The sequence below is a fragment of the Dryas octopetala genome, chromosome 8, assembly GCF_963921425.1.
Source record: "Dryas octopetala chromosome 8, drDryOcto1.1, whole genome shotgun sequence".
NCBI lineage: Eukaryota > Viridiplantae > Streptophyta > Magnoliopsida > Rosales > Rosaceae > Dryas > Dryas octopetala.
The window spans coordinates 19,965,445-20,037,533 of record NC_141373.1 but is presented as its reverse complement, the minus strand read 5'-3'; the positions used below and the strand labels follow the sequence as shown (position 1 = coordinate 20,037,533).

At 36.6% G+C, this 72,089-nt stretch overlaps 4 protein-coding genes and 1 pseudogene across 5 annotated transcripts; 3 read left to right on the top strand and 2 right to left on the bottom strand.

The window, feature by feature from the left end:
* Positions 1–4,864: 4,864 nt before the first annotated feature.
* LOC147277873 (pentatricopeptide repeat-containing protein At5g08510-like) lies at positions 4,865–6,694 on the bottom strand. Its single transcript, XM_086255429.1, has one exon. The coding sequence runs from the start codon at positions 6,692–6,694 to the stop codon at positions 4,865–4,867; it is 1,830 nt and encodes a 609-aa protein (XP_086111555.1).
* Positions 6,695–9,886: 3,192 nt separating this feature from the next.
* On the top strand, positions 9,887–12,365 carry LOC147277872 (Pentatricopeptide repeat (PPR-like) superfamily protein). The gene has a single exon (XM_086254822.1). The coding sequence runs from the start codon at positions 10,492–10,494 to the stop codon at positions 12,061–12,063; it is 1,572 nt and encodes a 523-aa protein (XP_086110948.1). The 5' UTR covers positions 9,887–10,491; the 3' UTR covers positions 12,064–12,365.
* Positions 12,366–33,280: 20,915 nt separating this feature from the next.
* Positions 33,281–35,643, top strand: LOC147277871 (protein FAR1-RELATED SEQUENCE 5-like; annotated as a pseudogene).
* Positions 35,644–39,768: 4,125 nt separating this feature from the next.
* On the top strand, positions 39,769–47,847 carry GTA2 (global transcription factor group A2). Of its 2 annotated transcripts, none has more exons than XM_086254178.1 (22): positions 39,769–40,290; positions 40,909–41,147; positions 41,238–41,381; positions 41,516–41,677; positions 41,749–41,832; positions 42,089–42,159; positions 42,268–42,625; positions 42,738–42,893; positions 43,000–43,097; positions 43,212–43,260; positions 43,331–43,483; positions 43,564–43,707; positions 43,821–43,914; positions 44,053–44,211; positions 44,291–44,339; positions 44,425–44,519; positions 44,679–44,757; positions 45,717–45,771; positions 45,864–45,981; positions 46,099–46,242; positions 46,845–46,945; positions 47,503–47,847. In XM_086254178.1, the coding sequence occupies exons 1-22, from the start codon at positions 39,948–39,950 to the stop codon at positions 47,746–47,748; spliced, it is 3,141 nt and encodes a 1,046-aa protein (XP_086110304.1). In that variant the 5' UTR covers positions 39,769–39,947; the 3' UTR covers positions 47,749–47,847. The 2 variants fall into 2 exon arrangements, with proteins under 2 accessions (XP_086110304.1, XP_086110305.1); XM_086254179.1 differs by having other exon boundaries at positions 39,770–40,290; positions 46,848–46,945.
* Positions 47,848–49,514: 1,667 nt separating this feature from the next.
* LOC147277869 (alcohol dehydrogenase) lies at positions 49,515–52,185 on the bottom strand. The gene is made up of 10 exons (XM_086252812.1): positions 52,030–52,185; positions 51,762–51,898; positions 51,587–51,633; positions 51,118–51,443; positions 50,910–50,992; positions 50,733–50,808; positions 50,461–50,522; positions 50,274–50,369; positions 49,989–50,150; positions 49,515–49,831 (listed from the first exon to the last, which is right to left on the bottom strand). The coding sequence occupies exons 1-10, from the start codon at positions 52,064–52,066 to the stop codon at positions 49,715–49,717; spliced, it is 1,143 nt and encodes a 380-aa protein (XP_086108938.1). The 5' UTR covers positions 52,067–52,185; the 3' UTR covers positions 49,515–49,714.
* Between the last annotated feature and the right edge of the window lie 19,904 nt (positions 52,186–72,089).

Here is a 72,089-nt window from a genome sequence, read left to right as displayed (position 1 = left end):
TTGTGTGTATTTTTTTTTTTTTTTTTTGTATTAGTGTATTAGTATTCCACAAGTAATATATAATGAAAACTATGTGTACATTTGTCATATTAATTTATTTAACTATCTTTAATTCAGATATGACTGATTAACAATTACATGAATATATTACACGTATGTTTCTGTGTAATATATGACATTTACAAAATTAAAAGGGCTTCTGGTTGTCTAAATTTTGGGAAGATGGACATTTTTGTGCAATGGTGCCTCTTTTCTAGACTCTCAATAACCCTGAACTTTAACCCCCAAATTAGTTTAATCTTAGCCATGCAAGTTAATGAAAATTAAGATATGTACGTACGGCTAACTTATCAAAATTTCATAACGTAAATCCTCCTAGATTTGGTCAAAAGTTCATAGATATATTCTCTTCAAAACGACTTGGCATATTTGGACTCTACGTACATCCCAGAAAGATCACAACCCCAAAACATCATAGCAGTACTGCTATGGAACTTTGAATTTTGACAACAAAAAAGGTATAAGAACCTTGCGACAAGATTGCCAACTTTTACCAGCAAAAACCTTTGCCTCTTGGTTCGATTTCATCATCACCGAAAGTGGTTTGTAGGTTGGCAAAAGTGTCAAGTAATTATATATATACCTTCAGAAACCCAACAGCCTCAAAAGTGTTATAACCACCCTTACCAAAACAAGTATATTAATTTGTTACTGTTCAAGATTTTGGATATTCCCATTATTAGAGCTTGCCACATTCCAGTTGTTAACCTCTTGCACAGAGCATATATATGCATATGACAACGACCATAACAAAAGGAAAGAAAGATTAATATCATGTACATGTCGTGCGGAAGTAGGTGGATGTATCCGAATTGAATCTGCACAGTCAGGAACCCATACACATCACATATGTTGATATTCTTTTTTTTTTTTTTTTTTTAGCCAATATGTTGATATTTTTAATTAGTCATCAGTGACACCAAACATGTATAAAATTTTACTAAAAGGTCACAACATTAAGATGTGTAGAATTACCTGATTGTTGGATAGTCTAGTTGGAAGAGCCGTGAAATTACCCACAATACACCCAAATTCGATTCCCTTCCCCCAACTCAAAAAAATAAAAAAAATAGATGTGTGCTATAATTCCTTGTATACCCATTGATTGTTACCTCACTTTCCTAATGTGGGATTGTGTTAATATTTTAACCAAGTCACTTTTCTCGTTAATTAACATGTATAACAATATTTAAGCACAATAAATAAGATTTGACTAATTTCTTTCAAATAATCATTTTATACACATCAAATAGTTCATTTTATAAATCATTGTTGAAGTGGACAAAACAAAATGGTAAATATCATATTAAGTTACATATAAATTAATTGATATATTGCATGGTTTTTGCATGATACAAACAACAAATTCAGGCATGCACTTTGGTCCATGATGAGACTAACATTTGAACCTTTTAATCCATTTCACATTACCAACAGATTACGTAACTGAATTTGGTTATATCGATAGCTTGATCATGACTGAGATTATGTATGCAAGTAACCACACTTGCATATCACGTCATGCATGTATATGTACTAGTAATCATCTCTCTCTCTCTCTCTTGGTCATTTTTTATTTTTGTGTGAAATGTGATATGTATAATTCAATGATTGTTTTGAATGCCTCTTAAGAATATCCATTTCTACAGAATTAAAGTCTCAAGTGAGTATTTGACCAAAAAAAACAAAAAGTCTCCGGTGAGTATTGGCCAAAAAATAAGGTCTCGAGTGAGTAGAACGTGGATAGTGGATACATACAATGTTCAGGCCAACGCACTTAACCCAAATTACCAGTAACCCATTCCAGCTCACAAGGCCCAATAACCCATCTTAAAGACTGAAACTCTATTTTCTTATCTGAATACACACCATGTGAAGCACACAGTCCTCTTCCCCACAATTTAATTTCTTTGCCAATTTGGGTAATTTTTCTCTATGTTAGGATATATTAATTATATATTGGTGATATGATTCCTATGAATCTTTCAGTTTTGATTTGAGTTTTTAGATTAATTAGTTTGTTTTTGTTTTGCAGCTATAATTGTTTCTTTTTTCTAATTAATTAGCTTGTGTTTACCCAGAAATCAACAAGCATTACATAGGCAAATGATCAGGTTTTATCTTACTCTGCCAGGAAGCCACAAAAGGCTGACTGTGTATGACGTGTAATGAGTGGAAAATAGCCTTAATCATTCTAAACTTAATCAAATGGCTGTAAAACTAAATGGTAAACTGGTTTAGTGTATGTTCCTTTTTGCCTAGAACAAATTTAGAACTTATAATTTATCTTAAAACAAAAATGAAGAATTAGACTGCAAAGTAACGATTGCAAATATAAATGAAAACAAAAATGAAGAACAACTAGATTAATGAAAAATAATAACAACTTATATTAATTCAAAGATGTGTATTTTGATATGCTACATAAGCTAGCTTGTAAGAAATCGTTTTCTGGGCTTTCTTTCATTGTTCACTTGTTTTTCGGCCAAGATTAGCCTGAAGCAACACTTTGGTCCATTTTCGTATGAGTGCAGGGCATGCCACCATCAAGTCAAGTTTTGGCTCGATCGGAATGAAATAGTGATTGGGTTGAGTAACTGTACCTAAACTGATTATTTTTCAATACAATTGATCGGCCAAGTTAGGAACCGCTCTCGGCTTAGGTTCTTTTCTACCTTGGGGGCAAGGTTTTGTAACAAACAATCAAAGAGGATGAATGAAATTGAGAATGTAAATAAAGCTTTTAAATAAATTGCAAGGAAAGTAAAGGGCATCAAATCAAAGAAAATTGAAGAACAATAACATAAATAAAAGGAACTTGAAAGTAAAGTGCGGAAAATATAAAAGCAATTGTATTAAAATTGAAAAGCAAGAACCAAAAAAAAAAAAAACTAGAGAAAGTAAATGGATAAGAAAACTAAATCGACACTAAGGCCTTGCAAAGGCTTTAGTACATAGAGCAAAAAAAAAGCAAGAACAAAGACTATGGAAGACTAAATTAGGTAGACATGATGTCTGAGTGTTTGATGTTGAATGTGTGTGTGTTGAATGATCAATAAGCAAGATCAGAAAACCAAAATCATGATCAAAAACCAGAAAAAGCTTGAAAAAACAACATTTTTTGGGTTTTTTTTTTTATTCAGATTCAAAGACTGGACATAATATTCCCTAGAAACCCTTCGAGTGGCTTGCTGCAACCATGCCATGTATTACATATTATTACCCTAGGAAGACCTGAACAATATACCCATTATACATACAGTGCGTATATACACACATATACATATATGGAGCTTTCATATCCATATCCCTCAAAATCAAAGTGTTCACCTAAAAATCTTATCATGAGTAGTGTTTTGAAACCCCACAAACATATATTAACATGTACGGGGATCCATATACCCACATTCTCTGATGTGCATGCTCACCATCATATGGAAGAAGAAAGGTTTGGACCACAATATTAATTAGCCTGTAAAAAATTTCTCGTACATATACAATTTTAACCAATTGATTAAGAAAAAGGCTTCCAACTTAATAAGAGATACGCATATATGAAGAAGAAGAACAATAAATTAAGAAGAAACATAAGGTGCAAATTAGATGATCGAATGATCAATAAATTAAGAAAAGAAAGTAGGCAGCCCTTGACCTTTTGGCTGTAGACAAGTCTACAATTCAACCTAAACATCCAACCAGCTACAAATCACACTAAAAACAGATGCATCGACAAAATTCAAAGGAAATCTAAGCCATAAAACTGATGCACCTACAAACTAAATCACAAATAACAATTCACATAAAATTAATGCAGATACACCAAATGACTTAACAAATTGCAGAAATTAATCACAAATAATTTCATATATATCCCCATAACTAATACAAAAAAAAAAATAAAATAAAATAAAAAACAAAGTTACATGCAATAAAAAATCTGACTAAACCTTAAAAATTATATAAAAAATTAAGAACAAAATAACCTACCTAGTTCCAAAACACTTCCAACAACAAAGAATTAAGTCTCTCAAATTTGAAGCCAAAATCAAAACAAATCTAGGCTATTTACAACAAGAAGCTAACATATAGAAGCTGATCGCCAATACAAATAAGAAAGCCATCCAATTTCCATATTAGTCACCATCACTTGTAAGAGAGAGAGTGAGAGAGAGAGAGAGAGAGAGAGAGAGAGAGAGAGAGAGAGAGAGAGAGAGAGAGAGAGAGAGAGAGAGAGAGGGGATTATACATTGAAGAATAAATAATATGAATCAGAAATAACTAATTTGTGTGATAACATTTGAGCTTAAATGTTCTCAGTTGCAAAGTGTTCCAGTGTCATTTATCTGCTGGTGCAGAAAGAGAGAATTGTGAAATCTATAAAGGGCCCTAGACAAGTATTTAGCACTTAATATTGTCTCAAGCGATGAACCATGTTATATGTCCCGTTGATAAAAGATCACACTGCCTCTCAGATACATTATCTTAAAGAAAATGAGCCCAGCATGTCACTAACTTAATAGGAAAAGAATTCCATTCCAAAACCCCATTCTTTCACTAGTTACTACACAAAGACACAAAAAGCTAACCTTTAGATGTTTCGACCCTTCTTCTGCTTTCTCTTGCTTCCACTCACGAAGTAGATCTCTTTCATAGTGGGCTTTTTTATTTAATCTTCAAATTCAATTGTACCTGAGAATTGCTCAGGACATCATGTAACAAGTCCCACTCATTTCTTTCATTTCTTTTTCTTCCCAAAGATCATCATAGAGGTGATCATTGTGCAAAAGACCATTGTCATATATATTCATAGTCCATCACAAGCTGCCACCAACTGTTCATTTAAACTATTTAAAACTCTATAAATTTCTTTTCTTTGCTCATGCCTTGTGTCATTGGCTAGAAACTCATAGATCTTGTTCCCCATTTGGATTGAACTACAACCAGGAACCTTTTCTATTCCCTGCTGTCTCATGACTACTCGATAGGTCAAAACATCTTTCCATTGTCCAATAAGTGCACTCAAATTTGAGATTAGAGTTAAATAGCTGGGATTTGCAGGCTCCTGCTCCATAATCCGTCTAGTTACAGACTCTAGCAGATCTCTATTTCCGTGAATCTTACAGGAACCGAGTAGACTGGCCCAAATGACAGCATTTGGCTCCAAATGCATGTTTTCCACAAACCTGACTGCTTCTTCCAACTTACCGGCTCGACCTAGAAGATCAACCATGCAACCATAATGCTCTATTCGGGGTTTTATGTCAAACTCTTGTTCCATCTGAGTAAATACTCTTTTACCCTCTTCCACAAACCCTCCATGAGTGCAAGCTAACAGAACAGAAATGAAAATGACATCATCTGGTTTAGTTCCTTCTAAACACATTGTATCAAACAGAGCTAAGGCTTCTCTACACAACCCATTAACAGCTAGGCCTGAAATCATTGTTGTCCATGTTATTATACATCTTATTGCCATCTTATGAAAAATCCCTTTAGCATTTTCTACATCTCCGCACTTCGCAAACATGTCTATTAGAGCATTTCCCAGAGGAAGAGACAGGTCAAACTTGTTTCTCCTAATATAAGACTCAATCCATTTTCCATGTTCAAGAGACCCCAAGTGAGTACATGCAGATAGTACGCTGATCAAAGTACTCTGATCAGGCCTGCTCTTGCCGTCTATTAACATCTGGCGGAACACATAAAGAGCTTGATCAAACATGTGGTTATGAACATAACCTGCAATCATAGCATTCCATGATACAACATTTTTAACTGGAATCTGATTGAATATGTTCCTCGCGGAATCAAGATCTCCAATTGTGCAGTATCCTGATACCATGGCAGTCCATGAAATTACTGTTTTCTCGGGCATCTGTTCGAATAGACACTGAGCAGACTTGACATTGCCCAACCGTATATATGCAGTTATTAATGAATTCCACGAAACTTCATTTCTTTCTGGCATCCTCTCAAAAACCGCATGAGCTAATTCCATATTTCCAGCCTTGGAAAGACCACAAACAACAGAGTTCCATGTCACAATGCTCCTCTCTGGCATTGAATCAAACAACTTCATCGCAGGTTCTTTCTCACCACAATCCAAGTAAGCAGCAATCATAGAATTCCATGAAACCACATCTCTCTCAGGCATTTCATCAAACACCCGGCAAGCCGAATTTAAATCCCTTCTGCATTTAGCATAGAAATCCAAAAGGGTATTCTGAACAAAGACACTAGAACCGAAACCCAGTTTGACAATGTCACAGTGAACCATTTTCCCATCTTCAAGGACCTCAAAAGATTCAAAACACCGAAGAAGAAAAGTAAAAGTGAAACTATTCGGCTCAATCCTAAACCCCTTCATTTGATTGTAGACGCGCAATGCATCTATACGAGTCTTTCCTATAAAGCATTTTATCAATGTGTTGTAAGCAATAACATTGGGAGAAGAAGAATTTTGAAAAATGGAATAAGCGTAATGAAGAAAGCCCAGTTCTGAGGTGAGAGTGAGGAGCTTGGGAAGCAAAAGACGGCTATGTTGGAGTCCATGGATGAAAATCTGAAGGTGGGTCTGTTTCAGTTGTTTGAGAGACCTGCAGTCTTGCAAGATTTTCAGCAGTATATGATCCATTGCGAATGTTCTTCATTCGAAAGGCAGTCGTTAAGGAGGAAATCGTCAAATCAAGGAAGGAAAATATTTGATAAATACCTTTGGTACCAAGTTTCCTTTTGTGTTTTGGGTTTTAGTCTCTTTTTTATCCGTACATTTTAAAGTGAGCCTTTTTTTAGGTACATGGAGGTTTAAGCCCTTGAGAAGGAAGTGAAAGTAGGGGTGGGTCGGAATACCGCTATAACCGAACCGCACCCGAAAATCGACGCGACTGATCTGCCCAGCAACCGCTCCGACGAGAGCCGACGCATTGGTTGCGGTTTTCCAACTGATCCGACAGGGGGCAGAGGCGGAGGCGGCTTCTAAACCCCCACACCGTCAGTAAACCGCACCGACCGACCCTTCTTCATCTTCTTCTTCTCTCTTGGTTTCTGGCAGCAACCACTTCTTCTTCTTCTTCTTCTCTTCTCCTGGTTTCTCTTTTTCTCCTCTCCTAGTTTCTGGCGCGCAGCAACTTCTTCTTCTTCTTCAACCTGCAACCTCGCCGCCGCGATGGACGACCTTTCTTCTTCGACTGCTGCAACTTCGCCGCTGTGATGGACGACCTCAGATGCCGTCGCCGCGATGGACAACCTCAGATGCCGCCGCAGCTTCTTCTTCTTCTTCAACCTGAAAATCCTGCAACCATCGCACAGCCACACCCAAACAGATGCCCTAAGCTGGTCGGTTTGGATCCATTTCGAACCGATCCGATCGTCACTTGCGGTTTCACCGACAGAGTCAGTGGCGGCAGCGGTTGGCATTTTGCCCATTTCGATCCTAGTCGGTCGGTCGACGGTATGTGGCTGGCGGTTCGGTTACCGACACCGACCCACCCCTAAGTGAAAGAATCGAATTGGAAGTACAACTATACAAATCTACCGTAAAATGTGTCAATAGAATGTGTGATGTTTCATTTTTGTATTGAGTTAATTATAAATACACTCATTGAGTCTTTGTTGATAATTTTTTTAAGACTCATGGCATGCAGGGCTAGCCCTGAGATTTTTGAGGCGTGGGGCCAACAAAATGACTATAGTTAATTAGAAGTAGGTCCAAAAAATAGACTTTCTAAAAATTTTGACTCATATTATCTCTTAAACCCTAAACCCTAAGATAATTAATATGAATTAATTTTAAAAATTATGAAAGATAATATCCGTTAGGACATTTTTAATTTTTAATAAAATATTCAAGATTATCTAGTTTTTATGTTTTATAATTTAAAATAATAAAAGATAATATCCATTTAAATTATACAAATATAAAAAAATGCATTAACCTACAAAATCGAAAATAATCAAACAAGAAAAAAAAGTATATATAGGTACATTTCAATTGTACCAATACCTAGGTTTATATATATATATATATAGGTACATTTCAATTGTACCAAAACCTGGATTGGTATATATAAATATATGCATATTCGATTAGGTGTGCACCTGATCCGAACGTTCGGTTTCCGCCGCCGATTGCCATGTTGCTTCCTTCCCCGAGTTTTGAGAGTAAATCCTCATCTTTTCACCTCATTCCCTCCTAGACTATAGAATGAGCTTGGTGGAAGTGTTATGTTTTCGCCGAAAATTCCGGAGCTAAACCATAACATAAACGCTGACAAAACATCGATTGATTAGTACAATTGAAATGTACCCATAAATTTTTTTTTTCCTTGTTTGATTATATTCTATTTTGTGGGCTAATTCATTTTTTTAGATTTATATAATTTAAATCCCATAATTAATTTTAGGATAATATGATAATATTAGGATATTATAATAATATTATAATATTAAGATATTATAATATTATAATATTACGATAATATAAAATTATGATAATATTAAGATTTATATCAATAATTTTAGGATAATATTAGACATTTTTTAAATTAAAAACATCTGGATAATAATTTTTGACCTCAGTCAAAAATAAAAAAAGCATTAAGTTATTAGTCTAAGATATGAGAAAAAATTGGAACGGCCTATAAAGCAAATGAGTCCCACAAGAAAGGTTTTCATTTTTCAAGTCTATTTTCTTCAATGATTAGGAAACACTACAAATATAAAGAACTTCAGATAGAAAATTATTTGAATAAACTACTCATTAAAATATTTGGATCTCACCAAAAGAAAAATCTTCATAATTTTATTTTAGATGTATACAAATAAAGTAAAAGACACCTTTAAACTAACACTTAACTTATTTGGGCCTCAAGTCACTTTTACTGGTTAAATATCAGTAAGAACATATAATTGGGCCTCCTTCAGCGGACCCGAAGACAATTGGGCCTCATCCAAGGCTCAAAAATTAGTAAGAAACCAACGCAGAAAAAGAGAATCGTCATCGAGTGAGTAATAGAGATTAGAGATCCAGTTTTGTTTAGTTCTTTTTGGAAGGTCTTATATGCTTTGCATGACACCACTTTGTGCATGAGCTTGGTTACCAATCCCAAAGCTCTATTGGATAAACATATGACAAAGAAGAACAAAAAGAACAAATTGAACAATGCAGAAAAGCTGGAACCATTGGTAATGTGCATTTGTAGCATAGTTGTTGTAACTTGTAAGTCAAAATGGTTCTGTGTCCAATAAAATCTCTTTGCCATTTTCTATTTCTATGTTTAGTACAAGGTTCAAAATATCGGTCGTGCAGATACTATCAAGACTCCAAAAATAAAGAAATATTGACAAAAAATATCGTTATCGTTATTGATATTGGTTGCCGTCCACAAAAACAACAGACATTGGCTTCAAAATACATAATTTTTAATGAAACTTCAGAAAATGTTAAATCAATCATCATTGTATGAACTTGTCACTTATGTGTATTATATCTCCTATATATTATATACTTATCATATAAACCCTAATTTATGAGACTTATATGTTTAGTTTAGATATAAAAAACACTCCTAAAAAAACTAGTAAATTTAGAGCACAAACTCCTAATATTATTTTAAACCCAATATTTGTGGTAAAAGTTTGAACCCAAACCCAATACTTGTTTTGCCCGTATAAATCAGAATACCTAGCTAACACCCATATAAATCAGTATAATGAAATCCTAAGCCCAAAGCCATATAAATCAGCCCAAACCAAACCTAGTATAATTTGTTTAGCCCGTTCAAACAAACAGAGCAGATAAACAGTCTTCTTGAGCACAGATCGACCAGACGCGAGGGAGAGAGAGAGATAGTGCGATAGAGAGAGACAGAGACAGACAAAGAGGAGGAGACAGAGGGTTTGATAAATCACAAAGTAGACAGCTGCTGATTGATGTTCCTGCTCAAACAAAGTGTGGGTGCCGAAACTCTCATAAAGCTATTGGTATTCAATCATTTTTTTTTGGGGTTGAATGGTAGATGGGATTCCTTTTATATTGGGTTATGATATTCTAATGTTAATTATTTGATTAAGGTTCTTAATTAGTACATGGGTATGGAAATTGAGGGTTAATTTGGCTTAATTTCTCATTCTTCCCTCTCTTTTTTATTTTTTATTTTTTTTTGTCCTCTGAATTTCGGTGAATGTCGGCATAATATCGGGATAAATATCGGGGATACAGGTGAAGATTTTGCTTCACCCCCCCTATCGGTGTCGCCGACTCCAAAAAGCGACATTTCGGGTTGTCGGCCGATATTTTGAACACTAACTTGAAACCAACCAAAACATAGATAATTTTGCAGTTGCAATGTGCTCACAAGAAATTCCACACTACCCACCTCAAAATAACCAAAACCAAAGCACTCTCAAGTCCAAAATACCTCAAACAAAGCTATGAATTCTGCACAAGAAAAGAAAACCCAAGCCCCAAATTGGTCTTACCTTATAAGGAATTACCTCTCACAAGGATCACCTAGACAAGCAATTCTAGTCTACCTCCAAATCCGCCATCAAGGAATCTTCATTGTGGGTGTACTTCCTTTGATTCTCAAGGCTTGTGCTTCTCTCTCCTGTATAAATAATGGGAAAGCGTTGCACGCCGAGTCTATTAAGTCTGGTATGAATTCTGATGTATTGGTTGGCACCTCATTAGTTGACTTGTATGCAAAATGCGGGGACGTTTTGGAGTCCCGGAAGGTGTTTGATTATATGCCCGAGAGAAATGCGGTGACTTGGAATGCAATGATTGGCGGGTACTTGAGAAATGGGGATACAACATCTGCTTTGGTTTTGTTTGAGAAGATGTCCATGCGGACAACTGTGACTTGGGTTGAGATGATTGACGGGTTTGCGAGGACTGGAGACACTGTTAGTGCTAGGCGGTTCTTTGATCGGGTTCCACCTGAGTTGAAGAATGTGGTTACGTGGACTGTGATGGTTGATGGGTACTGTAGCAATGGGCAGATGGAAGCGGCAAGGGAGGTTTTCGAGGCAATGCCACAGCGCAATTTTTTTGTATGGTCATCGATGATTTCCGGGTATTGCAAGAAAGGTGATGTTAAGGAGGCAAAGGTCATCTTTGATAGAATCCCAGTCCGAAACTTGGTGAATTGGAATTCACTGATATCTGGTTATGCGCAAAATGGGTTTTGTGAGGAAGCTCTGAAAGCATTTGGGAACATGCAAGCTGAAGGATTTGAGCCAGATGAAGTTACTGTTGTGAGTGTTTTATCTGCCTGTGCTCAGTCTGGGCTTTTGGACGTTGGTAAGGATATACACAATATGTTAGGTCATAAAAGGATAAAGCTTACTCAGATTGTTCTGAATGCACTTGTAGACATGTATGCAAAATGTGGCGATCTGATCAATGCAAGGTTGATCTTTGAGGGGATGACAAAGAGGAACAGTGTATGTTGGAATGCTATGATTTCAGGCCTGGCCATTCATGGACAATGCAAGGAGGCTCTTGATTTGTTTGGCAGAATGGAATATTCAAATGAAAGGCCTGATGACATAACCTTTCTTTCTGTTCTGTCGGCTTGTGCACATGGAGGTTTAGTGGATGAAGGTATAGAAATTTTTTCCAAGATAGAGAAATATGGCTTGGCAGCAGGGGTTAAGCACTATGGGTGCTTGGTTGACCTTTTGGGACGGGCAGGAAGATTAATAGAGGCTTATGCTTTAGTGAAGAGAATGCCAATCAAACCCAATGACATGGTCTGGGGGGCTCTGCTTGGAGCTTGTCGGATTTATATGGACATGGAGATGACAGAACAGGTAGTAAGGGATATTAGCACGCTAAATTCAAACATTGGGTCCGGTGATAATTCGCATTATGTTCTTCTGTCAAATATTTATGCTGCTTCTGATAGATGGGAGAAAGCTGAAAGGACAAGGATTGTCATGGTAAAAGAAGGCTTTCAAAAGACACCCGGTCGCAGTTCATTTATGCACAGTAGCACATAGCATGGGTATCAAAACCATTGCTCTGTTGTGGAGCAAAACCATTAACCAATAACCAAAATCAATTCAAATTTGTGAGCATGACTCAAAAGGTAAAAACTGTGCAGTGCATGCTATAGCAGTAACACACTGCAAAACACTAGTCTGGCATAAGGCAAAGGCTCTTGCATGATGGTAGCTCCCGTCCCAGTTACTTCATGTCAAAGTACAGTTCGATTGGGTTTCATTTTGTTGTAAGAAAGATGCTTCTTTCCAATAAGATTAAAGATGCTTCGATTGGGTTATCATACCTAGCATACTCATAAACCAGATAACACTCTAGGTTACACCCATCGATGGTTTAGGTTTCATTCTACTCCATACACACATTCCAATTTCCATTTATATCAACAGATAAATTGATAAAGCATTGTCACTGATTTAATTCCAACTAAATCAATTAACATTTATCACAAGCTTTATATCAAGCATAGCAGTCCAAGCTATTTACAATCAACTTTATATTAAACGGTCCAACCATATAGTTTAGAGGCGTCAAACGGGCCGGGCCGGCCGTTTAAGCTGAGCCCATCGTGCTTTCGTGCCGTGCTCGGGCCGGCTCATATAGTTAAGACCTAAGCCTGGCACGGCCCATGGCTCGTGGGTCATTCATGCTTGTGCTGTGCCTTAAACGGGCAGGCTCACAGACCTATTTTTATTTTTATTTTTATTTTTTATGGTGATAAAACTAATCTTATGATATTTTTTCTTATTTATAATTAAATATTAACATTATTTTTCATGAAAATTGAATATTTTTGTTGAAAGGTTCTCTAAAAATAGAAAAAACAATGTTAAAATAGTCGTACCTAATTCGGGCCCATTTCGTGCCCGTGCTCGTGCCGTGCTTGTGCCGTGTCGTGCCCGAAGAGAGGAGTTAAAAATTTTATCTGCCATTACTTGATTACAACTATAATTGCTCTGGGCTATCATGTTCTTGACTCCTCTCTCCCTCTGTTGCTTCCTTTCCAAGTCTCTTTTGGAGTGATTGATAGTGCGAAGGAAAGGTTATTAGGTTTCTCTGTCTCTCCCTCCCTATATAAAACTAGACAGCAGCTCCTTTTTATTTGGCTTAGTTCCTCCACTATGAATTTTTTACCCTTATTCATCGGAATCTTCTATCTTCCATTTACCACCCTTTCACGTAGTTAATTAATTCCAGCACACCCTCAATTTCATTGTTATTCAAAATGACCTGCTGGAAAAGAAAACGTAGTGGCACTGAAGACAATAGAGAAGCAGAATAAGTAACAGGCAATTATGCTACCCTCAATCGCACCCTCCTGGCTCCTGATGCCGCATAAATATGCAAAAGAGGCATTGTACTCATTTGTCCCCAAGTTACAAGTTATTTCATTGGTGATGTCCTAAAAGTCTCCCGGTTATAAATCAACAGAAAGAAAATTAAGCAATTAGAGGAGAAAATGAAAAGAAAGGGATAGAAACCACTAGCATCAACCAACCAGTAGGGTGGTAGTGATTAGTGAACTTAGGAGGCATCACTGCTAGCTGTCCCTTGATTGGGTTAAAAAAAACAAAAAAACAATGGGGATGTTTGCTCGGACTGTGAATTTGGACCAATGAACTTGAGTTAAAATTATAGATTTTTTTACAGATGGATCTTGGGGTCCCAAGTATGGCTGAGACCAAACGAAAGCCAATGACGGGATCCCTTTTCCCTTTTCATATACTCTCACTCTATCAGTTTCACCCCTAAAAATTAAGTCAGAGGTACCAAGCTCTTGTTCCCCGACCTTCTCTTTCTCCTCAATCACGCACCACACACTTCTCAGGCTCAAGCCCACCACCTCAAACTCTGCGTACATCGGCTTATCCTTTGCTTTTTTTACTCTCTCCTTTTCTTGGGCTCGTTTTATATCTTCATCACACTTACTGCCCGTGTTGAACCTTTTTTGTTCCTGGAATAAATCTTTAAGGGTTTCCTGATTGGGAAATACTTAGGTCTTAAGTTTGAGGATCTTCTCATCCTCAGTGCCAATAATGTTATAACACGTGTCAATATTTTGAACAAATAATAACAATTACGGAATTATGACATAAGCTTTATTTAAATAAATTGCCACGTGTTATAAGATTATTAGCCTTTCCACACTCGCTCCCGCGAGTGTGAAGCATCTCTTTCTATTGCGCAAACACCGACAATTTGGCAAGCATAATCCATTTAATATGTTTCTCCTATTTTTATTTTAAATTACAATAACAAACAAACCTAATTGTTCAACCCAAATGAAAGACAAAAAAAAAAATTGAATATGTGAAATTGAAGGAAAATTAATTAAGGAGAGAGAATTAAGAGAAAATTAATTAAGGAGAGAGGGGCGGCAAACCAATTCTCATGGGCGGGAAAGTAAATTTGGAAAATAGATAACTAATCATTGGATTTAAGCTGAAACGATCTCAGTCATTCGAACCCGGAGATAAATTTTAGGATTCAAAAACCGTTCTGTTTTATTATATAGATTGGTACTAAAGATGAGAAGGTCCTCAAACCTCAGGACCTAAACATTTCCCGTTCAGATTTTGACCACTATAATACCTCAAAATTAAAGTTTTATGGTCATATTCACATATAATGATTAAGATTTTTTTTTTTGTTACAGTATAATACTTATAGTAAATATCAAATAAGCCCACTTTGAACAACTTAATTACAAATAGGTCCACCTCTTTTTTTGTTTTACAAAAGGAGTTCAGTTTTGACTGGAAGCTAACATGACAATAAATATAAAATTTTCTTGAGAAGCATGGCATTTCTAGCATATTAGCATGTAACCCATAGATCAATCATAGAGCTTGTAACATATTGGCCCTAAATAAACTAGCTAATGAAAGGAAAACATACCTTTTAGCCTAGCATGTAGGCTAATCCAAGAATACCCAGGAGTCTTGATGTTCCTCCACCTTCTTGTTGAAGTTGAGCACTTGACCAACCTCTAGCTAAGGTAGTCCACACCAAGAGGCTTAGTTGATAGAAGAGGGAAATGTGAAGCTCTTGGGGTTGCTAAAATCCTTTCAAAAGGTCCACAAAGATGGTGGTGAAGTAGTAGAAATGGAGGACTTCAAGTTTCTACAAGAAATTGAAGTGGATGAGAAGAAGAGAGATGAGAGGAGAGCAACAAAATAGCTCACGACTTGGAGAGCTTGTAATGGCCGAACCTCTCTTGTATTTTGTATGTTGTGTCTTGTGTACTCTCTCATCCACACACTTATTGTCAATATTTAAAATAGAAAATTTCTGAGCTTTGTGAATTTGGGGCCGTGTGAATTTGGGTAGGTCTATTGGCATGGACTTTAATTATCCCGGCCATTTATGAACCATACATGTAAAGTGGAGGTGTTTTGCTCTCTAATATGCAAATTCACAAGCTAAGGCCATAATTTGATATGATATGGGGACTATGAATTTGCATCATGTTTTGATTTTGTTGGCCCTAGCCTTTCATGACATTTCATTTGCCTTATTAATTATGAATTTATCAAAAAGAGTTAAACTGCCTTTGGTTTGGATCAATTAATGAATGTCTTTCAAGGGAATTTGAATTGCAGTAACCAAAGGCAGTTTCCTACTAATATATGAGAATGTGGAGTGTTGTCCCACATTGGAAAAATATAACATTTCCTAGTGGCTTATAAGGGTTTAGGCTACTCTTCCCATTGCTATTTGGTTTTGGGATGGATGTATATTTTCCTTCATGGTATCAGAGCAAGTTCACACATGCGTGTTAGCTAGGCCAAGTGGCCACACGTGCTCAATGTTACCCAATATGAGTTATCCACGTGTTTAGCTTAAAGTGACACCATACGTGCGGGGGCGTGTGAGAATTTGGAGTGTTGTCCCATATTGAAAAAGTATAACCTTAACTAGCTAGTGGCTTATAAGAGTTTGAGTTACTCCTTCTATTGCAAATTGGTTTTAGGATAAATGCCTAGATTCCTTTATGGTATAAGAGCAGGTTCATTAACATTTGTTAGGCTGAGTGGCCACACGTGCTCCACGTCACCCAATATGAGTTGTCCACGTGTTTGGCTTGATCGTGACACCACATATGCGGGAGTGTGTGAGAATATGAAGTGTTGTCCCACATTGGAAAAGTATAACATTGCCTAGTGACTTATAAGGGTTTGGGCTACTCCTCCCATTGCCAATTGGTTTTGGGATGAATGCTTAGATTCCTTTATGGTATCAGAGCAGATTCATCCACTTGTGTAGCCAGGCCAAGTGGCCACACATGCTCAATATTACCCAATATGAGTTATTCACGTGTTTGGCTTAAAGTGACGCCACACATGCGGGGATGTGTGAGAATTTGAAGTGTTGTCCCATATTGGAAAAACATAATCTTGCTTAGTTAGTGGCTTATAAGGGTTTGGGCTACTCTCATTGCCAATTGATTTTAGGATGGATACCTAGATTCCTTTATGGTATCAGAGCATGTTCACTCACGTTTGTTAGGCCGAGTGGCCACTCGTGCTCCACGTCACCCAATATGAGTTGTCCAAGTGTTTGGCTTGATCGTGACACTACACGTGCGGGAGCTTGTGAGAATGTGGATTGTTGTCCCACATTAAAAAAGTATAACCTTGCCTAGTGGCTTATAAGGGTTTGGGCCACTCCTCCCATTGCCAATTGGTTTTGGGATAGATGCCTAGATTCTTTTATGATATCAGAGTAGGTTCACCCATGTGTGTTAGGCCAAATGGCAACACATGCTCTATATATGTCACTCAATTATATGAGTTATCCACGTGTTTGATTTAAAGTGACGCTACACATGTGGGGGCTTGTGAGAATGTGAAGTGTTGTCTCACATTGGAAAAGTATAACCTTTCTTAATGGCTTATAAGGGTTTGAGCTACTCCTCCTCCCATTGCCAATTGGTTTTAGGATGAATGTCTAGATTAATTCCTTTAGAATCATCACATTAGTTGGATTTGGAACTGCTTTTCTTGTCAACTTGTGTGGTTTGCTTATGTACTGAAAAATTATAGATCTTTTAAATTGTATTGTTGTTGGCTGGTTGCTAGGAAATTATAGGTCGTTTAAATTGTATGTAGTTGGCTATTATTTTTTTATTTTGTTATGCCTTTATGCGCCAAAGCACAATATGGTTGGTCATGTTCAAAGTTCAAACTTTTTGAGGTTAGGATGCTCAAACCTTGGTTAATTTGTTTATAGGTTCCTTCTCTTATTTCGTTTTGTGGCTAGCTTCTTTCCTATTTGATATGTATTGCACATGACAATCAACTTTGGCTTCATGTTAAATGGCTTATTTGTCTAATGACTGGATATGTGGCCAGCTCTAAATTTAAAACCTTGATCAGTAAAATTATTATGATTATAATCTTAGTTTAATTATGCGATTCCATAAATATTAGTATGGGCTCACTTTTCTCAAATTTCTAAAGCAACTCCAAGCCATTAGCTTTATGATCATAGATTTTCATGGAAGTGCATGCACTTCAACTTTGTTTTATAATTTTCTTGGCTACTCAATCATATGGTTATGTGTGCTTTTCTTGGAACTGCAGTGGTCTTTTTTATTTCATTGATTTCTAGGTAGCTGATGGAATATATAATGTCAGCTTAATATATTTGGTACTGCCTTTGGATTGGAACTGTTTTTCTTGTGAACTTGTGTGGTTTGCTTATGTAGTACTACCTATGTGTTAACTAGTTATGAATTCATCACATTAGTTGGGTTATAAAAGAGAGCTTTGAGGGATTAAACCCTATTAGTGAATGTTGCACCCTCTTCTCACTCCCTTCTCTCTCATCTTTTTTCTAACCATCTCATAGAGATCAATGGTAGATTTAGCAACCCTTCTCTATACTCATTCATCTCATCATTTTATATATCTAGTGTGTTAACCTCTAGAGAGTTTATATATGTGAACTTTGGTGTGGTGATCAACTCAAGGTGAAAGGAGAAAGGCTTTGGTGGTTTGATTACTTGGCTAGGGCTCCAATCCAGAACATGAGGTATAATTTCTACATCTCTCTTGTTTCAAGTTTTTGCTATATGTCATTTTAACATATTACAACTTGTATGGTTTTGGATGTTAAAGCTAGAATTTTTGTTTAGCTTTTGTTGTCATGTTCTAATTTTTGTTTAGAATGTCATGCTAGTATCCTAGTTACCTTACATAATGACATAGTATTGTTTTAAGGTTTAAGCATTTAGAATTTAGGTTTTATGACTTTATATTTAGGATTTTAGGGCTTTAATTAGCCCTAAATTCTAAAGCTATACCACAAACCCAAACCTCTAAAAAGCATTTAAAATTTAATTGAACTAAAATTTAGATATGCTTGAATACTTTATTTGCGTATGCTTGAGTTTGAATAGTACTGAATGCTTCATACTTAATTTTTCTTGAATTGTGGCTTAAAATATATTTTTTGTGGCTTAAAAATAAATAGATTAGAAGTTTTAATTTATGACTAAAAAAAGTTGTATGTTGTGGCTTATTAATAAAGAACTCAATTATTTTTGCATTCACAAGATTCCATTATGAGAATTGAACGAGCACTTTGTTTGATTCGAGTAATTGATTTATTGCGAAATCAATTCCTATGTATTTTCAGGGGAAATGAAATATAATCCCACACCATGCCCATATGACGCTTTGACTTCTAATCCCAGATCAATTGCATATCTCCTTCTTTCATATCTTTCGATTTGGTTTTTTTTTTGGGAAAATTGAGCTTATATATAAGCTAGGAAATACAAACTAATTAAGAACAAATCTGGGCATCTTTTCAAGTTTCATGTCTCTATGATATAACTAATTGCATTGATTGTTATTTGTTGTTGTTCTTTTCATGTTTGATCAATTATACATTCTTTTTATTTAAATATTTTTTTTATTATGACTTAAACATAATTGAGGTTTGTTTAGGGTCCAATAACTAATTTCAAATGTACTCTTATATTTGAATTTGTATTTGACCAATTGCATATCTTTTTTTTTTTTCTTTTCTACTGAGGCATGGTGGGGGTTTAATTAATAACCAGCCAATTGTACATGCATTTTGTTGTTTCTTCTTCATTAGCATCATGTTTGATTTTTGAGATATTTTAATAGGTGTGTATGTGTGTGCATGAACATGAATTGTATATGCATCAACAAAACTTAATAGATTAAAACGATAAAGGGTACATGAAGGTCCTCAAAAAAATTGACACCACTAGGGCGTGAGGACTAGGTACACCAAGCCTAGTTATTGGGTTGATTAGGGTTTATTAGCGATCTAAATTTTATCAACCTTTATAAATATTATTAGAAGTCTATGAAAATCTATCAAACTCTAAGGCCTTTCACAATGATGACCTGATTTTGATTTTGATTTTGATTTCTATCTAAAAGTGACTTGATTTATACCTGAATAGTGCTGAGAGTGATTCTTATATTTATTGTATCCACAGTGGTGCTGAGAGTGATATTTGAGAGTAATATTGTTGTACCAAATTAATCTAGGTCTAATCTTGATTAATTGATCATTAGTTTTTAATTTATAAGGTAATTATTTATGAAAATTATACCAATGTCATTATTTTAATAAAAACTTTAAAAAGAGTCCAATTTTTCATATATTTACATATTAATTATTTGAAGGCCAAAGAATTACTTTTTTTTTTTTATCTTGATCGAATGCACCATTTAATAAAGGGTAATGTACCAAAATTTTACACACAACACACAAATTTATTTCATTTCATAAACATGAGCCATAAACTAGGCACATACGCAACTTATATAAGGAAAAATAATAAAAAAATGAAACATAAGCAACACACATAGATAATAATTGAAAAAAAAATTAAGAAAAGAAACAACAATGATCAACGACTTCAATTTGCTTGGACGAGACTCCTTTCGCGACTCCAGAGGTGGGCAATTAGATCTTGCTTAAGTTTAAGGTTCTGTTTAGATGACCTAACCAAATGGAGACGTCTAATTCTCTCCTCTACTGAAGGGGGAGTTCAATAAACATGACATGCCTCCACCCGTTTATATCAATCCTCAATCCTCCTCATCTTTGGTGGAACGTCCAAGTCATCATCTGACTCATCTTCTTCGCAATCTGGCCGCTCATTCTAAATAATCATGTTGTGCAAAATGATGCACGTCTTCATGATGAACCCAAAATCATTGACGACCCATCTTTTGGAGGGGCGTTTTATAATTTGCCATTTCGCTTTCAAAATCCCAAATGCCCTTTCAACATCCTTCATGTATGCCTCTTGATTCTTTGCATAATTTTTATGCTCTTTTAGTTGAGGCTACGATATCGTGGTCATAAGAGTTGCCCACTTGGGATATATCTCATAGGCTAGATAATATCTCAATTTGTACCTATTACCATGACAGTGTACCTGATACGATGGTTGCGACCTTATTCCACATCATCGAAAAGGGGAGAGGCATCCAGGATACTTATGTCATTATATGACCCAGGAAAACCAAAGTTTGCATACCAAATCCATGTGTCGTACTTGGCAACTGCCTTAAGTATTACAGTTGAAGTACCGTAATGACCTCGATATGCTCCTAGCTAGGCCACAGGGCAATTTTTCCACTGCTAATGCATGCAATCTAGACTGCCCAACATGCCTGGAAGTCCATGTTGCTCGCCCTTACATAAGAGCCGCTGAAAATCGGTCGAAGTTGGTTTACAAAGGTACTCAGCACCATACAACTCCGGAATCAATTGGATGAACTTCATGAACGCCTCAAGAACGGTTGTTTCGGCAATCTGCATCCCTTCGTCAGGATAATCAGCTGGGACCCCGCTAGCGAGCATCTTCATAACTGCACACATTTTTTTTTAGGCGTGCATTCCCACATTCCTGCTCCGTCTTGTCTATGTGTGAAGTAGACATCAGTCGTGCAAATGTCTCCCATGATTCGTTGGAACATGTCCATCTTCATCCGATAGTGGCTTCGAAACATCTCATCGGTGTATCTAGAGTTTGGATTGAAATAGTTTGTCATGAGCATATGTTGCCCTATTGCCCGATCCCGAAGGACGTACCGCCGTATGTTGGAGGTACCACCATGGATCGGTTGTTGCTCACCATAATATTCGGCCACAGCTCCGGCTGCAATCACCATCAAATTTTGAATTTCATCTTAAAAGATGAAGCTATTGGTAAACTAGGTGAACACATGAACATTTAAAGAAAAAAGTGGACGTAAAATCTTATCATGTCAGAAGCTTATCTCTTCGAAATCTAAATGAATCTGAATCTTATTTTGACAAAATCCAATTTGTACGTAATCTTCTCATGTCAATTTGTTGTATCTTTTCATGATACTGTTTCATGACAAAAGAACAATAGGTTCAACCACTTAGTTTTAGGATAAAAATTTATGTCGAGCACTTGGTAGTGTCGAGTTCAGCATGCAGGGTGCATATGCAAAAATTACTGCGTCTGCAAAAATTTATCTCCAGTTACATCATTACTACTACATTATATATTCTCAATAAAAAAACCCTAATTTTAAATTTTTAACAATAAATCTCCGAAAACATACTATAAAATATGTATTAATCTCCCAATATTAAGATTCAAAAATCAAGAAAAAAAAAATAAAGATGCAGATGCACCTGCTGCAAAAATGCGCATGCACCTGTCGAACGCTCAGCGACCTAATTTAGGTTGATGGAAGCCCTTTACTCGCATGGATTGTTTTTTAAGTCAAGTTAGAAACTTAGTGTCCTTATTACCAATTATATTAGTGATTGGGAAGTAGAATCTAATTTACTAAAAAAAAAAAGTATACTTACATGGCCGAAGCTAAGATATTGAGGCCAGTGGAGGCTCAATAGAAAGTGAGGCCTAAGGCGAAATTATACAAAGGCTTTCCAAATATATTATTCAAAAATATTTTTTTAAAAAAAATCATTGAAAAATCAATCTTCTTGCTTTTTGAGATGCAAAATTAGTGATTAAATTTTTATATTCAAGTTGTTTTACCAATTTTTTTCAATAGATAACTGTGACATAGTTGACCGTAAATAAGTTTTTATTAGTTTTAATTTTGAAAAGCTTCATTTTGCAAAAGCAACAATTACAGGTATTGTCAATAATATTCTATATGCAATCTAAATATTTGAAAAAGAATCAAACAAGTAAATGGCTCTGCAATTTTGAAGAAAAAAATCTTGATTAGTATAAAAAATCATATCATTACACATTTACACACCAATTTTGAACAACCCAAAACCAAAAATTGAATGACAAATATCAAAAATTAGCAAAAACTTACCAGTTATCCAATGAGGCAATGAGTCTTCACTATTGAGTTTGAACTTTGAAGATTGAGAGTTGAGACTATATATGAGAGAATAGAGACGAGAGGGACTAAGAGACAAAGAGAATAGAGAATAGAGAAGACTAGAAGAGATTAAGAGATTTAGAGAAGAGAGAGAAAGAGAGACGAGAGCTTGAGAGTCTGATAGGAATAAGAAATAGACAACAAGTTACAAATATATGTAGAGTCTAATGCTTAATTAATTGTAGGCGTGCAACTGTGCAAGTGCAGCAATCACTCAATCAACATTAATTTTAGAGGTGCCGTGTGCAACATTAATTGTAGGCATAACGCATGTAGGCTACTAGGCTAGTAGGCTTCCACAAATACATTAGGCCTAAATTTTTATTTTTTATTTTTCAAAGAGAAAAGGATGGAGGCTTTTAGGCTTCCAATTCCATAGTTCCATACTTCCATTATAAATTTTTTCTTTTTTCAATAGTAGAGTAGTAGACTATCAGACTATGTGAGGCCTTTCAAAATTTGTGGCCCTAGGCCTGTGCCTTGGTCGCCTTGGGCCTTAGCCGGCACTGATTGAGGCCCAATGTGAACTATAAAAGTGGAGCCCTCAATCCTCTATGTACATTCACTTGATTTTTTTTTTCTCTAAGAAATTAATTGGGTATTTGGATAATTGAGCTATGGGTTTAATTGGATATGTAGCATTGTGTATCAGGCTATTTATTTTTTTGATTTAAGCTTATTTATTATATTTATCAAACATAACACAATATATAAAGGATATATAAATTTTGAGTGCTTTAATTAGAAACCCAAAATGATAAAAGAAATTTAACTCAAATCCCAACCGGCCCAAAAATTAGGTAGAAGCCAAAATTGTCCACGTGCTCGGCGATTCTTGCCAAGCGCTCGGCAGATGCATCTGCTACCTAAAACTTGTATCTACAACCTAAAAAGATGCATCTACAAGGGCTTGGTAGTTATTTTTTTCACTCTGCGCACACACATACATCGGTAAATTGAGCTTAAACTTAAATTTGTATTTGATTGAGTTTTCAATTAAAAATATTTAAAAAACAGAATTTGAAAGTAATTTATTATAAATTTTGGGGGCCTTCGACACTTGGGACCCTAGGAGGTGGCCTCACTAGGCCATCCTCAGATTCGGCTCTGATTAATTACCATCTTACAAGGTTTTGTTTTTTGGTCAGAATTACCATCTTACAAGTTAAACCTATACCAAGGCAAAAGGTTTGAATACTTTGGGCCTCTGTGTTTCTGTTTTTGTTTTTTGTCTCTGTTTTCAGTCTGGGTTTTTCTGGTTGGGACATGTTCTTTTGTTTTCTTTTGTTTTCTTTCTGACACTTGATTGAATACACCATCCTAAGATTCTCATTCATGTATTTGGTAATGCTGGAAAAGGGACACCGTAGAGGGAATAAGAATCGAAATGGCAGCAGGAAGCTTGAAAGTGAAGGCGAGGCAGAGTAGCAGCAGGATGAGCCTCAGATGTACACTTTCGTCTAGAACACTTGAATGTCCCATAAAAAACAATGATTATGTATTGCTATTATTTATTTATATTGTGAAATTAATTTAGAGGGTAACTCTTCCAGCATGTAAATGCTTGATTCTAACATTGCTTGATTCTAACATTGCTTGTTTCTTAAGTCAAAACTATTACAAGGATCAATTAAATTTATTGTAACGCCCCAAACCCCGGGCTTCTAAAAACACTGAAACATCAAACATTTAAACATGTTTTCTCTTTCTAATGAGTCATGTACATCAACATAAGTAAATACATTTTTTTACAAAAACATTTAAACAAAATCACTGTGTAAAAACAATTAATAAAATCTTTGGTGGGTCCCACTACCTTGTTTTCTCCCCACTGCCTCCTCAGCTTGCTTAACTTGCAAAACATCAACAACCACACTGCACTGTGTCCATGGTACACCTGACCATTCAAACAAACAACCTGATAAGCTCACTAGAGCTCGTATGAGTGAAATAACTTAATATAAACCATAAAAAATAATCCTTAATCCTCAATCGATCAAGCATAAATCATATCTCCTCAATAAACCGTAATCATCATAAACCATAAATAATAACACTTAGGCATAGATAAATAATCCTCATATGTCCATAATTCCTCAATCATAATCCTTATATGTTCATAATCTACATATGTCCATAATTACCTCCAACATCAATCGACGACACGATAACCTGTGTTCTTCACCAACTCCATTTGCGCGACGACGAAATGGAAAATTTGGTTAGCAAATCTCTGTCTCAAATGCAATCCTCGATCGAGTCAAAAAATAATTGCCTAGTTCGAAATCAATCAGATCAAACACCCAAAAAGTAAACGGAGTGGAGTTACCAAAATGGGCAGACCCAATTCCAAAATTGCACAGTCGCAATTAGATAAAAAAAAACTATGTGAGGTAACAATGAACAAATGGCAGAAGTCGTAAAAAAAGAAAAAAAACAAAGGGCATGAACTAAGAAGCGGTGAAAAGACGAAAATAAGCCAAACTAACCCCACAAATTACAATGCCCAGCAACAGAGGAAAAAAAAAATAGGGGTGAAATAGACCTTTCCAACTACAGTGTAGCTACAGTAAGCCTTCCCTGGGCTTTTAGTATATATGGAATTTAATAGATCAAATAAAATAACACATGTATTTTATTTGGTTTAGGTTTGAAGATGCCAATCTAGAAACAATGAATAAAATTAATATTAACTCAGCTATAATTTAGACCCTAATATATATATATATATATATATATTTTTTTCTTTTGGTACAATGGGGGCCGAAGCCCAAAGAAAAGAACTAGACTAAATTAGCTCTAGCACAAGGAGTGCCAAGAGCATCAACAGAAGCAAAATTTTCAGGAGCATGAGAAGAAAAGGAATCCATACTATCCTCACCATCTGCTTCATCACCAAGAATATTAGGAGGGTCATGACCACTAATGAGAGAAACTTTTCCCTTACCAGTAACAAACCCTGGCGGGTCATGACCCTAAAATATATTTTAAATAACTCTATGCCCTATATTCTATATATAATAATGTTTTAATATATAATTTTAGTTATACTCTATATAATAAAATTAGTATATTCTATATACTCTATAGTTTATACGTGTTACCCTAGCTATATACATTATATTTATTAATTATTATAGTTCTAGGGTATAGTATATACTGTATAGTGTCTAGGGTATATGCCTTATACCCTATACTCTAAACCATAATAAATATTAAATATCATATACACTATAATAAGTTAAATACACTATATTAAATACCCAATCATACAATTCTAATTTATGTTTTAAATATTAAATATTCAATATCATACAATTCTAATTTCTAAACCCTGATATTTAAATACACTATATTAAATATCATATACACTATAATAAATATTTAATACACTATATAAATACTCAATCATACAATTCTAATTTATGTTTTAAATATTAAATATCATACAATTCTAATTTCTAAACCTTAAACCCTATTCAAACCCCAACCCTAATCTGGCCAACCCCCAAAACATATGTTTTATATAAATTATAAGGAAATATGTAAATCAGTAAATGTAATAAAAAATTCCAAACCCCAAAAAATATGTTGTATATAAATTATAAAACATATGTAAATGTAATAAAAAAATCCAAATCCCAATCTAACGAAATAAAAGTTTAAAACACAAAATGACACAAATCAGAAATTTAATTCACACAAAACATAAACACAACCCCCCCGGGTGACCATGTCCTCTCGAAACCTCCTTAGTCTCACTACCTCTCTCTCAATCCCTATGTCTGAGTCGCACCGCGCCGCCGCCTTCTCTCTCTCTCTCTCTCTCTCTCACTCATCTCGCAAGCTCGCTGCTCTCAGCCTCTCAGTCTCTCGCATCTCATCTGTCATCTATGCGACGATTCAAAGGTTGCAAAGTCATAGGTTGTAAACTCAACATGTATCTCTCTCACTCTCAATTATCTTGGCCAAAAAAAAAAACTAGTGTTTCGAAATGAAATTTGGGGATTTAAGATTTAACGGTTTAAAGTTCAAATTGCTATTGTAATTGTGCAATTACAATTAGGATATGTACTGATAATTTAACTTTGATCCTTGTGCATAAAAACCAACTTCATTTTCAATTATTCAAAGAGCGGTTTGCATGTCATGTATTCATATTATTGACCTTCACTATGATGTTTTATTGTTTTAGTACTCCACGTTGATATATACATATTGTTTTATTGACATTAAATTATGACACGAACCAAGAATGCGTGTAGATGGGCCGGTAATTGGTTTGACATCATGATTGCTTCTGTTACATATCTTATCCACATCCACTTCGAAGGTTGCAAACACACAAGGCAGTCAACAAACTCATATAGTAGGAGGAATGCCGTTTGCAAGTGTCGGCGAGAATGTGCTTATTAGAAGACCATCATCAATTAGCAAAGTGAAGGCTTGAAGTTTTGCCAACTACCCAAGCTTTGGGGTCAAGGGCCACAAGCCACAAAATCGGAATCCATACAGTAAGGAGCTTCACTTGTATACAGACGTCTATCTTTCGTCCAAGGTTATTTTCTGCTACCTTTAAAACTGTGTATTTTTTGAGTTTAGAGTGAGTTTTTAGTCATCATGCGGTTTAGCTTACATACTTCATTTGAATTTGCAATGCGACATCAAAACCGTTCGTGGCTGTGAGGAACAAACAACCTTAAGACGATGGTGGAAAGAATTGAGCAATAGCTGCAAGGAAAAGGTTAATGCAGCAAGATTTGGGGGCATTGTGCAAATGGAAATGTCAAAAGGACAGCGGGATAGAAGATTGCTTGTTGCATTGGCAATTCGGTGGTGGGACACGACCCACACCTTTCATTTTGACACTGTTGGAGAGCTTACCATGACCCCGATGGACTTTAGCTTACCCTGAAACTACTGAATTCCCACATTTCTTCTAACCGCTCGTTACAAAATAACAAATCGAGTAGGTGCAACTGAGGTAAATTCAATTCATACGAACAAATTAACAATCAGTAGAGCATCAAGAAATAAGATACATGCATATATCATACGTCGAACAAGTAAACTCACCAATCCGGAAACCATTCATTGACGGTGTAACTCACGATTAAGCGTCCTAAGTGAATCTCATATCTCAACCTCTTTTTTGTGAGGCTTAATAACTAATAAAAAGAGATGTGGTGTTTCAGCATCCAGTAAAGCGAAAAACATCTGCAACAATTTTAAGTGGTGTTATGCTTACACCTAATTAACTCTATTTGACTAACTAATTGATTGATTTCTTAACAAACACAATAGAGAATGAGATATACTCGCTGACAGTTCTTGAAAGGGTAAGTATCTGTTGTTTCAACTAGTGTATTCTCCTTCCACCATTTCAATTTTTTTTTTTCAGTCTCGACCTTATCGAGAAGTATCATGTGTGTCTTTTCCTACAAACATTTCAAAAAAACCTTAAAATAGTTTCATGCACCATCAATATTTATTACTATAGTAAGGATATTATGGTAAAGTACCGAGAAGAAAAAGAAGAAGAATCAATCTGTAGAACTGGGATGCCTTTGGTATATTCCACCACATCTACTGAGTCCGTGTTGATGTGCGTGCCTTTCAGGCCACAGTGTTTTAAAACTCTGCCGGTACAATGTAAATTTGAATTCTTTGTCAAGGTGAACAATGACATATGGCCTACCCTATGAGTAAGTCTGAAACATCGATTATGTAATGCACATTGAGAAACTTCAAGTAAGTAAGCATCTTTCCTGTCAAACATATCCTGCTTAAAAATAAAGGCACACATAGAGATGTTATCATAGGATAGATGACCGGGTAAAGAACCTTTGAAGGGTCTGCATCCTTGCTTCTTAGAGATCTTATTAAGTTTCATTTCCAGTATAGAGGCTTTTTTTACTTTATCAGGGATAAAATGCCTCTTAGGACCCTTATCTACATTGCTGATACTCGTCATGCTTGTGGACTCATCATGCTTTGACTAATCAACTAATCAACCAATCAACTAGCATGAACAAAAACCAATCAACACATCAATACTTGTTATTCAAGATTCCAACCAACAACACAACAATATGAACAAAAGCCAATCAACACATCAATACTTGTTATTCAAGATTCTAAACAACAACACAACAATATAAACAAAAATCAATCAACCATTACATTTTAACAGTACATATTCTTGTTACGAAAAACATGAAAAATACTTATTATTCAAGATTTTAAATCTGGAAAATAATTGATTTATTAAACATCAATTGTACCTAAATACTTGAAAAACATGGTCAATATTTATTATTCAAAGCTCATTCATACCTCATTCTGAAGCAGCTCCTCCAAAGAAAGAGAACTCTGACGAATTATTCTGCGCTTAATTTGTGGCTATGGTTGCACTTCATTAATTGAAGGTAATCGGTTATGAGCTGTTTCACCTTCATTATGAGCGTTAAGGATATGTGCAATTTGTGAAATCGCCACCATGCTAGCAATTGTTCATCCACATTTTTCAAATTTTTTTCTTTAAATTGCAGAAATTTGTTGGACATTAATTCAATGTTGTCGACAATGGATTTCTGGATATAGAAGTAACATTTACATTCATGACAATTTTGGGATTTTTGGAGGGCAGAAACAACTTCATTCCTTTCAGCCATGGATTTCCACATGGCAGAAATAGATGAGCAAGTATCAACCATGGACTTCTGGAGAATAGAAATAGTATGGGACAATGTCACTACCTCACCCTTTAAGGATGTTACATATTGAGTTTCAGTATGTTGGTGAACTGGCAAATAACGATCGCCTACTTCAATTTCAGTGTTAACAAATCTTCATCTCTCTTTTTCACTCATTTCAGCAGCCTACTTATCTTTTGCTCATCCCATAAAACCACGGCGGGCAATGAACGATCTACCGTTGTTCTGCAACATTGATCGAAGAGCATCAATATAGTACAGCTACAAAAACAGAACGCAGCCGGATAGGTAGTTTACTTCGTTTGACTTGAAGGACTTGATTTCATCCACCAGATGCTTCAAAGAATAACTTTATTTACCGAGTTGTATAGTTTTCGGTTCGAGGAGTGCTTGTAGAAATTTTCAATTCACTATGAGAGAAAAAGTTGGGAAAATCATAGTTCCTAAGGAGAACAAGATAAACCTAACCTGAAAGTTGTTGTCAATTATATCTGCCTCAACAAACTTTTTTTGTTAGTCAGCAATCGTGATTTTCTCATCCTTACTGCAATGGATATTGGTCAAATTCTGGACTTCGCTCATGTTCACGGAGTTTGTAGTCAAAATTTTCATTTCACCCTCAAGAACACTCATTAAGACTCTAAAATTTTAGGGAGTGATGATCAAAGTCTTTCCATATATCTCAATCGAACATGTATCCGATGCAAAGCGATCATCAAGAAAACGACTTAGACGGCAACGCAGGCTACTGCACTTAATCCGAACAACCATACCGAATCTCATATCATTTACAGCTCTGATTTTATCAGCATTAAACCCACCAATGACTTCCCTAAACCGATCGGGGGTGCATCTAGTCTTTATTGTGCAGGTGGCTTCCCCAAAAACCTCGTTAGATTTTGGCTTAGGACAATACTTTGTCTTTTGCTTCACATCCAATTTCTTCCATTGAGTGGACATATTTTGCTTCCACTGTCAAAATCGAGTGATAAGTCATAAACTATAATAGAAAATAGGCAGTTTATCAAAATTCAATAGGCAATTCACCTAAACCCTAAACCCAAAATTAAATATAACATTTTTCGCATTCTTGAAATGCTTGCCAGCTTGTTTGAGTGTCTCTAATTGGACTTGGCTAACCATTGAAAATGAAACAATGAGCTTACCATTAATAGTGTATTTCAAATAATTTAAAAGGAAAACGGATGAGGACATACATATATTGGAAAAAGGCACTATGCGCAATAGACGGCATATCGGTGTCGATTTTTTCCTTTATTGCAAGGCTTTGATTGAGGGAATTTGTCTTTTCTTAGACATCGAATTGTTGATGATGGGTGCCTTCAAAGAAGATAAGGAAACTGTTACAACAAAAATTAGATGATGATAATTTATTAGTAATTGAAGTGCATTTTTAGTTTAGTTATATGTGAATATGATTAGTTTAAAATTAATTTCATATATGAACATGGAAACATTTAGTAACAAAATTAATATTGTATTTGCATATATAACATTTATCTTTGACTGATTCTAACATAAAAGCAGTTGGTTTTTTGTTAACCTTGTGACATTTTTTATATTTGTTGATAAGCTTTTTTTTTTTTTTTTTTTCAAAGGATACTTGTGTGGAAGATAGAATTCAAACTTGTCGCAAGTTGGATTTTGAAAGTGGTATTGACTTGAAATTTGTAGAAGATGAAAGTAATGAAGTACAGCTAGCAAAATGTAACGACCCGACCCAAATTTTCACTAGAAATTTAAATTTTTATTTAATTATGTTTTAAAAGATTTTTTTTTAAAAGGATGTGGAATTGTATTTTAAAGATTTTGATATTTATTTGGAAAATAAAAAAAGGGTTTTGATTTAAGTTTTGATTTACTTATTTAAGCTTGACCCAAAATTTGACCTTTAAAATAAAAGGGCTTTTGATTTTGAATTCGGGTCCGTTGGATAGGTTTCGAACTCACGATTTCATAGACACGCGGCACGCGCCAATCCGAGTTACAGTTTGAAAGATATGGGCGTTTGAAGCGAGGGGCAATTTCGTAAAATAAGAAATTGGGGTTTAAAAATCAGATTTTTTTAGAACTTTCTCTCTCTCTCTAGAATCTTCTCTCTCTCCCTTTTTATTCTCTCTCTCTCTCTCTCTCTCTCTCTCTCTCTCCCGCACACTGACTTCTCCCTCTCTCCCGGAGCTCACTCACCTCCCCCTCTCCTCTCTCACCGGCGTGACCAGCTCCGGCCATCTTCACGGCGACCAGAGGCCGGCGACCAGCTAACCCCACTGACCCAGTCCTCTCTCTCCCCATGCTCTCTCTCCTTCGCGTCTCTCTCTCTCTCTTCCTCTGTGTGCGCGCGACACCATCATCGAAAGGCAGCCTCCGGCCATTATCCCGGCGGCACGAGATCACCGACGTGACCCCCTTGAGCCGGCCGTCCTCCTCCGTGCCTCCCCTCGCTTGCCCGCCGCCCCTGTGCGCAGCAACTCGCCGGAGAAGACTAGTCAAGCCGCCGGCCATTTTGTCGATTACGGCCACCTCCGAGCTCCGATGGACTTAGTTTTTGGTGGGTTTTTCTCCCCTCACTGCGGGCTTTCATTTCCCTAAGTATTGCTTGTCAATTTTGGGTATTTTGTGAAGTATGATTTTGGGGTTTAGAACCAATTTCAGGTTCCCTTTGGAATTCGAAATTTAGTAGGTGTTCTTGTCGGATTTTGGGCAATTCCCACCCTTTGAACCTCCAATTGTTGTCTAGGATGAGAAATTTTAAGAAATTTTGGGATTTGGTTGATTTTCAGGTTCACCGCGACTGCCACCTTGATTGTCGCCGTTTATGGTGGTGGGTTGAGTGGGTTCCCTTGCTATTCAGACTCCTCGGGACTCCCAGAGACAAAATCCAAGTTCCGTTGTGTTTTGGGCGAGACGAGCACGGCCCGAAACGATTCGGCGGAGGAGCGGAGCTAGGATTCTCACTGTGAGTGGACTTTTGTTTTAAAAGCATTTTATTTACCTTATGATTGAATTTATTTGCTTATCCCGAGTTTTATTTGAGTATGGTTTAAGTTAAAATAATTTGGGGTTGAATTTGTTATAAGTGATTATGATTTTCAAAGTTTACATTACCGTTAGTTTGACTAATGTCCTTACTTTAAGTCTTATTAAATGATTTTTCATACGAGATTGACTAATAAATGTGGTTTTAAGAGCCGATAGAGATATATGATTTTCAAACGTGATTTATACAAGAATTTATTGAACGGAAATTGATTTCAAAGTTTTGAGAAAGCCTTGAGTTGATAGCAAAATGTGTGATAATCTCATTGAGACTTTTCATTTTTTAAGAAATTATTTTGCGTGGTATTGAGATATTAAAAATGGTTTTCAAACCACCTTTGCAGTACCCTCCAGGTTATCAGATTTAATAGGTCTTTGGGACCCATCACGATGCACATATAGGCTTTGGGCCGTGTGTCGGGATGCTTCGCCCTTTGGGGGCCGCTCTGCGTGCACGTATGACCAGGATTGCCTGCACGTGCTGATTTTATTCGCACGTGTGTATGGCCAGGATATTGCCTGCACGTGTTGGAGTTCACTCCACGCGTGTGTATGGCCAGGATATTGCCTGCACGTGTTGGAGTTCACTCCACGCGTGTGTATGGCCAGGATATTGCCTGCACGTGTTGGATTCACTCCACGCGTGTGTATGGCCAGGATATTGCCTGCACGTGTTGCCAGGATATTGCCTGCACGTGTTGGATTCATTCCATGCGTGTGTATGGCCAGGATATTGCCTGCCTGTGCGATGCAGGAATTTCGCACAGGTGTATGGCCAGGATATTCAGGGTATATAGCATGGTGGAAAGTGAGATTGGTATCTTCAGAGTTTAAGTATGGATTTTAAGTGAGAAATATCTTTCGAGTTTATGATTTCGACATTATTATTATTTTTATGACTTTGTTGATTTAAATGATTTGCTATTGAGAAATGTGTTATCTTTTCTAGAGTTTCATGAGTTTTATAACATTTTTTTTTAAGACTTGTGAAATTATTTTAAAACTGGGGGATTTCAAAGAGTAACAAGAGGTTTTAGAATTAAATGCGGTTTTGAAGGATTTTCTGAAACAGAAAGTTTACTTTTATTTTCGTTTCTATTAAACTGTCCACTCACTGAGCTTGTCTCACGGTTTATTTTTTTTGTCTTAAATTGTCCCTCAGGTAGTAGATTTGGTGGAGGTCGAGCCAAACACGTCGAGGCAATTGCAATCATCTCCTTAGTCGGACCCTGTAGGCGCCATTTAATTTTTGTAAAAATTCCTTGTAATAGAATAGCAGCTCTGATAACCACTCTACAAATTTTAAGTTGGGTTTCTGTGAGATTGTTGGGTCTGAGACCCTATTTGGTTGTGGTAGAGGTGGTTGCGGTATAGAAGTGCTTTTAACAGGTATTGAAATTTCTGGGTTAGTCCATTTTCAGGGGAGGTTCTGCCGAATTTTCGGTAGGATTTTCCTTGAATTTGGATTCCCGCAGGACCTCTCCGGGTTTCAGGGTGGAATCCGGGGGCGGTCCTGTCACAAAAGCTATAAAGGCCAATAGAAAAGTTGATTTGATTCATTCAAGAATTCAAGAAGAATTAATTCCAACAATTGGCATGGAGTTTGAAACAGAAGATGAAGCATTTCAATTTTACAATAGGTATGCATATTATGTTGGTTTTAGTATAAAAAGAAGTAAATTGCATACCTTAAAAAATGGCAAGTTGAAATATAGGCTTTTTGTTTGCTCGGCCGAAGGTATAAGCGTGATGCTAATGTGAGATTTTAATGCGCATGCTGAGACAAGATTTGGGTGTCTAGCAAGGATGAAGATTAATTGTTGATTAACTGGTATAAGTATTGTGTTGTAGAATTTGTTCCTCATCATACACATGAGATTTCAAGTCCTAGTAACACCCACCTTTTTAGGTCTCATAAGAACATGACTCTTGCATAAACAACTGAAACTAATATGTCTGATAGTTCAGGAATTGCTCCAAAAGCAACTCTTGAATTTTTAAGTAGACAAGTTGGTGGCCATCAAAGTTTTGGATTTATTCCTAATGATTATAAAAATTATTTGTGTTCTAAGAGAACAAGAGAAATGAAGTTAGGGGATATAGGTGGTGTGTTAGAATATTTGCAACAAATGCAATTGAATAATCCTAATTTTTTTTTATGCCATACAAGTGGATGAAGATGATTTGATCACCAATATTTTTTGGGCTGATGCGAGGATGATGGTTGATTATGATTATTTTAGTGATGTGGTATGCTTTGATACTACCAATAGAAAAAATAAAGAAGGAAGACCGTTTGCATTGTTTCTTGGTGTCAATAATTATAAGCAAATGATTATATTTGGTACTGGATTATTATATGCAGAGAACGCTGAAACTTTCATGTGGTTGTTTGACACTTTTGCTAATGCTATGTTTGGGAAGCAACCAAAAACCATTCTTACAGACCAAGATCATGTAATGGCTAATTAAAGCGTTAGTTTCACAATGACAGAAACATGTCATCGTTTATGCATTTGGCATATATATCAAAATGCAACCAAGAACCTTAGTAGTGTTTTTGAGAAATTCAAGAATTTCACCAAAGACTTCAAAAGTTGCATATATGATTATGAGGATGAAGAAAACTTTTTAAATGCTTGAAAGAATATGCTTGAAAAATATGATCTTAAAAACAATGAGTGGTTAAGTCAATTATTTGCTCAAAAGGAGAAATGGGCCTTAGTTTATGGGTGAGAAATTTTTTGTGCAGATTTCATCACCACCCAACATAGTGAAAGCATGAATAGTGCTTTAAAGAAGTATGTCGGTTACAAGTATGATTTTCTGCAATTTTTTCAACATTTTCAAAGATTGGTTGAGGATCGTAGTTATGAAGAATTAAAGGCTGAATTTAGGGTTTAGGGTGAATTAAAGGCTGAATTTTAATTGGTCAAAAAAAAAAAAAAGGTTGAATTTAAAGCAAGTCAAAGTTCTCCTGCTTTGTCATTTCCTGTGGAAATCTTAAAGCATGCAGCAACGATTTACACACCACAAATGTTTAAAATTTTTCAGATTGAGTTATGTAAAGCTCATGATTGTGCCTTAAACTCCCTTGGCGAGAATGGAACAGTGAGCACGTACGAATTTATCCCTCATGGGAAGCATTGCCACCATATCGTCACGTTCCACTCAACAGATAATAATGTTTCTATGTAGTTGTAAGAAGTTTGAGTTTGCAGGAATCTTGTGTGCACATGCTTTAAAGGTTCTCTATGCAAGGAATATTAAGAGTATTTCTACTTAATTCATTTTGAAGAAATAGACAAAAAACATAAAGGCTATGAGTGCAAAAGTTGTTCGTAAGTTAACAAGTGAAAATGATCCAAAGGCAAAAATAGTAAGGCGTTACATAGAACTATGTTGATTGTATATATAGATAGCAACAAAGGCTGCAGAATCTGATGAAACATATAAGATTGCTATATTAGGACTGAACAACACCTTAGCAGAGGTAGATGCATGTTTGAAAGAAAAAACAAATCAAGAAGCTCTTCAAGTGATCTCACATATATCTGATAATGAATGTAATTTAGGATGATAACTGTAGAGTGAAAGGAATTAAAATTAAAGTTAGAGTCGGTGGTAGTTCTAGTAGGCCAAAATGTACTTTGGAAAAGGTCATAAGGAAGAAAAGATCTCGAAATAAACCATCAAGTGTTGATTCCAAAGGTGTTGCTACTACACAAAGTTCTATGTCTGCAATCAAGGATGAAAAAATTGGTAAAATCGCCGAAATATCGGGTAAGATATCAGAATTTGAAAGTGTCGATGTTTAAATAGGTTTTAAGATGTATCTTATAGCATGTCGTCGATCTATCAGCAAAGTCGTCGAGATATTGGAAAAGTCGTCAACAAATCCATGAATTATCTGAGTGATCGACATAATTGGCAACACCCCAAAGAGAGAGATGATGGGAAGGTTGGGTTTGAGATTGGGTTTAGAGAAGGTGGAGGATCATATGAATCATTATTGTTGATCTGAGTGCGTGGAGTAGTAGTTGATGACGATGAACAAGAGCAACAAAGGAAGCTTTGGTTGGTTTGGAATAGTGAACTATTTTAATTTATAGTGTATTTCTAATATTCTATATCTTATGCAGACTATGACACATGTCATATGGCTTTAAACCTTTGATGGTCTGACATCAAATATGAAAATATCGAGACTACATCACCATATTTGATTTACGAAATATATATTAAGTACTCTCTCTGGATGTAGTCATTTAGATGAACTCTCTTTAATTATCATTTATTATCTTCTTGCATATCATATACTTATTATAAAAAGTAATTATTTATGTAATTTACTAGCTTGTTTAATATATGAATTTATGATTGATTTTATATTTTTTAAAGTTCCAATAAAAAATAATGTGTTTTTGTTAACTTACACTGATTTTTTCCGATATCGATATATCTGTCCATATATCCATAAATTTGAGAACCGATATTTAAGAAATTTCTGATATTTTCAACCTTGCCTACAACATCTCCAAGTTTTAAAGAGAGATTTTTGCCTTTACCATCACACTTTGTGCAGGTATCATATATTTTTCTTTTATAGTGTTTTTTTTTTTTTTTTCTTTCTATTCATTTTGGTTGTATTGTTTATCACTTAACTACTATAAGTTAAGATTCTATTGTATATTTATGCCTTGACATAATTAAATACATAGCAGCAACCTCATTCAACCATGGGTCTCGAGCATAAATAGTTTATTACATGGAGCCTCCCAGCTTTCACAAGTAATCTTTAGTTTCATTATGAGTTTGAGTTTGAGATTATTATGTTTGTTTATCATTTTATTTTTCTGAAATTTTCATTGATTATTGTTATTATTTTTGTTTTTGCATTTGTTCATCTCATGAAATGCTCCAGCTTCTCAATGTTGAAAATTTAGGCATGCAATTTCCAATTAATGAGGCAAATCTAATTGATCAGACAACCATTTGAATTTGACTAGGTAATTTTACTTTCCTATTACTAGTAAATTATGTTTTACTTGATATAATGATTAGTGTCTAAATTTTTGAAGTATCCAAAAAGTTTATATTTTTTCTTTATGTTGTTGGCTTAACTGATATTTGTGTGTTTATATTAGTAATACTATGTAGGAGGCAATTACAAATATTTGAATTAATAATAATTTTATTTATGTTAATATATAAATATTTGAATGAGTGCAGACACAATTACAATTACAAGGATTGCTTGATTCTCAACTCACAAGCACTGCAAAGAGTCATGATGTTCGAAATGATGAGACCACTAATTAAGTAAAACTGCGATTGGTATTTTCAGCCATCTCTTGTTTTGATCAGTTGACAATGTTATTGTAATATATTGTAAGGGAAAAGAAGCATTTTTTTTTTATCAATTTGTGTACTTTTCTTTTATAAATGTAGTAAGGCATCATCCCATCTGTAAGTGATATTGGCTTACAATTTTGGTGATATTGGCTTTGTAAGTCCCCAAGGGGGTGAGGTGGAAATGAATGACGATGGATTTGATGATGCGGATAACATACGTGTGAGTTAAGTGTGGATTCAAATTCTAATTGCATGACCAAGTTTGAAGAAGAAGACCAGCCAGACATAAGGTTGCAAGTGGACAATTTAGTGTACGACGTACGACACCCTTTTCCTTACGCAACATGAGGTAGCTTGTCTTAAGAAGACCAGCCAGACACAATCTGCAAAGGCCCTTGTGGATCATCCATATGCCCCCAGTAATGCTCAAACCTCCACAGCAGGGCACAATGAGCAAGCAACTTTATCTGCAGCAGAGTTGCAAGATTAGATGGATCAATTCACCTTTATCATGCACTAGAAGTTTTTGCTAAGTGAAAATTATGAGTACTTGTATTACACAAAAATAGAGAATGACGAGACATTGGATGATCATTGGTAGAGAGAAGCCAACCATGATAAAAAAAATTTAAAAAAAAGTAGCTTGTTGTTTCAAGTTAGGGAGTGTGGATTAATTAATATGGGTACCGATTGTCTAATGGAAGCTAAATGATATTCTCTTTTCTATGTTTGTTCTTGGTCCATAAAATATCAAATTTACATAAAAGAATTATAAATAAAACATTTTTACAAACACCTAAAGTGCACAACTTTGACCACAAAAAGACAAAGCACTTCAACTATTCCACACTCCCAAATCATTTAAAAATCCAAATTACAACACAGCAAAATACCTAGAATCTAACAAAATTCATAGTATATAACAACATCCAAAATTCCTAGTTATCTAACTAAGCAGCTGTTGCTCGAAGGAGATGATGAAATAGCTAATTCTCTGTGCAGTTAACCAACGAAGCTGTTTATTTGTCCTCTCTAGTTGGTGAAGTAGGGATGTGTAGAGATTTTTCCTTCATAGCAAAAGACAAATTGTAGATCTAAGACTTAAAAATGGATTTTTCGATGTCCATTCGTCTTCTTTGGCCGATGCGGAATGTTGCTCTATGGCTTAGGTGAGAGTAAAAAAGGTTAGTCGTTTGACCAGTGATTGTTGTTGCCTTTTTTTTGGCTGGAGATCGATGCTGGAGACGAGTAAGCTAGAATGGTTGAAGTGTAGAATTTTTTTTTTTTTTTGTTTTCTTCTCTTAGTTGGAAGAACAAAGAAGAGGAAGAAGAAGGGACTTGATTGCGTGAAAGATTTCACATCATTTGGGCTTTTAATTTAATTAATTTTTTATTTTGATATAATATTGTTAAATCTAATAATTAACTTTGTTAAACAGCTGTTAAATTAGTGTTAAATGATGAGACATGTGTCAAAATATAAGCAAAGGGATATAGGAGGACAAGAAAAATGGGGATAGATGATCTGGACTCATACAAATCCTATGTTGACACACATGTTTTTATATACGAATCACTAAATCAGAGCAACACATCTTCTAATCTTATGGTTAGGGATTAAAGATGGCTCAAAGTGTTCGATCACTTGACACAAACAATTTGATTGTTTTTGAGCGGTTTTCGTACTCCTTATATGTCATCTTATTTTCTCATTTGTGCTTTATCCATAAGAGCATTTTCAGTCATTCTTTAAATTTTTTCCCAAATTTAAATTTGAGAAAAAATAATATAAAATAGCTCAAACAATTTACTAAAATTTCTCCAAATCAAGTTGAATGAATGAGGCTTCTCAAACTTATAATAGTCAAATTTTAGACTAAAAACTCAAACAAAAAAAGGATTAAAGAAAAATTTCAACTTTAGTATTGGAAAACTCTTCCAAAATCTAAATTTTTTTCCTAACTTAATTTCAAATTGGAGAAATGTATAGGAACAAGACTGAGAGATGCTATAATACAACTCAACAATACAAAGTAAATTGTATAAAAGAATATAGATTGAAGATATAAGTAAAAACAAGACATAAAAGAGAGTAGGGACCAAAGTACGAAACCAAAGAAAGTTGCGAAACCTCCGATCCGAATACAACAGGCTGAGACAAAGTTACCCACATCCCAAAGCCCAATTACTTCAAAACGAAGCCCTTTTCTTCCACCAACGGTTGAGACAAAAAACAAATACATCAACAATTCAACATCCACATCCCTGACCTTTGCCATTTGCATAGAGAGCGCCACTACACTCTCTCAGAAAAACCCTAGAACCCCAAATTGATCCCCTGCATCTCACACAGCCATGCCCCGTCGAAGAGATGAAGATGACGACGATATGGAGCCAGAGGAAGAGGAGGACTACGAGCCTGTAGACGAAGAAGATGAAGAAGAGGAGGAGGAGGAGGAGCGAGGAGGAGGAGGACGAAGGTCCAGTCAGAAGCGGATGAGATCGGAGTTCATTGACGACGCTGCAGAGGAGGACGATGACGAGGAGGAAGAGGAAGATGACGACGATGATGAAGCCTATGGTGGCGGTGGTGGGAGTCGTAAGCGCAGGAATAAGAGGCCCTCTGGGTCGCAGTTTCTCGATATCGAAGCTGAGGTCGATAGCGATGAGGAGGAAGAGGAGGATGAGGGAGAGGACGGTAGGCGCTCTGCTTTTCCTTCTACTAATCTCGTCTTTATTTATTTATTTATTTTTTTCAAATTGGATTTTATTTTGAGATTTTGGGGATATGAATGGAGATTTTGGTTTTAATTACGGTTATAAGCGATTTGGGGTTTAATGAATGTCTTAGAATTTGTAGGTGGTGAATTTCTGGTAATGAATTGTGATTGATTTGGGAATGGTTGTGGATTTGTATTGTGGGTTTTTCTTGGTTATGATTGTACTGAGGTCCTTACAAGTATTTTGTCATTTACTATTGCCCATTTAAGTTTTAATTGATTCAACAATTTCTGTGCACTGGGAAAGGGAATTTGAGATTCGAATTTGGTGTTAATCAGATTGGAGACGTAAACTTCCTTTTATTAAATTGAGTTCAATTGATTTTGCTAGGTTTTGCTTTGAATCAGGGTGTGATCGTTGTTATTAGGGTTTGTAGCAAACATTGCAATTCTCTCTTCAGGATTGTATTATGATTTTTCCCCTTTAGGTGGGAATGATTATGTAAATAAGAATCATGATGGTTGTCTCCAGTGGATCATTTTTATTTATGTTCTTCCTGTGTATTGGTGATAATCTTATTAGAATCTCTGTGCAGACTTCATTGTCGACAACGGGGCTGATCTACCTGAGGAAGGTGATGGTAGAAGGATGCATCGTCGCCCATTGCTGCCACGGGAAGAGGAGCAAGAAGATGTTGAAGCTCTTGAGAGGAGAATTCAGGCGAGATATGCTAGGTCAAGTCATACAGAATACGATGAAGAGACCACCGATGTTGATCAGCAAGCTCTTTTACCTTCTGTTAGAGACCCTAAGTTGTGGATGGTGAAATGTGCGGTATGATTAAATCTCTTAGCATGATATAATGTACATGGTTGTCTTTAATTTTGAGAGAATGCTTATGATGTCTGTGCACATGCCTGTCAGATTGGTCGTGAACGAGAGGTTGCTGTTTGCTTAATGCAAAAGTACATGGATAAACCTGAACTACAAATCAGGTCCGCTATTGCTCTTGACCACCTGAAAAACTATGTATATGTTGAAGCGGAAAAAGAAGCTCATGTGAGGGAGGTATGTTTGGCACGCCAGACTATGTGATGATTTTACATATTGGCACGGCAGAATATGTTTGGCATTGTACGGTATGGATTGATTTTCTGTTTGATTGTTGCATTTGTTTGGATGGTGCTTTGGTTTGATTTCAGGCTTGCAAAGGTCTGCGCAATATCTTTAATGGCCAGAAAGTAATGCTTGTTCCTATCAGAGAAATGACTGATGTTCTTTCGGTTGAAAGCAAGGCAATCGACCTTTCTAGGGATACTTGGGTCCGAATGAAGATTGGGATATATAAAGGGGACCTTGCCAAGGTATGGATTGTATTTTTGCTTACTCAATGTCTTATGACTCTTTATCTAAACCCCAAGCTTCTTTTCTACAGGTTGTGGATGTGGATAATGTGCGGCAGAGAGTAACAGTAAAATTAATTCCAAGGATTGACTTACAAGCTCTTGCAAATAAACTGGTAAGGTTTTCTACCTATTTTTGGTATTTAATTGAGTCTCACTTTCTCAGTCTTATATGTGTACATGAGCAATCTTTTTGTTTTCATACCTCTATTATGTCCATTCATTGAGGTAGTGACCAACTTAAATAAATTTATAAGATTTTCTTTGTCGTATTATTCCCATCTCCCTTCCCAAGCACTAAGTATCCTATAGTGTAGTATTATCAATTTATCTGGGTCTGGATAATTTTGAGATGATTTATTTTTGATACAGGAGGGCAGAGAAGTTGTGAAAAAGAAGGCTTTCGTCCCTCCTCCACGTTTTATGAATATTGATGAAGCTAGGTAATACTGAACTCATTCGTATTACATTGTTGTTTCCACTCAGTTTATGTGTAAGTGTAGATTAACTATTTGCCCTGTTGGTCCCATATGTTTTTGTACTTTGCTCAGAGAACTGCATATTCGGGTAGAGCGTAGACGAGATCCGATGACGGGTGATTACTTTGAGAATATTAATAGCATGATGTTTAAAGATGGTTTTTTATATAAAGGAGTATCGATGAAATCAATTAGTTCTCAGAACATAAATCCCACTTTTGATGAACTTGAAAAATTCCGGAAACCTGGGGAGAATGGTGATGGCGATATAGCTAGTCTGTCAACTTTATTTTCAAACAGAAAGAAAGGACACTTTATGAAGGGTGATGCAGTTATCGTTGTCAAGGGAGATCTCAAAAATTTGAAAGGATGGGTTGAGAAAGTTGACGAAGAGAATGTTTATATCAGACCCGAAATGAAAGAACTCCCAGTAAGAATGCATTACTTTTTCTTTTTGGTGCTTTGTTTTTGTAAAAGAGTCCTACTGATTCACTGATCTATTGTTGTGACCACTTGTTCTTATGGTGGATTTTGTTTTGCAGAAAACCCTTGCCATAAATGAAAAGGAGCTTTGCAAATACTTTAAAGAGGGAGATCATGTGAAGGTTGTATCTGGTGCTCATGCAGGTGTAACTGGTATGGTTGTTAGTGTTAACCAGCATGTGCTCAACATTTTATCTGATACGACCAAGGAACATGTGAGTGATTATGTTCTAGTTATTTAGGAGCAAAGTCGTGGACTTCAGCAATAGTTTTCTACTAAAAGGGTAATGTGTAAATGACATGATTATTTATTGTTTGCAGATCCGTGTGTTTGCTGATGATGTCGTGGAGAGTTCTGAGGTGACATCTGGTATTACCAAAATTGGGGACTATGAGCTTCATGATCTTGTGCTATTGGAGTAAGTTGCTATTCTGTGTTCATAAGTCATCTGTTTGTTTATATCATGTTGTGTTTGGCCAATTCTATATCATGTTTTATAATTTAACTTTTAGCTGTGTCTGATTTTGTGCAGTAATAATAGCTTTGGCGTAATTATACGCGTAGAAAGTGAAGCATGCCAGGTATGTAATCTTAATTTACAATTGTCTGATGCTTCCTATCTCTGTTTTCTTATTTTTAATTGTGTTCCAGGTTCTTAAGGGAGTTCCCGATAGACCTGAGGTTGCCCTTGTCAAATTAAGAGAGATCAAATGCAAGATTGAGAAAAAACTTGATGTGCAAGATCGTTTTAAGAATACAGTATCTGTGAAAGATGTTGTGAGGGTTCTTGAGGGCCCTTGCAAGGTGAGTTGACATCTGTATTTCTTGCTTGATCAAGATTTCAGAAATCTCAGGCTATATAATCACTGCTTTTGTCATGATAGGGGAATCAAGGTTCCGTGGAACACATATACAGAGGAGTCTTGTTCATTTATGATCGCCATCACCTAGAGCATGCAGGCTTTATTTGTGTTAAGTCCCATTCTGTTAGTGTTGTGGGAGGATCACGCAATAATGGTGGTAGAAATGTAAACCCTCTGTGCTCTTTTTCTGTGGATCTGAAATCTCTCTCATGGATTTCATTTTTGTTATCAGTTCTGAGTATTGATACTTCTATCCCACTCCTATGTCTGACTTGTAGGGTGACTCCTACTCAAGATTTGACCATCTCAGAACTCCTCCTCAAATTCCCCAGTCCCCAAAAAGGTTTTCTAGAGGAGGCCCTCCTACTAACTGTATGTTCCAGATGTTCAGTGCTCTCTATTTATTTATATTGTGAACAAACTCTCCTTTTTCTTCTTTTGTCACAGCCTATATTTTTAGCTATATTTTATTGAACAATTTTGTAATTAGTTCTTACGTCTATGGTTAAGATGGAGGAAGGAATAGAGGTGGACGAGGGCATAATGGATTGGAAGGGACTACAGTAAAGATTCGCCTGGGTGCCTATAAGGGCTATCGTGGACGTGTTGTTGAAGTTAAGGGACCAAATGTTCGGGTTGAATTGGAGTCCCAAATGAAGGTTGTTACAGGCAAGTTTATGTGTGGGATTTTGTCTCCTTGGTTATTTATCTATCTTTTTGGGCCGTAACACTGTTGTCTTGCTTGCAGTTGATCGGAATTGTATTTCTGATAACGTGGCTGTTACAACACCATATCGGTAATGATAAATTTCACATTTTGTTTTTGTTTTGTTTGGTTTTTAGCTTTTACTTCTTTCCAACTCATATCTAAATTTTGTGCAGTGATACACCTCGCTATGGTATGGGAAGCGAGACCCCAATGCATCCTTCTCGTACTCCGCTCCATCCTTATATGACTCCAATGAGGGATGCTGGAGGTGTTTTATTTTGAACCTTGTGGTTCACCTTATTTAAGAAACTTAATGTCTTTTATAAGTTCTGATACTTATTTATTCTTTTTGTACCGTATCGTATTTGGTAGTGGCATGTTTTAGATGATTGATTTATTTGTTCATCTTTTGTATTCCTTCTTGCAGCAACGCCTATTCATGATGGCATGAGGACTCCTATGCGTGACCGAGCATGGAATCCATATGCACCTATGAGTCCACCAAGGTGTGTGCTTGAGTAACACTAAATTTCCTTTTTTTTTTTTTTAGGATAAAGTGGAGCAAGTAGTTGAAATAAGTTCTGCCGGACATAGTTAGATTATGCTAAGTTGAAGATTGGTTCAGCATAAATGAAATGGAAATCCTGTCTTGTATTAAGGGATGGATCATATAACCAGTTTTTAAAGTTTGTATGATTAAATTGTTTAACTTGATTATTTTGCATGTGCTATAGGCGCAAGCTAAAAACAAATGGGGGTATGATTACATGATTTATGATTGCAGAAAGTAGTTGGGGTTATAGGGGTTTAAATGGGGAAGTAAAGGTCTCATAAAAATGGGTTAATAAAAGGGCCTGATTTGGAGTAGCAAATAGGCAAAATCAGTAAAATGGTGATTATGTGATCACTGAAAATTGTGGGAACAGTAACAAGGAGAAATGAGAAATAAAACAGAGGGGAGAATGAAAGAAACCATAGGTACTCAATTTCATTAGCCCTCAAAGGAGAAAGAGAGAAACCACAATCGTGGTCATTACCTGTACGCTCATTTTCAAACACTAATAATCCATAGGGTTTATCTTTTCCTCAATAGGAATCAGATTTAATTAGGACTCTAAGTGGCTATGAAATTAACTTGAAGGCCCATATAAAAACCAAAATGAATTAACAACTGCTAAAATAAGACTCGTGGACCGCATTTATGGCATATATACAACTATTTTAAAGTTATCAATATCCTTGGATCAACAAATTTAATATAATGTAAATAAATACTACTACCTTAATCATCTACCGTGGGTACTTATTGTAGACCAAAATGGATATTACTCCCAATAAATCGTTATGTTACTGTTGTATCTTCAACTACTCAAGACTTTATAGTTTAGTCAGATAAATGTGGTTTAGGAAGCCAAGTGTGCTTGTTACTGATGTTTCTTTTGAACTATGATGTTGAGAAAATCAGGGATAACTGGGAGGAGGGAAACCCTGCTTCTTGGGGTGCTAGCCCACAGTATCAGGTTAGTAATTAATGCATAGTTGGCCTGAGTTCGCATTGAGATGCAGCTTCAGTCTTTTTCTATGTTAAGTAACTGTAATGTTTGGTTTTCAGCCAGGAAGTCCTCCTTTGCGGACATATGAAGCACCAACTCCTGGTTCGGGTTGGGCTAACACTCCTGGTGGAAATTATAGTGAAGCTGGAACACCAAGGGATAGTAGTTCTGGTTATGGTACAACTTTTAGTTTTTGTTTCATTCAAAATTTGTGTGCACACCTCTTTTTAAATTTTAACTCTCGAGTTGCTCGTCTTTCTTCTTAGAGTAGTTCATTTTATGTTCCTGTTGCAGCAAATGTTCCAAGCCCTTACTTGCCGTCGACTCCTGGTGGGCAGCCTATGACACCAAACTCAGCATCCTATCTTCCTGGAACTCCTGGAGGGCAGCCAATGACACCAGGGACTGGTGGTCTGGATATGATGTCTCCTGTTATAGGTTTGAGTTGCAGTTTTTCTAAATATTCACTAGCATAAAATTACAGTGCTCAATTGAAACTCTTATTTTCCCTGTCCATAAAAATAAAAAAAAACTTGTGTCCTGTTGTGAACTGGTGGTTAGGGCCACCCACTTATAAAACAATGTGTTTCCCATTTTGATGGGAAATGGGAGGAATAAATTTTTACTGGAAATCTGAATTCAATATATGCATATGCATAACTATTCTCATATCTGGATGTGAAGTTAATAACTTCCGAATTCAGTACCGATCAATTGGCACCGTAGAATTTGTATTGGCAGAAGCTACTATGCTTTGATCAGCAGCAATTGCCCCCTCCCCGGGTTCGTTTTTTTTTTTTTTTCCCATTCCCAACATGGGTGCTTACTTTTGGGGTGTAGAATCACCATTAAAACTTAGTTGAACAAGTGCCAATTGCTCGGGGAAGACAATTTTTAACTGCTGATCCCAGTCTCCTGCATTGGAATTTACATCCGGATAAGAGACTGATTGTGTATATGCATATATATATATAGATATGATTATTTGGCTTTACTAGAGCTGTATACCTCCATTTGAGTTTTAATCTATCATCTCGTAGCAGGTGGGGACAATGAAGGACCATGGTTCATGCCAGACATATTGGTCAATGTACGCAATTCTGGAGAGGAAACTACTGGAATTGTCAGAGAAGTGCTCCCGGTATGTTTTTAAATCATGCTCCTGATCATTTCTATGTTGCTTACGAAATACATTGGGATTTTGACCTGCAACAGATTTGAATATGATGGAATTTTGTGATGTCTACAAATCATCAAACTAGAAATAAGTTATAGTACAGTCATTTGTCTTTTGATTTTTTGATTTTTTTAATAAGATAATACATTTAATTGTAACTTCTGTTGAGATATGTTGTAGCTGGAATAAGAGATAGAATCATAGAAATACAGTATATGAAAGTGTTTTGGATTGTCACTTGAGGAGGCCTTCTGCAAGTCACTATGAACTGAGTGTCTAAGTTTTTGAGGGCAAAGAAAGCTGGTTATGTGAATCACGATTGATGTGGTGATATGGTTATCACCGTTAGTATTCCAGTCCAATTTCTAAGTGTGTGTGCAGCTATATTTATTTTATTTTAGTTGCTCATTCTTGAATGATCTTGTTGCAATGTTTTCTGTCATTGAAATAGATACTAAGAATACTATTTTAAGTACCTGTGTAATTATTTGCGATACTGACAATACTATTTTGTGGTTCAGGATGGCTCTTGTAGGGTAGCTCTTGGGTCGAGTGGCAATGGTGAAACCGTAACTGCACTTCCTAATGAAATGGAGGCAGTGGTACCGAGGAAAAATGATAAGATCAAGATCATGGATGGCTCCTTGCGTGGTGCCACTGGGAAGTTGATCGGTGTGGATGGCACAGATGGAATTGTCAAGTTAGATGACACTCTTGATGTTAAGATATTAGACTTGGCTATTTTGTCAAAACTAGCCCAGTCATAATTTTGGTGGGAACAAACAAAAATTCATAAATGTAAATTATCATTGTTTCTTTTATTTTTTGTAACCTTTTTCTTTTTGGGAAGCAAGATCCATTTGTAATCTTTTCTATTTATTTATTTTGTCACCACTATAAATATTTAAAAAAAAATAGGGGATGGTGAACTTTACAAGCTTACGGGGAAGAGCGTAAATGTCTTGCCAATGTTGAGTAATCGGATCAAGGGTAGTTTTGTGGCATATTATATTCTTAATAGGAGTTGCCAGAGTTTTGATTATGTTTAGTGTGGGGGCAAACTAATCAAGAGGGGTCAGAAATTAGGGAGGAAGATTTGAACTCACAAAAACGGAAACATTTCTATTTGGTATATTTGTATTCCTACCGTGACGGTATAAAAATAAGATTAGAAAATAGAAATGTATAAATTAGTGTGAAAATTGTCCAAAAAAAGAAAAAAAAACAGTTGATTAATGAAAGTTAGAGAATGGTTTATGCTTTTAGAGCATTTTGGTATATGGTAGGATTGTCCACTGATATTTAGGGCCCATCTGGCAACGTTTTACAAAACAATTTTTTAAAAACTGTATTGTAAAATGAAAATGACAAATTAAATTTTCCATTCTCAAAATATGAGAAGGCGTTTGGTAGCGTAATTAAAAAGCAATTATAAAACAAAAATAATGAAAACACATTTGATATTAACCAATTATTACAACAAAATAATTATATTCACAAAAGATATTAATTATAAATTATTATTAATCAATTTCATAAAATATATAATTAAAAAGAAGAGAAGTTTATAAAACCCAACCCACCTCGGCCGGCGCGACTACCTTGGAGGTGGAAGAGTTGTTGGTGGCCGTATTATTAATGAAGACAACACTGCAAGCAACTATGATCTAGTTGAACAGATGTATTTTCTCTATGTAAAAGTTGTTAAGGTTCGTGAGCTTCCTGTCATAGATGTTACGGAGAGTCTTGATCCGTTTATTGAAGCGGGAATTGGAAACTATAGAGGGATTACAAAGTAAATATTTTGAGAGATGGGAAGAGAGAAAAAAAGAAAAAAAGAAATAGAGAAATAGAGGAGAGATGAAGAGAGATGGGTGAGGTGGGCAGCGGCGGGGGGTAGGGCTGCCGCCGGAGGTGGGTCTGGCTAGGTGGGGAGGAGGTGCAGATCACATGTTTGTTTTTTTTTTTTTTTTTTTTTTTTTTTTTTTTCAGTTGTAATTTTTTTTTTTTTTTATTCGTATCTGTGTTATCTATGTTTTCTAAATTCACTGAAAACATCATTTAGTCGTTTTCTGAATTTACACTGTAAACTAGAAATTCTATTTTGTGTTTTTCAAAAACTATTTTCTCAATACGGCAACCAAACACATTTTTGTTATTTTTTGAATTTGTAAAATGAAAAACCGTTTTGTAAAACGTTATCAAACGCACCCAATTAATAAGACTTCTTTTGTATATTCAAAAGTAGTTATGACTCCACCATTGTTTTTGCTCACATACATGATACATTCCAATACAATAAAATTCCAGTACTCACATATTGCTCTAGGAAGTAAGAAGATTGTTTTTTACCTAACAATGGAAGTACAGCTGTTGGTTTTAAATGATTGTACCCAAAATTGGTAGAGATTTTTCCTATATACTAATTAGTATGCCAGCTCAAATTTTACAGAAAATATAACATTTTATATTAAACAGTAATTTTATAACCTTATGTAAGGCAGCACCAGTAGAGTAATGCATTAGTACACGCTTGTAATGGGCAAAGAGGTTGACTGCTATTTATTAATATGCATGTATGTTCACTGTAACTGTCCAACAGAAGCTAGACATATACAGTATGAAAAACAGATTCATCACACTCCCATTACATGAAAACCAAACTTCAAAAACAGAAAATACATTACACAATGGAAACTGAGAATGTACGCACAAAATCATCAAAGATCAACTTCATTCCTCCATGTGAATTATGCATCGAATGCCTTCCCCTTTGAGCATGTACTCAAATGCCTTGTTGATTTCTGAGAATGGGACTTGGTGGGTGAGGAATTTTTCTATCTCCAGTTCCTGCAACATTGAGTTTGCAATTGATGAGTGCATAAAACCAGTGCTGTACTACCAAAACCACTCATAGGTTTATGGCTTGAAATAAGGAAGAAAATTTCTAAAAACAGTTTTTGAATCTTGAACCAAGCTGGGCCTTAGCTTTAGCTAGCTAGCTTACCTTGTTCATGTACTTCTCCACAACTGAGGGAATGTCGGTCCGGGGCTTGTAATTTCCGAAGAAGGTGCCCTTCAGAGTCCTCTCATTCAGAAAGTTCACTGGATGAGTCTTGAAGACAGCATCTTTGTGGGGTACTCCCACAAGAACCGCAACACCCCAACCCTGAAACAATAGTATTGTGTTCATCAGCATTCCATAAATTGATGAGCCAAGGAACATTTTCTAATTACTTATAGCACAACACATGGGATTGTTAATAATGAACACAAAAGATTACGAACATACATCATGGACACATTCAAATGCAGATATCATGGCCTCAACATTTCCAGTACATTCAATGCTTCTGTCCACTCCTCCATTGGTCATGTCAGCAATCACCTAATAAGAAATCCATATGAAAGCTCCTTCTTTAGTAACATGTTTAGGTACAGGGAATGGAATAGAAAAAGAAGTCCAGCAACAAACCAACCTCTTGAACTGGTTTTTTGTGGTCTTTTGGGTTCACAAATTCGGTTACACCAAACTTTTTTGCTGCCAATCAGAAAGTTCAAATTCAGAAAGATATTGAGAGTGTTCCAATTGCCAACAGGTGAATTAAAAAAAAAAAAAAAAGAGCAGATAACATATATTTCCTATGAATGAGGCTTCCAAGTCAAGCCTATATCCTGAAATGCCAGAATAATAACCAGGAAAAAACAAAGAAATACTAAATTAATTTTCATTTAGGATTGTATATCTCACCTTCTTCAAATCTGCTGGCATTCAAATCAACACCAATAATTCTTGAAGCCCCAGATATCCTGGCTCCTTCAGCAGCCTGAAAATTGCACCAATTAAACATATATTTTCATATCATACATAAACACAAGCAGTGGAAGTGCCATTTTAGCAGATAGTAAGAGAGACAGAGAGACTCACTGCAAGGCCTACAGCTCCCAATCCAAAGACAGCCACTGTTGATCCCTTTTTTGGTTTTGCAACATTAAGAGTAGCTCCCAGACCTTAACAATTACCCCCAAAAATTAAATAAAATGATTTTAAATACTGAACATTAATTGAAACTTAGTATACATCACACTATCACAGCTATATATGCTGGCACTAAATAAATTAGCTCTGTATATACCTGTGGAGATTCCACAACTGAGGACACAGACTTTGTCTAGAGGAGCCAAGGGGTTGATCTTGGCAAGGCAGCCAACATGAACAACAGTGTACTCACTAAAGGTGGAAGTCCCAACAAAGTGGTATATGGGCTTGCCTTTGATTGAAAACCTTGATTTCCCATCACTCAGCATCACTCCCCTGTCAGTGTTTATCCTGAGGAGGTCACACATGTTGCTCTCCTCTGATTTGCAGTGAGCACAGTCCTTGCATTCCCCAGTGAACACAGGGAGGACATGATCGCCGGCTTTGAGATCCGTCACGCCCTCACCAACACTCTCCACAATCCTAATTGTGGACAAAATACCAGAAAACCACATAAGTTATAATTGAATTATACATGATTTTGGAAAAAAAAAACATGGAGAAATTAAATAGAACTTTTCCATGTTCTACTAAATCAATAACATGTTGATAGAAAATTCACATACCCTCCTGCCTCATGACCAAAAATTCTTGGGAACAAAGGGTGTTGCCCCTGCAAAATAGAAAACCCATTTCAAATTTGGTGTGGTATATATGATTCTTGCACTATATTGAAGATTGTTAAATCTTTGCCATCATGATCATGAAAAAATCTGCTTAATTAGGCAAAAATAATTGTACCTTCGCTTCCCAGAAGTAGACATCAGTATGGCACAAGGAAGTATAAAGGATCTTCAAACGAACTTCATGTGCCTGTGGTGGTGCTACCTCCACTTCCTCAATCACCAATGGCTTCCCTGCTTCCCATGCCACAGCAGCTACACGAAGAAAATTAAATTAACCCTTTACTCAAAAAAAAAAAACTCAGAAAAAAAGAAAAAAGAAATAGCCTGATCGTATCCAAATGGGTACAACTCAACACCATTTCTAATGATAAAGTCTATGATACCTCTGCAGCAGATGACCTGTCCAGCAGTACTCGACATTCTTCCTTTTCTTCCTCACTAACAATCCAAGAAACTGAAATTGAAACTCTGAAAGCTTTGTAGTATCTGACAGACTTGTAAACCGTTTGATATTTTGCTCTGGTGGGAAATAAAGCCACCCTGTTGAGGTATATATATATTCCATAAAAGAAAGAGGGGGCTGAATAAATTTAATATATTAAAAATATTATAGTAGGAACGGATTCTTGTCCCATTCGATTAGACTTTTTAACATTCTTTATTTCCATAGGATATAATACCACAGGCTAAGCCAAAACCATTCCTTGATTTCAGTCCCTGGTTTTACATGTTGGTTAACACTTTTGGTGGATTTGCTATGAAGTGTCCTCAAAGAAAATTTTAATGTTGTTCTTAGAAAAATACTTTCTTTTGTGGTAAGATTATCAATTTCCAAATAGGAGTGAGCCATGGTCGCCCATCCTCAACCCAAACAAAATATGATAGTAACTAGACTAAATATTTCTATAGTAGTAAAACAAAAATAACGTCATTTTAAAAGATCTTAACATTTATTCTACATATGTCTTTTTGATATTTAATATTTAATTTAATTTTAAACACTTGGATGATTTTTTTTTTTTTTTGATGAAAGACTTTTATTATTTCGGAACATTGAGAGAGAATAGAACTTGTGACATTCTCTTAATTCATTTCCTCTGGATTTTGTTTTCCATATTTTTAATTAAAATAATAGAAAGAAAGAAAAATGATATTAAAAAAAAAATTTGATTAACTCCAGTGATTAGAGGAGGAGTAGAAAATTAGGTTGATATTAGGATACATCAAGAATTCAAAACCTTCGAATAAATAAAGAAGTTACCAATGACAGAAGAGGAGGACTAGTGGTATTACTCTGGTATTGGACTTGAAGAATTCAATACCTTCTAATAAAAAAAGAAGAAGTTACCAATAAAGAAGTCACCGGTTTGGATAGTATTATGCATAGTAAGTTCCAATTTAAAATTTAAAAACACCCAATTACACCCAATAATTTTCGCTCCAATGTGGCCTCGCTGTTGTTTTTTTTTTTTTTTTTTTTTGGTTTTGTCTAAATATGATAAAGAGAGATTAATTTGGATATTGATAGAAAAGTTAAGAATGCTGTACCCCGTGATAGAAACGGACTGATTGGGATTGGACCGACAGCCAATAGCGAAAGTCATTGGTAAAAATATATATATATATATATAAGAATAATTTTCATAGCACAAGGTCTCTAGTGGGATAAAAGATTATGTATTACATATGCTATTTTTATGATGGATTCTCATTTTTGTTCCAACATATTAAACTGATTAAGCAAACAAGCAACTTAAACTGGGGTATGTTTGGTACATCGTATTAGGCTCTGGATAGGAATAAATAATCTATGTCAGTTGTTTGGTGTCCACTTGTATTATTTAATTACCTGACTATGTAAACCAGATTGGGCTTTTAATACTCTCCTTACCTGACTAACTAATACAACACACACACCTAGGATTAGATAATACACGCTTAAATTGAGAAAACAAAAACACGCTGAAAATCAACAGACGTTATTTTCATCTTCTTCTCCCTAGGGTTTTCTCTGCTATCTTCTCCACAGGTTCTTCTCTTCACTTTTCTCCAGGTATCCATCTCTCACTCTCTCTCTCTCTCTCATACTTTCTCCAATATGCTTCTTCTCTGTTCTTCTCTTTGTTTATATATTTCCTCTTCTATGTATGATGTCTAATTATCTCTTCTTATTTTTTCTTTTAAATTTATTCAATAGATTATTTTATTACATTTTTTGGAAATTAGGTTATGATTTGTTCTTGAATAAAGATGTGCTTATATACTATGTAAAACGTATGATCCTAAGTTCTACAATTATGAGAATGAATTTCCTCATGTCCTCTTGTCCTATAGATCTTGGCAAAAACAAAAGAAAAAAAAATCTTGGTTGTATGAATCTTGCCAAAAATAATTTGTGTCATATGAATTTTAATTTTTACTAAGTTATCAAAGAATTAAAAAAATAGTCTGATCCGCTGCTATCCGACAGAGCACCAAACGCCTGATAATATTATGGATAAACAGTCAGTACTCTCCGGAATAGATTAATACTATCCGACATAAATTAGTCAATACAGTCCGACGTACCAAACGAGCCCTTAATGGTTTAGTGGTTTAATGTGTTAAATTAAATCTGCTGGTTTTGGAGAAGGTGGTTTTAGAAAAGTAGAGGAATATGCCTTTGTTCAAGGGATACATATCACATGCTACATCACTTTCCAGACAAATATATAATCCAACCCAGTTGACCCAAGTTGAGTTGCAACCTGCCCACCATGTTAGTCTACGAACTAATTTTTGTCTCCCATGAATTAATTAAAATGCCCCAAATTGGTCCGATCCATCAAATATGTGTCAACTTCCGTAAAAAACAGATCACGTGATGTACACGTGAATTTTTCGAAGGGCAAATAAGGGTTTTCACGCCATTATTGCATCCCCCTTTATTATTTTTTCCTTCTCTCCCCAACTCTCTCTCTCCCCAACCTCTGCCTTCACCGTTTTTGGGCTGATCCAACCAGTTGACGACGATCCTAGCGGTGAGAGAACCCTCTCTCCTGTTTCTCTTTTCCGGTAGGGTTGGTTTTCCCTGAAACTTGCCACAGCAGCGCATTGGAGAAGTCAACCCGATTGACTTCTCCGGCGACTTCATCGTTTTCGGCGGCGTCGAGACCTTCCACCACCCTTATCTTCTTCGTCTCGACGTGGTGAGTGTGATGGTGACCTCTAATTGCCTAGCCGACACTCGACGACGGCGAATCGACGAGGGAAAGGCCGTCGGCTTCCTCCTCCTTTTCTAGCGAAACCGGCGGCGATCTCGAGCCATCAAGGGTATAATCTCACTCATCTTAACCTCCTCTTGCTTTTGGGTGGATTAATGAGTGAATTTTTGCAGACAAAGAGGAAAGAGAGATATGTGAGGAAAGAGATATGCAGAGATTATAGAGAGAGAGAGAGAGAGAGAGAGAGTCGGGGAGAGATATGTCTCAAAGAGTTGACCAAAGGAATTCCCTCTGTGTTAGGATGCTTAAGCTTTCTCAAAGAGCTTACCAGCCAATTGATCAGGAACCTTGCCTTATTAGTGATTAGTATCAAACCCAGTGAATCCACTTGATCTAAACCCCTTGCATTCAACCTCTAGGTTCCCATTTCTGCTGCTTTTGGAATTCTCAACTTTTCTTAAATTGGCATGCTTTTCTGATTCCCCAATCTTTGAACTTTCCAGTCCTTCCGAGATTGCAGTTTCTTCTGCACTCTCATAGGGTTCTCCTTGTTCCAATCTTCATGTCTTCTTTGTGTGATTAGATATCAAACCAGAGAAAAAACTTGATGTGCTTAATACATGATCTTGTTGCCAACCAAGTCTAGATGTCTGTTCAAGTTCTGTGTTTGTTCCAGAAGACTCCGCTGCTAGTTGAAGCAATTTCTTTGCTGGAACAAGATTTACAATCCCTGGAACAAGATCTTCGACTTCGTTGTATCAATGACAAAGGGATCTTGTTGTTTAGTTCCGGTGTGTTTTTTCCGTCTAGTGGCCGATTTCGACCACTCTGATTTGTGAGGAACGACCTCAAAAATTTTGGAGGAAGCCATTTCTGCGTGCGACAGAAATGGCAGAAGTTGGAATCAAGTGGGTAATTTGGAAGCTTGGTGATGAGTTTTTTTATTTGGATTTTGGTTATTTTATTTTTTAATATTTTTGTGAAAAACCTGGTATGGTGTGAAAATTAAACCCTTATTTGCCCTCCAAAAAACCCACGTGTACATCACGTGATATGTTTTTTACGGACGTTGACACATATTTGACGGATCAAACTAACTTGAGGCATTTTAATTAATTCGTAGACTAACGTAAGACAAAATTAGTCCGTGGACTAACATGGGAAAACCGCCATAATAAGTGGACCAATGGTGCATTGCTCTTCAATTAATTACTTCTACATGTGACCCATGAGTATAAAATTTCACACTTAGAATAAATGACAAACTAGTTTTGTCACTGGACATAACCTCTGCATCTGAGTCTCAGCCTTCATTCAGATTGGGATTTGGGAACATTTTTGCTTTGTGGCTTTCATTGCTTTCACTGAGGTTTTTAGTGTTGAGTTGAGTTGGAAAAAATAAAAAATAAATTCTGGTGAAGCCATTACCGACCCGACTGATACAGACTTTATCGGTTGCCCCGACTCGTAACCGACCCACAAAGTTGGTTGTCCGTTGTAGAAAATTGCCAAACTCGGTTGGTCAGGTGGGTCAATTGTTTGGCCGATATAGGCCTGACCCAACCTAATCTCATCCCTACTAAGGACAGAGGGTGATGATCAGATGATGGATAGAGCCACATAAGGCGACGGTATAAAGAGGAGAGGATATCAGAGGAGAATAGAAAGGAGAGTCATTGTGAGCTTGTGAACACTAAGCGTCGATAATGACGAATGTTGTGGATCAGTGATGGCTATTTGGCTTAGCGATCGGCAGCTGGTGGCTCGGTGAGGACCTGAAGGTGGCTAGGGATTTGAATGGGGATAGATAGTAGAGAGAGTCGAGAGATTGAGTAAATAAAATTAAATATATAATATATCATAATAAATAATTAAAAATATAATATTACAATATAAACAGGTGGACAGGTTCTAAACGGTCAGTCCGAGACTAGAACCGAAACCGGCCCATTTAAACATCTAGTTGGGTTGACTACTTCTTTCGATATGTCTAAGTGTGACGTAGACCTGATTTGAGTCCTACATGTCGATCGGGTAAATGGGTCCGGTCGGTTTCATGTATACCCCTATTTCCAACCAATAGAATTAAATCCCTTTACTTGTTCGAAAAGTATTTGTATCACATTCCTATTGGACCTTCCATTGGGATTGTGACACTTGGAAAAATTCTGAAGGGTTGGACTACTTGGTGGACAATGAAACTCATCCTATAAATAGGCAAGGTTTTTTTTCATTCATTCATTGAGAAAAATCAGAGTCACAAGCTAGCTTGAAAAAGCTCTCTCCATTCTCTAGAATTTGCGGCACACTCTAGAAACCCCCCTCCCCCCCCCAAACAACAGGTGCCACACCTATTCTTGATCAAGAATTATGTGTTCTTGTGATCTTGATTAAGTCTTATTTATTTTTCTAATTAAATTAATCTAATTAATAATGTCATATTGGATTAGTTAATGAGTGCTTTGATTTTCACGCCAAAACTACTAAATGCTAAGTTGCAGGCCAAAATTTTAAAATGCCCGTTTTAGCCTTTTTTTTTTCCCACTGTGTCATTGTTCACTTTATTTACAAAATTGCCATTATTGCATTTGCAAAAGTTACATTTGCAGAATCTGCATCTCAATGGTAATTGAAAGAAACCTATATAAAACTTTAACATGGTAGACATTGTGGTTGTTGAACCACTATTATTGCCCCTACAATGCATTTGTAGAAGTTGCATCTCAGTGGAAGCACTATAGTTACTGAAACACCAATATTGCCCCATCAAACCATGCAGCAATACCAAATTCAGAGGCTTTCTAGGCTCTTGGAGTGCCAGACCTAAGCAAGCTAAGAAGCTGTTAAGGAAAGTAGAGATAATTGGAACATTGATTCAGTGATTTCAGTGATCTCCCTGTGTTATGATAGTCAACTAGTATTGATTGTCTTTCCTTTTGTATGAAACTGTAAATTAGACAGTTACTTAAGTCGATCTAGACTTTAATATAGGATCTTGTTTTCTTTTCATTGTATAAAAGTCTTTGTGCAGAATTATTACAACATACCAATTCAAAACCATATCAGTTTTTCATATGGTATTAGAGCCTGAACACTGATCGCAAATTTTTCACATTTATTTTTCCCAAACACCACCATGAGAGTAGATAGCAGTCTCACACCACCAAGTAGCCATGAACAACCAAAATCCCTCGGTCAGAGATCCAATCCAATATCTGACTATAATGTATCTTCACCCTTGTACCTGCATCATTCAGATATCACAACTACCACTATCGTTTTTAAGGCCCTTGTTGGAGAAAACTATCTTATTTGGAGTCGTGCTATATGCAGAGCTTTGGAATCCAAGACCAAACTTGTGTTTATAGATGAAACCCAAGTCAAGCCTATAGAAACATCTTCGAATCATGCTCAATAGATTCGCTGTAACAACATAGTAAATTCCTAGATTGTCAACTCTCTTTCTACAGAAATTTCCAATAGCTTAATTTATACTTGGGGAGCACTCAATGTCTGGACCGACCTTAAAGAGCGTTTTTCTCAAAAAAATGCACCTCATATCTTTGAGATACATCACTCTTCATCAAAACCCAAATATCATTGTGATTATTGCAATGCAGATGGTCATGCTGAGTCCCATTGTAGGAATAAATATTCATCCAAATACCATTGTGATTTTTGTAACAAAGATGGCCATTCTGATTGTCATTGCCGTTACAAAAGAAGGCAATAACAATCCATCATATGGCAATCAAACCAATAATTGGAGTTTTGCATTCAGAAGGATTAATTAACATCAGTCACATAAGTCTTCTTCTTTCACTACAGCTATGAATACCAGTTCTTCTACAGCTAACTCAGGCGTGACACTCACACAAGAAGAGTATAGACAATTCCTCTCTTTGCTTCCATATGGTAAAACAAGTCATCTGGCTAACAAATTTGCAGGTATTACATGTGGGTTTTCTTCCAATTTTCCCTCTTCTGCCTGGATAATAGATTCCGATGATACTAATCATATGGCTTCCAATTCATAATTGCTTCACACCAAAATTGTGCCCCTGTTAAATTACATACTGGACAAACTGCTTCCATCACACATATAGGAAAATCCATGCCAAACCCCACGTTACTTTTACAAGATGTTCTTTTTGCACCATCTTTCAAGTTCAATCTAATGTCTGTGTATAAACTTACAAAGTCATTAAATTGCTCTATTACCTTCTTTCCTAATGAGTGTATTTCTCAGAACCTAGTTACGAATAAGAGAATTGGCAGGGGTAGTGTACATGATGGTCTATACTACTTAGACGCCGGGGATGCACCACTCGTCCCCAATGTGACTGGTTCTACATTCGACCTTTAGCATTGGCGTTTAGGCCACCCTTCCTATTTAGTTCAATCCAATATTTCTCATGTTTCTGATTCAATTTCTTGTTCTCATAAGGATAATTGCTTAATTTGTCCATTAGCAAAACATTCTACATCGAACTCTTTTTTCCATTAAGTGTTATTTCAAGTTTCAAATGCTATGATTTAATACATTGTGACGTTTGGGGTCCTTATGCCATGCCTACATTTACTGGTGTTAAATATTTTTTAACTATTGTAGATGATTTCTAACGTTGTACTTGGATTTATCTCATGCGTTTTAAATCTGAAGCATCTACACATATTCAACAATTTTTTGCCATGGTCAAAACTCAATTTAATGCTTTTATTCGTCAAATCCTCACAGATAATGGGTTGGAATTTCTCAACGCCAATCTTCAACATTTTTTTTCTTATCCAAGGGCATGATCCATCAAAGAACATGTGTTGGCACATCTCAACAAAATGGCTTAGTCGAAAGAAAGCATCGTCACCTTCTTAATGTGGCACGCTCTCTACGCTTTCAATCTCATCTTCCTTTGCAATTTTGGGGTAAATGTATCATGACAGCTACCTATCTTATCAATCGTTTGCCAAATAAGGTTTTGGACAGTCACACTCCATATGAAATTTTATTTGGTAAGCGTTCCACATATATCCATTTATGAGTCTTCGGTTGCCTTTGTTTTGCGAATAACATCCTTCACAAAAAACATAAATTTGACAAAAGAGCAATATCTGGCATTTTTCTTGGTTATCCTCATGGTAAAAAAGGATACAAAATCTATGACTATGCATCCAATAAAATCATTACCGGATGTCAAATTTTTTGAAACTACTTTTCTTTATGCTACACAACTCTCCTTCACACCTATACCTCCTACTCAACCTACTGGAATACAACCCTTTATAGTGGACCATGACATCACCAATCTCATACCACTTTTACTTTTCGCTATACCTATAGATCCTCCTTCACCAGACATACACTACAACGCCTTCTTCTCCAACTTGTCCATCATCTTCAACTCTAGCCAATATAACGCCTTCCACCCCATATTTTCTCATAACTTCATCATTTTCAGCGGCTTCAGTTTTCTCTAACATTGACGCTTCTTATTCATTCTCTCCATCCACCCCTCTTATTTACAAGATTCTACGTCTCCTACTCCACCATCTTTTCCTCCTTTTGAGGAAGTTCTTGGTCCACGAATCCATGTTTCCCTAATCAAGTTACAAGATTACCACTGGTACAACACTTATGTCATCTCCTCTTCTCTCAATCAGGTTCAAAAAGGTACTTGTTAACCTTTATCTAACTTTCTTTCTTATGATCGCTTATCTACCTCTTATCATGTTTTTTTAGTCTCTATCTCTTCTATAGAGGAACCCATTTGTTATGCACAATCTTCCTTCATTCCTCACTGGTGTGATGCTATGCGTACTGAGCTTAAGGCCTTAGAGGACAATGCCACCTAGTCCCTAGTGCCTATTCCATCCTACAAACGTCCCATAGGGTGCAAATGGGTTTATAAAGTCAAGACAACTTCTGATGGTAGTATTGAGCGATTCAAAGCGTGCCTTATTGCCAAAGGCTACACCCAAATTGAGGGACTGGATTATCATGAAACTTTTTCTCCAGTTGCCAAGTTAGTCACTGTGTGGGTTCTACTTACCATCGCTATCTCAAAGGACTAGGCCCTTCATGAACTTGATGTCCATGAACTTTATATACAACCACTGTTCGAGTATGTCCGTAAGGGGGATAATCTTGTTTGTAAATTAAACAAGTCTTTATACGGACTAAAACAAGTGTCTAGGAAGTGGTTTGCCAAATTTTCTCATGCTATCCTTTTAGCTAGTTTTTCTCAATCAAAGGCTGATTATTCTCTATTCTACATGCATAAGGGTTCAACTGTTGTCTTTATACTAGTCTATGTTGATGATATTCTGATTACAGGCTCTGATGAAGACGAAATTTCTGGCCTTAAGCAATTCCTTCATCAACGGTTCAAATTAAAAGACTTGGACAAACTCAAATATTTTCTCGGCATTGAAGTGTCTCGATCACACCATGGTATTTGTTTGAATCAAGACAAATATGCACTGAAAATTATAAAGGATACATGGTTATTGGAGCAAAACTTGAACCATTTCCTATGGAGGAGAATTTGAAACTTATGATTATGATGGTAAATTACTTCACAATCTATCTAGATATCGTCGTTTGGTTGGGCGATTGATTTATTTAACCGTTACCCGACCTGATATTCTTTATGCTGTGAATATCCTCAGCCAATTCATGCATCAACCACGACTTCCACACATGGAGGCAGCCACACAGTTAGTCCATTATTTAAAGGATACTCATGGCCAATGTATTCTTCTGTATCCTCACAATGAATTAAAATTACAAGCTTTCTGTGATTCCGACTGGGCTAGTTGTTAGATGACTAGAAGGTCTAGAATTGGTTATTGTGTTTTTCTTGAAAAGAGCCAATTTCATAACAAAAAAACAACCCACAGTTTCTAGATCTTCTTTAGAAGCTGAGTATCATGCTATGGCTGTAGTAACTTGTGAATTGCAATGGTTGCGGTATCTCTTGAAGGATTTTGGAATATCACATTCATTCCCTAGTGTTCTCTAATGTGACAACAAAGCAGCTTTATACATTGTAGCCAATCCTGTTTATCATGAACGAACCAAACATATAGAAATTGACTGTCATGTTGTACGTGAAAAAATCCAGCAAGGAGTATTATGCACAGCGTTTCTTCCTTCTAAAGATCAGATGAGAGATATATTTACAAAGGCATTAGGAAATAAGCTTTTCTGCGGCTAAGATCCAAGTTGAACATGCTTGACATACACATAGGGCTGTAAATTGACTCGATACAACTCGAGTTTGTATCGAGTTTGGCTCGGGCTTGGTTCGTTTAAGCTCAGCTCATAAAATAAATAAGCCAAGCCGAGATTCACTTGTGTAAGAAACAAGCTAAGTTTGAGCTTTGGTATGTTCGGCTCGGAAAGCTCGTGAGCAACTCGTCCCTCCTTTCCTATAGCTTATATTAGGGCCTGGTATTTTTATTTCCTAGTTTGTTTTTATATTATTTGGTTGTGAGAATTCTACTACCTTACGTATCTTTTTTAATGAGAATTTTTGCAAGTGTTATAAGTTATGAATGTTTAGATAGAATTATTTGGTACAGTTGTATTTCAGGGAAACTATATTCATCTATATGGCGTTTTAAAGAAATCTTTGGTGCCAATCTAATTTAGTTAAAAATATAAATTAACTCTAAGTTGAATTAACATATTATAATGCTTTCAAGAAGAAAATATTCGATTCTCCTAAAAAAAAATGTTTGATAGAAATTAATATATTTTTTTAAAATAGTAGCTAATGAAATATCTTAGATAAAATTATGTAAACAAGCTCGATACAGCTTGAGTTCGTATTGGGTTCGATTTTTTTTTTTTTTTGGCTCGTTTGAGCTTGGCTCATATAAGAAACAAGTCAAGCCAAGCTTAAGCTCGAAAAATTTAAAACAAGCCAAGCTTGAGCACGATGGTATTCGGCTTGGATCGTTTACACCCCTACATACACGTTCCAACTTGAGGAGGAGTGTTAAGGAAAGTAGAGATAATTGGAACATTGATTCAATGATTTCAGTGATGTCGGTGATCTCCCTATGTTATGATAGTCAACTAGCATTGATTGTCTTTCCTTTTGTATGAAACTGTAAAATAGGCAGTTACTTAAGTCTAGGATTTAATTTAGGATCTTGTTTTCTTTCATTGTATAAAAGTCTTTGTGCAGAATCAATACAACATACCAATTCAAAACCATGTCCTTTTCTCATAGAAGATGCATCTCAATGGCAGCATTGTGGTTGCTAAACCACTATTACTTTGTCTAACACTGAACCATGCAGTTGTATCTTCAACATCAATACCAAATCAAGAGCTTTCAAGGCTCCTAGAGTGCGAGATTTTAACAAGCTCACTAATGTTGAGTTGGTTTCGAAGTTGCAGTATCACGCCATTGCGATTTACACTTTGATCAAGACATTGAAGATGACATAGGATACCATCAGTACTCTTGCCACCAATGAAAATTATGACCAGTACACTCTCATCTCCATCTCTAGCGTCATTGGCACCAACAAAGGATTCGATCAATACTCTTGCCAAAATGAAGGATCCAACAAAGGATCTGACCAGTACACTCCGATCTCCATCTATGTCTTCGATGGCACCAATAGAGGATCCGACGAAAGATCTACTCAGTACACTACAATCTTCATCTCCAGTGCTGCTTACGATCTAATCTCCATTAATAATGTTGGATGGTGGCAGCCAAGCCACACTTGGTGTGCCTTAATTTAATGCATTTGGAAGCCATAGCTAGGTAGCTCTAGATGGGTGGTGCAGCCTTATTTGAAAGAAATGAAGCAATCTCCAAATTGCACGTTAATGCACCGTCGAAATTACAATAGTAGTGCAAGAGACATTGAATTAAAAGTAAGGAGAACTTTGACTTGGCATTACAATTGCTATGATATTCATAGATTTGTCATTGAGTCCAAGTGCCTATAATTATGCATCAAATCAATGCATTAAGGCATCCAAAAAATAATTCTCTACAAGCTATAGAGAGAGTTCTCTTTACGGGTCTTTGGGAGGGTAAGTTGAGAAGGGTGTACAAGGATTTAAGGGCTTGGGTTTGGGATATTAAACACGAGTAGTTCAAGTTTGTACTGTTATTCTCAATATTTCTTAATTGTAAAGAAAGACCGGAACACGCCCCGTGGACGTACCTCAAGTTAAGAGGGAACTGCATAAAACCTTTGTGTTGTGTTTGTGTGCTTTATTATTTACTTTAATTATTTTCTTGTTATTCGTACTAACCAAATTGATGAAAGAATCTCAACAGATACCTATGAATCATGTGAATGTCGGTGAAGGTTGGGAATAGAACCAGATGAAATAGGAGCTCTCACCAGCACCTGAGCTTGCTCCGAGTCTAGCTTTCTTTGTCTAGACACATGCTCTCTATACTCTCACTCTCTTTCTCTTTGAACTCTCTCTCTCTTCTGTCGCTCTCTTTCTCTCTCCAGACTCTCGCTCTTACTCTGTCTGGTGAAGCAGCCATAGCCGATGTCGCTTCTATCAACACGTGACTCAAAGCGAGCTCAAGTGCTGGTGACAACCCCTCTTTCATCTGATTTTATGCCAATGGTCATTGGCTAGTGTCCGGAAACTTGAGGAGTCTTATTTCTTCAATTATTAAAGTATAAAAATAAGAGTGGCAATGTACAGACTTTGTGTGTAGGGGAATTTATCCTACATTCTTGACTATGAACTTTGTGTGTGTATGTGTAGTTTTTAAACTGTAGTAACATGCTATATATTATGATTATTGTGTATGGTCTAAGAGTTTGGGTAGCGTAGGATGTGACCTTAGGTTCAAATCCCTAAATCTTCTAAAAGAATTGATATGTACATTATAGGGATCGAGTTTAGCCAAGCTAACACGTGGCTACGTGTACTGGTGCGAAACAGGAACCTATGATTGATCAGGTGGCATATTTGCTTATGGAGATTTGCCTCTTGGAGGAGATCTTGACTGAAGGGGTGCGCAGCTTGGATTATCTTGTCGGGTGTCTCAAGGTCTTTGCTATCATGTCTTTTGCTATCACAGTTACTTACTTTTCCATGTGCGTTTTATATTAGGAACCCATTTTGAACAATGTTGTTCGTATGATGAATCATCTGGGCATAACGACAAGTCACACAAGGCTTAACAACATGTCGTTTGGGCTTAGGCCCAAAAGCCGAGCCCCACCCAAGCACCCAACCTCCGGCTCGAGCCCAGCCCGACAGCACCCCCGGCCCCTCCTGCTCCAGCCCGAACAGCTCTCCTCTCCGACCCGACCATTGCGCGCACACGCCCCCTGTACAACCCAAGCCCAAGCCGCTGCTGCCCAGCCGACCTGCGCAATCGGATCCGCCCCCTGCGCCCCGACGAACAGCCTCCTCTGCGCACACCAGAGCTCCGGCCTGAGCCCCTATTCGGATCCGAGCAGCCCGAGCCCTCCGCTCCGCGCCGCAAACCCGACCACCCCCTCGGTCCAACCCGAGCACTACCCCCACCCACCAGATCCGAGCCCCTTTCTGCACTGCTCCTTTTCCAAACAGCCGAGCCTATATTTGGCTATCTAAAAGAAAAAAGAAAAAGGGGGAGGGGGTCAGCTCTCTCTCCTACAATAGTCACAAAAGAAAAAAAATAATAAAAAAGAAAGGGGGGAGAGATGAGGGTGTGCAATCTTTATATTTGGGCTCTACCATTTAATTCTAGATTCTCATTTACAAAGGACAGCATCCCACCATTAAATTGGACAGGATTCACTGAGATTTTGCGAAGCGTCTATTGCTCAGAATACAAAGTGATCAAATTCAAAATTCAAAAAAAAAAAAAAAGATCCTTTATATCTCACCCCCCAAGCTTTCCTACAGTACAGCTTTTCTTGATCAGGAACTTGGGGGACTTCTGGACAGTATCTTAAGCAGGAACAAGTATGTGGTTACTTGTCGTTCTGCTCGGACTTTTTTGTGTACAAAATTCCCAACCAAGAAGTATCTTTTGCTCGGAAACTTGGGGGACTTCTATTCGTATGATGAATCATCTGGGCATAACGACAAGTCACACAAGGCTTAACAACATGTCGTTTGGGCTTAGGCCCAAAAGCTAAGCCTCTCCTAGGCATCGACTTCCTAGGCCCAAAGGCTAAGCCCTTCCCGGGCTCCTAGCCCCTGACCTCCTAGGCTCCGGCCTCCTAGGCCTTGGCCTCCCAGGCTCCGACCCCCTAGGTCCTGACTTCCTAGGTTCCGGCCTCCCAAGCTCAAGCCTCCTGGGCCCCGACCCGTGTCAACTCACTCGGATCCTCGAGACAGGTGACATGTGGCGCTCTTACAGTGCGAGTCATTACAAGGGACACGTGTCATCATCGGATTGGTTGACACTCTTCCAAAAGTACTATAAAAGTACTTTCTTGTCACAAAAGGACAATTCAATCATTACTATACTATTCACTCACTCTGCTCACAGATTCTCTGAACACTGACTTAAGCGTCGGAGGAGCTTCGGCCGGTACCACACCGGTGCCCTTCCCGCTCACTTGTGTGTACTTGCGCAAGGTGCATTGGATATTACTCTTTCTCCACTAATCACTAGTCGGACCCAGCTACCTGTACCTACCCCACTTCGACGTGTCATCCACTCAATGGTGGGTCAACGAGTCCACGTGGTTTGACTCGACGTTGACTGCTTTACCATTTTTCAGCATCAACAAATGTTATTTTGTTTTAATCATTTCGTAATATATGAGGGTTTTACTTATACTGTGGTAATTCCCTTTCTTGAGTGTTAATTTAACTATTCCACCCTAGCGGGTTGGTTAATCTTTATTTTGATTACTATTTATTTTGATCTTATTATTTCCTTAAAGATCTTATTGTGTAATGAGTACTCTGATCCAACCCGATCTATTTAAATTAAAAAAGGCTCAATCTCTCTCGAGCATCTTGGGAGATTAACGCTGATTTGTTGGGTGTTAATCCCTCGGGATACTCAAGAGAGGTGCCTTTGTCTCATACCTGAGGTTCAGAGTGTGATAGTTAAAGTAGTATTAGGGAAGTCGACTGCGCACATAAAATTTTTCTAAACGTTTTACGAGGTTTTGATAAATACCTCTGATACCAGTTAAAGTGGTTTTAGAGCAGTTGTTGCAAACAAATTTTTTTTTTTTCTAAAATTCATTTAGAAATAAAGTTTATAAGTTTTCAAACACGTTTTGAAATATTTTTCCGCAAATATCTTTGAAACGTTTTGGATTCAGAAATCTTTTAAAGTGGATTTTGAAAACTAAGAGTTTTTGCTTGTCGAGTCTTAATTGATTATCCCGTTCGAGTATTTGTTTCTACTTGAACACTTTGTTGAAACATGAGTTTTCTTTCAATCTATACCGACAAGATGCCGCCCTGTCCCAATCCACAATTTACCCTCAGCAGATGACACAGTTTATGCAGACATTCCTTAATGCCCAATCGCAAGTACCTTCAGCTGAGAGGGAAGAGAAGAGAAGGAGAGAGTTCTTAAATGACCTCCTAAGGACGAAACTAATGAAGTTTCAAGGAAGCGCCGACATTGGAAATGCTGAAGTCTGGTGTCGGCATATCCTAAAAAAGCTAAATGCTGTTAACGCACCATTAGAGTACCGAGTGTGGCTCGCTACTCAATTTCTGGAAGAAGAAGCTAACGAGTGGTTAAACTCAATCACCCAACGCGAGAACGTGGAGCTTATGCAGTGGGCAGCTTTCAAAACCTTTTTTGATAACTGCTATTTTCCCAAGCCAGTTCGTTTAAGCTAAGCTAAGGAATTTATGGAGTTAGAGCAAGGAAATATGACTATAGCTGAGTATGTCGCTAAGTTCACTGATTTGGGAAGGTTCGTCCAATTAGTTATGCAGCATTATGAAATGAAGATGGCTCGATTTCTCATTGGATTGTAGGATAGAATCCGCAAGCATATTGTGAGCAACAATCATGCCAACTTCACTAAGTTGGTGAATGCAACTTATGCACAGGAGTAAGACTACTTGCATTCACAAAGTAAGAGAACTGAAAAGAATGAAAAGAAGAGAAAGAGAGCTGATCAAGGAAAATGCAAGAGCAAGGGACAGTCTAGTGGAGCAAGTAGTGAAGCAACGAGACCAAAGACTTGTTTCTAATGTGGAGCTGTCGAACACTTTAGAAACCAATGTCCATAGAGGGCTAGAGAGCAAGGCACTCCTCAACAAGCTCAGACTCCACAGGCTAATGTGCAGGCACGCGCACCTTTTCAGCAGCAAGGACATCAACAGACGCCGAATAGAGCATAAGGATAAGGAAGAGGACCTGGACCTGGACCTGGACCTTAAGAAGAAGCAAGAGCGTATGCACTCCATGGAGCAAACGATGAGGCATCATTAGACAGTAAGTTACTTCTATCTAATACACTTGCCAATATTTTGTTTAATATTGGTGCAACGCATTCTTTTGTATCTGTTTGTTTCGGTAGAAGGCTAGGATTACGATTCGAATCATTGGTAGTTCCTTTGGATTTGAGCGTACCTTTGGGAGACAATGAGGAGATCAATAAAGTTTTTAAAGATTGTCAGTTAGTGATACAAGGATTTACGCTACATGCGGATTTGTATCCACTAAAGATGGTGGAATACGACCTAATCCTAAGAATGGATTGGTTAAGAAGGAATCAAGCATAAATCAATTGCGAGAAAAAATGAGTTCGTATCACAACACCTAGTGGAGAAGAGGTAGTATTTCGATTGGACGAGGAAATAATTTTTCAAAACCCACTATAGAAGGTGACCCTTGGAAGTCAAAGAACTTCACGATGCTATTTGATAATTTCGTCAACAAAGAGGAATGAAGAACATAATGAGATTATACCTGTTGTAGACGATTACCCTGAAGTATTTCCTGAAGAATTACCTGGTTTACCGCCATTAAGAGAAATTGAATTTGGAATCGAATTAGTTCTTGGAACACAACTCATTACAATATCATCGTATAGGATGACACCAACCGAGATAGTGGAACTCAAGACACATCTAGAGGAGCTACAAGTGAAAGGATTCATTCGAGAAAGCACATTGTCGTGGGAAGCACTTGTCTTGTTTGTTAAGAAGCACGATGGATCGTTACATTTGTGCATCGACTATAGAAGGTTAAATCAAGCAACGATTAAGAACAAGTACCCTTTACCAAGGATTGATGAGTTGTTTGATCAACTTGCTAGAGCAAAGTATTTTTCGAAGATAGACTTAAGGTCTGAATATAATCAGTTGCGAGTAAGAAAGAAGGATGTACCTAAGACCGCATTTCGTACTGGCTATGCACATTAGTAGTTTACAGTTATGCTTTTTGGATTGACTAATGTACCAGCCGCATTCATGGACTTAATGAATAGAGTGTTGCGACCCTATCTCGATAACCTAATTTACTCAAAAACTCATAAGGAGCATGAGAACCACATGAGAATTGTTTTAGAAGTACTTTTGGAGAAACAACTGTATGTCAAGAAGTCAAAGTGCGACTTCTGGCTAACTGAAGTACAGTTTCTTGGACACATTATTTCCAAAGGGGGAATAAAAGTTGACCCTAATAAGATTAAAGCTGTAATGAATTGGAAACAACCTAAGAACGTCGCCAAGATACAAAGTTTTCTTGGATTGGCAGGTTATTATCGAATCTAATGACAACATTGACAAGGAAATAAGTTAAGTTCGTATGGAACGAGAAGTGTGAAGCTTCATTTCAAGAACTTAAGAAAAGATTGACTTCATCATCGATATTAGTATTACTAAATGACAAGGATCCATATGACGTTTACACTGACGCATGCAAACAAAGCCTTGGATGTGTTCTGATGCAAGATGGAAAGGTAGTAGCCTATGTATCAAGACAACTTAAGATTCATGAAGCTAATTATCCGACTCACGACTTGGAGCTAGCCGCAGTCGTGCATGCTTTAAGAATATAGATATGTTATCTCTATGGGAGCAAATTTACCGTATTTTCAAATCATAAAAGTCTCAAGTACATATTTACACAACGTGACTTGAATCTGAGACAAAGAAGATGGATGAAGTACTTAAATGATTATGATTTTGTACTACAGTATCATCTTGGAAAAGAAAATAAAGTAGTTGACGCTTTAAGTAGAAAGACCAATGGAAGTGTAGCCCAGTTACTTTTGGCTGAAAGGGAGTTGTTTCAAACTCTATAGAATTATGACATTGAGATGCTATCAAATTGTATGCTTACAAGTTTGAAGTTAGGATCACCTTTGAATGAGGAGGTCATTCAGAGACAAGATGATGACCCTGAACTTTTAATTATCATGAAATGAATCATGTCTGGAAAAGCATTTGATGGATGGACACTTCATGTAGACCGTGGATTGAGGTATAAGCTAAGGTTAGCTGTACCAAAGGATAAAGAACTTCGAAGGAAGATTATACAAGAAGCACACCAATCTAAGTTTGCTATACATCCTGAAAGTGACAAGATGTACAGGACTTAAAGAGAGTGTATTGCTGGAAAGGATTGAAAAGAGAAGTAGCCGAGTTTGTGAGTCAATGCTTAACTTGTTTACAAGTCAAAGCTAATCATTTGAAGCCCACTGGATTACTTCAACCATTACCCATTCTGGAGTGGAAGTGGGAGAACATTACTATGAATTTTTTTACTGACTTGCCAAGGATGACAAAGGGTAACAATGGCATTTGGGTAGTAGTGGATAGACTTACTAAGTCCGCACATTTCCTGGCTGTAAGAATGGACTCGCCAGTGAATACGTTTGCGAAGTTGTATGTCAATGAAATCGTTCATTTACATGGAATACCAAAGACAATTGTTTCATATCGAGATTCCCGTTTTACTTCCACACTTTGGAAGAGATTACAAGATGAGTTGGGAACTCGAATTTGTCTAAGTACCGCTTATCATCCTCAAACAGATGGACAGTCTGAGAGAGTGATACAAATACTTGAAGACATGTTAAGAGCATGCATTTTGGATTTTGGTGGCAAATGGAGCTGGTATCTACCGCTAATCAAATTTATTTATAACAATAGCTACCAAAAGAGTATTGGCATGGCACCATTTGAAGCCTTGTATGGCAGACCTTGCAAATCGCCTATCTGTTGGGTGGAAACTGAAGAAAGGATTTTTTTAGATCCTGAAATGATACAAGAGATGATTGATAAAGTCAAGCTTGTATAGGAGCGACTGAAGGTTGCTCAAGATAAAAGCAAGTCTTACACAGATCGACGACGTAGGCCACTCTAGTTCGTTGTTGGGGACTTTGTTTTCGTCAAAGTGAGTCCGCAGAAAGGAATGGTACGTTTGCGAGAACGAGGCAAGTTAGCCCCTCGATACGTAGGACCATTCGAAATCATAGGACGAGTTGGACCTATTATTTATCGACTACAATTACCATCTGAACTATCACATATACACAATGTGTTTCATATATCACAATTTAGGAAAAGTGCACCTGAACTTCCACAAATAAAGCCTTGGATTGACATGCTGTTAGAGCAAAGCGTTATTTATGAAGAAGGTCTCGTAGAGATCTTGGCATTTAAGACAAAACAGTTAAGAAAATAGATTGTATTTTTAGTAAAAGTTCATTGGCAATATCATGGAATAAAAGAGGCAACATGGGAACTGGAATCCGAGATTAATCTCGAGTAAGTTGATCTCGAGGACAAGTTTCCTCACCTTTTCGATAGAGAACAAGTTAATCTCGAGGACGAGATTTCTTTTAAGGAGGGTAGGATGTAACACCCTGGATTTTTGCAATCCTATCATTTTTAACACTTGTTTTCGAATTTATTTTGTACTTAGAAACTTAAGATTTCTTAAAAGAAAGAGGTTTCCTTTGTCTTTTGAGTAATTAACTTGTACCATTAGAGATTTAGAGTTGAGCTCTAGTACCCTTAAATGTGATTTTGGTGATTATCAAGTTGGAATTAATTTTTTAGAATTAAATTCATTGGAGTTGAATTTTTTTTAATTTCTTTTGGAGATCAATTTGTTGTTTTGAGGTTACAGGAAATTAAGATTAATCACTACAAGTCTGTAGGATTTTTTAGGAAATTATTTGGAGTCTCGAGCTATTTTTGGTGATTTTACGAAGTTTGGAGAAATTACAAAATAGGAAAAAGGAAAAAAAAATAGAAATTGCTGACTAGGCCGACAACAAGCCACGTGGCGCGCTGCGACTGACACAGCGCA

Excerpts from the sequence above, each read along its gene's own strand:
- LOC147277872 (XM_086254822.1), top strand. The coding sequence starts at position 10,492 with ATGAATTCTGCACAAGAAAAGAAAACCCAAGCCCCAAATTGGTCTTAC.
- GTA2 (XM_086254178.1), top strand. The coding sequence starts at position 39,948 with ATGCCCCGTCGAAGAGATGAAGATGACGACGATATGGAGCCAGAGGAA. Across the intron at positions 42,626-42,737 it reads CCGAAATGAAAGAACTCCCA|AAAACCCTTGCCATAAATGA; the intron begins GTAAGAATGCAT and ends TTTGTTTTGCAG. Across the intron at positions 43,484-43,563 it reads TTCTTGAGGGCCCTTGCAAG|GGGAATCAAGGTTCCGTGGA; the intron begins GTGAGTTGACAT and ends TTGTCATGATAG.
- LOC147277873 (XM_086255429.1), bottom strand. The coding sequence starts at position 6,694 with ATGGATCATATACTGCTGAAAATCTTGCAAGACTGCAGGTCTCTCAAA.
- LOC147277869 (XM_086252812.1), bottom strand. The coding sequence starts at position 52,066 with ATGTCGAGTACTGCTGGACAGGTCATCTGCTGCAGAG. Across the intron at positions 51,444-51,586 it reads TTTGGTCATGAGGCAGGAGG|GATTGTGGAGAGTGTTGGTG; the intron begins GTATGTGAATTT and ends GTCCACAATTAG. Across the intron at positions 50,809-50,909 it reads TGGGAGCTGTAGGCCTTGCA|GCTGCTGAAGGAGCCAGGAT; the intron begins GTGAGTCTCTCT and ends TGCAATTTTCAG.